The sequence below is a fragment of the Mus caroli genome, unplaced genomic scaffold (genome assembly GCF_978045245.1).
Source record: "Mus caroli unplaced genomic scaffold, Mus_caroli_1 scaffold_9, whole genome shotgun sequence".
Lineage (NCBI taxonomy): Eukaryota > Metazoa > Chordata > Mammalia > Rodentia > Muridae > Mus > Mus caroli.
Genome location: NW_028227264.1, coordinates 59,812,666 through 59,873,613, shown reverse-complemented (window position 1 = coordinate 59,873,613; position 60,948 = coordinate 59,812,666). Strand labels below are relative to the sequence as shown.

Sequence of the window (60,948 nt, the reverse complement as noted above, 5' to 3'; positions counted from 1 at the left end):
AAAATCAATTTCTGGAGCTGTGCAGTGGTGGTACCTGGTCTACAGAGTGAGTTCCAGGACAGCTAAGGCTACACAGAGAAACCCTGTATCAAAAATCAAACAAACAAATCAATCTTTGGGGGCTTGAGAGATGGCTCAGTAGTTTTGAGTACTGCTACTCTTTCAAGAGGTTCAATTCCCAGTACCCATAAGGCAGCTCACAAACATTTGTAACTTCAGTTCCAGAGGACTCAACACCCTCTTCTGGTCTCTGGCAGCACCAGCCATGAACGTGGTGCACAGATAATATAGATAGGCAAAAACGCACACACATTTTTAAATTTTTTAAAAAGATTTTATTTATTTATGTATATGAGCACTGTAGCTGTCTTCAGACGCACGAGAAGAGGGCATTGGATCCCATTACAGATGGTTGTGAGCCACCATATGGCTGTTGGGAATTGAACTCGGGACCTCTGGAAGAGCAGTCAGTGCTCTTAACTGCTAAGCCATCTTTCCAGTAACCCATACATAAAAATTTTAAAACAAACCTCAAACTTTTTAAAAAATATTGTTAAAGGTTACATAACAAGTTGAGGGCAGAGTGAAATGCATGAAACACTGTCCCAAAAAAATGTGTTTAGTTGAAAGAAATTAATATTATCTAAGGAAAGATATGGAAGTTATTAGAAGGAATAGAAACCATTTAAGGGTCCATGATTCACGAAGAATGATACCCCAGACTCAAACAGTATGCAACAGCAAAGAGCATTTATTCTGCAGAGAACCTGTATGCAGGGGTCCACCATACTCCGGGATGGAAGACAGAGGTGTAGACTTTACAGGGTCGATTTTAAAGCCTGTTAGGGTAGGAGTGGGACACGTTCACCTTCTTTCCTTTGGTGGGTTCTATCTCCGGGGTATGGATGCTTTTGTGATTGGTTAAGGCTCTGTGGGACTTGGGGGACTTTTGCTGATACACTTTAGTTATACTTGGCTCAAGCTAGGTAGTGGGGCAGCTTCTTCAGCTCCCGATTGGCTGCCTGAAAGGTTGTGATGGGGCAGCTTCCTGATTGGCTCCCCGTGAGGGGTGGCTTTTCCTGGAATTGACTAGCTTTGGACTATTCTAGCTCTGAGAAACAGAAACAGGCCTAGTCTACCAAACTGCTAGTTTGCAGCCTGTCATGGGGTCAGCCTGACTCTGTCTAACTCAGTCCTTCCAACCATAGAGTTAAAAAGCATAATAGGAGAAAAAAAATTGATAACCTTAATGGTAGACATCAGAGAATATATATACATACACACACACACACACACACACACACACACACACACACAGACAAGGTCTCGTTATGAAGAATGGCCTGGAACTTTATTAATATAGAGACCAGGATGGCTTTGAACTCAGAAATCTATCTGCCTCCCAGTGGCTAAGATTAAAGTTGCATGCCACCATGCCCAGCTTAAAAAAAAAATTTTTTTTTAAATGATTTTATCTTTGGGACTGAGAGATGGCTTAGCGGTTAAGAGCACCGACTGCTCTTGCAGAGGTCTAGAGTTCAATTCCCAGCAACCATATGGTGGCTCATAACCATCTGTAATGGGATCTGATGCCCTCTTCTTGTTGGTGTGTCTGAAGACAGCGACAGTGTACTCATAAAAGCAAAAGCACTCTTATTCACTGAGCCATTTCTTCTGCCTCTAGAATCATTTCTGAGACAGAGTTTGACTATCTTACTCAGGCTGTCCTTGAAGTAACCCTTAATCCATGTAGGCCTTGGTCTCAGGGCCTCTTGAGTGGCTAGGACCACAGGCCTCCACCACTACACCTAGAGAACTTATGGATTCTAATATAGCAATGGACTGATTTCTGATGGATCCCCATGAGGGTACAATTGGAAGATGGTGTTATAGGAGCTGGGAGATAGATCACTAGGTATGTACCTTGGAAAATATACCTTGTACCCAGCCCCATCTTGCCTCTATTTCCTCACTGCCACTGATAAATGGTATTGTGTCTTAGCATTTCTCACGTAAGGCCCAAAGCAATGGGTCTCGCTAAGCTTGGCCTGAAACCTGTGGGCCAAAATAACCCTCCTCCTTTCCTCTCTCGGGTATTTGGCCACAGCAGCATCAGAGACAAGAAGAGGAGACACAGATGAGAGACAAGCACATGAAAGATGCTTACCATCCTTCGCCATGGCAAAAAGTGAAATTAAAATGACGAGGGGACATTACTGTGTATCTGATGGAGACATGAGGACCCCCGTGGGGCTTGCTGGCCAGCCAGTCTAGCCCGATCAGTAAGCTCCAGGTTCCATTGTGCCTGTGGCCTTCAAGAGCACCTGCCCGCAGACTGCACACCCACAGACATAAAAATAAAGTTCAGGTGAAATAAATATGAGTGCGTACCATAGGACACTACCTGACACTTTTAGAGATGAGGAAACAGGGTTAGTGTCTGTAGCTTGCCTGAGTAGGAGCTGATAAGACAGGCCTGGATCCAAGCTGAGGATTTCCTAGCTCCAAAGGCCATGAACTCACCTAAAACAGTTCTGGCTGGTACCTTTGGTGCAATGCAAATGATTTAAGGGTTCAGTTCACTGATTACAGATGTAATTGTTGACTTCCACCTTCAGTAAAGATTTCACTGTCTGCTAACATAATAGTAATTTAAAAGTTTTTGCTTTCGAATGGGATGCTGGGAACTAGACATGGAACAGGCCTTCTGTATGTGCAAGAGGTTCCGTTCTCAGATTCCTACAAACAGCTTGTTTTTTTGAACTCGAAATGTTATGTTAACTTGCAATGTAGACCAGGCTGGCCTTGAACTCAAGAGTTCTGCCTACATCTGCCTCATGAGTACAAGGATTAAAGGTGTGCATCACTGTGCAGTCTTTATTTAATAGTATATAACTGAATTCTAAGACTTCTGGTAGGAAAGAAACACTTACAGTACTGATGCCAGTGTGGGAATGTTGGCTCCAGAATAAGAAATTATCCTAAGCCAAGTTTCAGTAAAATAATTTTATTTCCTAACACAGTAAACATGTACATCCAATAGGTGTCCACACGCACATCCATGCACAAATGACTTCCATGTCCCCACGGCTTTGAGAGCTAAGGTTTAATAAAAGCTGTCTTGGTTGAGATGTGAGGTGTCTAGATGGCTAACCTTCTGAACATAGTGGACCAGTCCCAGCAGAGTCTACTTCATTCGGTGAGCTACAGAAATTTAGAGCTTGGAAAAGCTTTTGCATCTAATGCTTCCAGGTGAACAGGATGCGGCCGTATCAGTTCGTGTTCCAGAGGATGCTCTTCAGTTTTTCTGCTGATGGAACCATTTATCCACTGTATCCAGAAAAAAAAAAGACAAATCTGAATCTGTTAAATACTCAAATTATCAACATCTAACAAAGAGAAAGCTGGCAATGTAACTCAGCAGAATGCTTGCCAAACAAGGCATACTAGATACACTGCTCTGCAAGGCTCCTCCGCTAGACTTCCAGAGCACGCATGCAAGTTACAGTTGCAGGGCTGGAACGCAGCAGCGTTTACCCAAAGGCTTTCTCACTCTACCCCCTCCCTTCCTGTGTGGAGATGAGGTTTTATATGGTCTCAGCCGATTTGAAACTCTTTATGGAGCCCAGGTTATCCCCAAACTCTTGGACACCAGGGATTAAAGGCACACACTACCATGCCAGCAGAGCCCTTTTCTCAGCAGAAGAAATTTATGGATTCCTTTTTCTTTTTTTTTTTTGTTGTTGTTTGTTTGTTTTGTTTTTTCAGACAGGGTTTTGCTATGTAACTCAGACAGACTGGCCTTCAGCCTGTGATCCTCCAGCCTCAGGTTCCAGAGTGCTGGGATTGCAGGTATGCAACCCTTCTAAAGAGGGGTCAGGTCGGGGCCATTTTTCTGAATGAAGCAGGCAGTGTTTGGATGAGAATGTAGAACACAGCCCATAAGGCGTCCTTTCCACAGTGTCCACATGGAATCTGAGGGGCCAGGGTGATAGAATGTGCCCTAAAATAAGAAAGGAAAGGTGGGGTACAGTGTCCCTCACTTATACACTGTGGAACGTTAGCATAGCTGACATAGCCTGCCAAGGGAAATAAAGACAGACACAAAAGGCAGACAGCGCGACTAATCCTACTATGTGTGGAACTGTACAGAGGGGTTGCCAGGGGCTGAGGGCAGCCAGGGCAGCTAGATGGGAAGGGGAATGGTGCTGACCAGCGGGCACACCATTGATGTCAGGTCAGAGCAATGAGCTTTATGAATTTATTTAATATGGAATGGTGACTGTAGTAATAACACATTGCCTATGAATTTCTCCTTCTTGCTGCTGGGAATGAACACAGGTCCTCCAGCATGTTATGCACACATCAACATCAATCTACACTCCTGGTCCCATTATGTATTTGAAAGTGGCTACAACTGTGTATTTTAAAGGTTTAAATGTTTGCCCACAAATAAGTATGTGAAGGGATACATTTCCTAACTTGATTTAATATTTCTAAATTATAAACACACATCAAAACAAACTTATAAGTATAAATAACTATTTGTCAAGTAAAATATATATTTTTTATTTTATGTCAAGTTAAATATATTAGTCAAGTAATGTGTGTGTGTGTATATATATATATATATATATATATATATATACACACACACACATACATACATACACACACATATATAATTTACATACAGACACATCACTCTAGTATGACTTTTGTGTATTCAGGTCTTACCATCTGTCGGCAGTGAGCAGGCAGATTCACATGGTGGAGGCAACTAAAATGGAACATTAAAATATTAAAATAGAGTCCTACCTGAAGAAGGAAAGCTAAATGCATACTGACAGAATTGGGAAACAATGCAAATAGGAGATTGTCCCTGTTTGGCTCTAAAAATAACTTATAGGAACAATGGAGGGTGTGAGCTGATAAGAGGTTAATATGTACAATTTGTTCAATATAATATTTCTATTTTTTTAAAAAAGAACTCTTTAATTTTATGTGCATGGATATTTTGCCTGCTTGTGTATGTGCACCACGTACATTCTTAGTGGCTGTGGAGTTGGAGTCAGATCCCCTGGAACTAGAGCTATGGAAGGTTTTAGACCACCATAAGGATGCTGGGAACTGAACCCTGGTCCTGTGGAGGGACGTCCTCTTACCCATTTAGCCATTTCTCCAGTCCCTGGATTTGAGCCTCTTAGTGACACACATGAGAGAATGTTTTTGAAATAAAAGAAACCCAGCATGCATGTATCATGATTCCATTTTCCCTAGCCACCCCCCTCTTTTTTTGGAAACAGGGTTTTGAGGTGTGGCCCAAGCTAGCAGAGAACTCTGAGCAATCCTTCTGACTCTGCCTCCAGAGCCACTGTGCCCAGTTTTGTTCTTCCTGTTCATCTCACTGTCAGGATTCACGTGGAAACAAAGATGAACCTAAATGCCCTGGCTCAACAAGTCCTTTTCCTTTGTCATCCTCATTGGCGAGGCCGTGGGGACTCAGAGGTCATTTTCTTCCGTTTGCCAGTTTTGATGGCATAAATGGAAAAAAAAAAAAAAAAGGAAAGTAAAAGAACTTGCTTTTATTTTATGTCTGTGTTTTACTACATGTATATCTGTACGCCATGTGCATACAAGTGCCTAGGTGGGGTCCCCTTCCAGCCAGAGTGACAGGTGGTTAGCTGTCTAAGGCTCTACTCGGGTGCTGGGAACAGAACGTGGGTCCTTTGCAGAAGCAGCAAGTGATCTTAACCACTGAGCCATCCATCCAGCCCAAATTTTTAAATGATGTAGTTCAGTCTTTTCTAAGTCCAAATAAGATGATTAAAAACAGCACAGGGGCCAAGTGTGGCCCACGTGCACACCACTAATACCAGCACTTGGTACACAGAGGTGGGTGGGCAGAGCTGTCATTTCAAAGCCAGCTACAACTACTCAAAAAACTGGAGAGACGGCTCATCAGTTAACAGCACTTGGCTCTAAAATTAATTTACAGGAACAATGCAGGGTGTGATCTGCTAAGAGGTCAATCAATATATACGATTTTTTCAATGCGATATTTCAATTAGAAAAAGAATTACTTAATTTTATATGTATGGGTATTTTGGCTGCTATCTGTTAACCTCTTCCAGAGGTCCTGAGTTCAATTCTCAGCAACCACATGGTGGCTCATAACCATCTATAAGGGGATCTGATGCCCTCTTCTGGCCTGGAAGTGTATACACAGCAGAGCACTCTTACTTAAATTCAATGATAATAATAGTAATTATTCCCCTAACAGCAAGGTGCTGCTGGGGGTGCTGGTGTCCTATCTGTCCCCTCAGGGATCCTCAAGTGTGCTTACTCCCTGTCTTAGCTCCAATTCTTCCTACGTGGTGTCTTGTAGAAGATGGTTTGACAGTGATGGGCTCCTGGGCTAAGTACACTGTGCAACCCATCACTCTGGTTTTTACAAGTTATCAACTCTGCTTCGGGTGGGCCAGCACCAGTCTTCAGTTTTCCCCTCAAGCATCTATTTGTCTGTGCTCAGAGTTCTGACCTTCAGATGTCACACGGTAATGTGCACATGAAAGACACCCAAATACTTGTTGCAGCAAGTATTTCTTCCCTTGGAGGACCGACCCTATCGCTCAGCCACCGCATTGTTTCAAAGCAAGCAAGCAGTACGTACAGCATCCACAATGGCTTTGGCAGCATCAGGATCGCACTTGAAGGGGCTCTCCGACACCGTGGTGTTCATGCTATTGAATGAAATGAACATAATCAGAACACAAACGAACAATAAAGCCTCCTCAAATCTTTAAAAAACTAAGATAAACTGGGTAATAGTGGTGTACACCTTCAATCGCCGTGTTTAGGGGGCAGCAGGAGGGGGGCAGTCAGATCTCAGAGTTCGAGGAAAGTCTGATCTACAGAGTGAGTCCCAGGACAGCCAGGATATACAAAGAAACCCTGTCTTGAAGAGAGGGAAAAAACAAACAAACAAACAAACAAACAATCTAAGTTGATGACGACCAGGTGGCAGGGTTTTTGTTTTTTGTTTGTTGTTTTTGGGAGACGAGGTCTTACTATGTAGCCCAGAACTCACAGAGAATATAGGGACTGAAGGTGCACGCCACCATGGCTGGACGAGTAGCATTTAAATCTGGTTTCACTGAAAGCCTTCTCAGCAAGCAGTCTGATTATTTATTTTGGCAGGTACAGCAGCTTTGGTTGACTTATTTCACATCTCTCAACTTAGACTTAAGACTCTGACATCAAATCTTCTGTAGTACTCACTAAAATATCAGACAAAGCTGGGCGTGGTGGCGCACGCCTTTAATCCCAGCACTCGGGAGGCAGAGGCAGGCGGATTTCTGAGTTCGAGGCCAGCCTGGTCTACAAAGTGAGTTCCAGGACAGCTAGGGATACACAGAGAAACCCTGTCTCGAAAAACCAAAAAAATAAATAAATAAATAAAATATCAGACAAGTACAAATGAACATCTGTAACATCTTTCCTAATTCGGGGGGGGGGGGGGGGAATGAAGCTAACAAATAAAAAAAAAAAAAAAAAAACTGCTCCCATCAGTGTTAGTGAAGTGTGTAAAAGAAATATTCCTCATAGAAGAAAAATAGTTCAGGAGAATATAGCTTAAAACTTCAAAGAATTCAGAGACCTTGACCGAAGTTAGGACCCTACAAAGACATTGATCATTAAAACCAACAAATGGTTAAAAGCAATCAAAATGATTACCAAAATAGACTGCTAAGGCCTGGGTAACTGCTGCCTGGCTAGTCTGCCATTATGAAATTTTCTCACGTGTTTCTGCTGTTACTAGGAAAAATCTTCTACTGCTAAGGTTGATTACATATTCTGTTATCTTCTGTGCTCTTGGAAATCAGCCACAATAGAAGTCAGGAGAACTGTTTTGTATAGTTACCCACAATAAGCTTGGACCGGAACCAACCACCCAAGAGCACTTCCTGCACCTGTGTATAAGCTTTTATGGTATAAGCTGCCCCTGGGATGGACCCCAACATAAGAGAGACACCTGCACCAATGTAACAAACTATTTGGAATAAGACTTCCATTTAAGTTCCCAAAACCTCTCTGGGAACTGACATCCTACTGAGCAGAAAGAGACATGCACGTGGGTTAGTTACTGACATCTTGAATACAGGAATGTTAGACAGGGCAAGTCACCTGCCACTGTTGAATGAATATCCCAACCGATGGGAGCAAGGTCAGTGTACGACAAAGAGATGTTCCTAAGAAAATCCCCTATCCTAAATCCTGATTGGTGAAATAATTAGGCATAGATATTTGTGGAATTTGGGCTTAAAACCCCTGTAGGATCTTAACTCGGAGTCATTGTTCAGTTCCCGAATCTGGGCCATGGCCCTGGTTGACCTGTCTGGCTGAATCAGTTTTTGGTGTTGTGTGGTTTGTGAAGTGATTCCTGGTCCCCAACAGGATTACTAAACAGATATGGAATGTTGTACAGTGTAACAGGCAAATGCTTATTCCCCAGCACTCCGAGGCACAGGCAAGAGAGCTCAGTGAGGTCGAGGCCACTCTGGTCTACCGAGCTTGTTCCAGGACACCAAGGCTACACAGAGAAACCTGTCTCAAAAAGAAGAAAAAGGAAGGGAAAAAAAAAGAATTATATTTCTTAATTTATCCATTTGAGTGCAACTGGGATCTTGCATGCATTAGGAAAATAGTCAACCCTCTTAAAATTGTGAGTTTTTTTTTTAATTTTTTTTTTATGTATAATGAGTACACTGTAGCTGTCTTTTCAGATACACCAGAAGAGGGCATCAGATCCCATTACAGATGGTTTGAACCACCATGTGGTTGCTGGGAATTGAACTCAGGACCTCTGGAAGAGCAGCCAGTGCTCAACTGCTGAGCCATCTCTCCAGCCCTTAAAATTGTATTTTATTATTTATTTTGAGACAGGGACCTCTTATAGCCCAAGTTGGCCTCAAACTGGCTATAAACTAAGACTGCCTTCACCTTCAGATACGTCTCTGATTGCTGGAATTACAGGTTCGAGCTACCAGACCTGGCTTATGCAACACTGGGGGTGGAGTCTAGGGCTTTGTGTATCCCAGGCAAGCACTGCACCCACTCAGCTACTCAGCCTCAGAGCTGAATTTTAAATTTATAACTAAGACTGTGTATTTTTTAGCAACTAAACTTCTTCCTACATTGAGTTAATCTGTCTTTTTTCTTTTTTCTTTGGCTCTCTTAGATATATTTGAATGCTTAGTCATCAGGGAGTGGCAAAATTAGGTGTGGCTTATTGGGGTAGGTGTGGCCTTGTTGGAGGAAGTGTGTCACTGGGGTTGGGATCTGAGGCTTCAAAGCCTATACTGGGCCCAGTTCTCTCTTGGCCTATGGATCAGGATGTAGCTCTCAGCTCTTGTTCCAATGCCATGTGCACTACCATAATGGACCTCTGAAACTATAAGCAAGCCCCCAGTTAAGTATTTCCTTTTATAATGATAAGAGTTGTCTTGGTCATGGTGTCTCTTCAGAAAATAAAACAGGGACTTAAGACAAATAAGCTATTAATAAATTATGACTGATTAGGCCTTTTAAATCCCTTTAAAAGATTTATGTTTTGTGTGTGTGTGTGTGTGTGTGTAGCTACACACACATACCACAGTGTTTATAGAGGTTATAGAACAATTTATGGGAGCTACTCTTGGCAGCAAGAGCCTTTACCTGATGAGCTATCTTGAAACCCACATTTTGCTTTTGCTTTTTTTTGTTAGTTTCCCCAGTACTAGGACCTGAACCCTGGTATTTTCAAGATAACGTGCCGACGGTTATTCTGGAGTGACTCTGGCTAGGCTCAGGGCCAGTATCTTTTTCATGTTTGGCAAGTATTAATTGCTCAATTAACATAACTATTATTACGAGTGGGAGTAAGTTCAGTGAGCATGAGATCCTGGCAAAGACTGCTCTATACAAGGCAGTTAGTACAGTTAATAAACCCTGATCCCAAAGAGCTCGGCGGGGACTCTTCAGATTGCTGGTCCACAGGGAGATGGGCAAACCTGACTGGAATGCAGCCAACCGTGCTTTCTGGGAAATGAAGCCACGGCCACTGAGGTATGGTATATGCTGTCCCACCAACTCTAAGAACCAGGGCGGAAAGGACACTAGCCTCCCACCCTTCAGACACACGGGGTACACTGTTCTCCTGAGACAGCAGTTTGTTTCTCTGGAACGTTGTTTTCAAAAAGTGTGCATGAAGCAGTGCTGATGGTCCTCCAGGCAGTCTGAAGAGAAGCTGCAGACTCCACCCCTGCCCGGCTCCCATATTACCTATTCATATCTGAGATGGCAAGGCACGCACACCCTTAGCTGATGTACCTTGATGCTAGCTCACAAGCTTTGATCTCAATACCCAGATGAATGTTGTTTCTATTTGTTTAAAGAGGATTTTATAAACATTTATTTTCATTACTTTTGATTATGTGTATGTAGCTATGTGAGGGCAGGAGCCCGAGGAGGACAGAAGTGCAGGATCCTAGGAAACTGGAGTTAGACAGTTAGGAGACACCTGAGGTCCGGTAACCAAAGTTGAAGAGCGCCAAGTGCTGTTAACCCTCCAGCCCCCTTAGAGAGGATCTTACAGGCAGTTTAAGTTGCTGATGAATAAACTTGAATAGAAACTACTAGCATAATCAATTTTTATTTTATTTGTTGAGAAAGGGTCTCACTATGTAGCCTTGGTCGGCCAACTACTTTAAACTCACATAAACCTGCCTGCCTCTGCCTCTCTATTGTGTGGAATAAAGGTATGTACTACCATACCCAGCTTGATTTATTCATTTATTTATTTATATTTATTAGTGTGTGTGTGTGTGTGTGTGTGTGTGTGTGCAAGCATGTGCACAATCTGTGCATATCTGGAAATGTCCATGCTATGGCTTACATGCAGGTCAGAGGAAAACTGTGGAGTTCTCAGGGCTGGGACTCTGATCATCAGGTTTGTGCAGCAACCAACTGAATCATCTTACAAACACTAACTCTTTCTTAGATTTTGAGTATAGAGAAGCAAGCAGGTATGGGAACAACAGTATGCCTGAGAGTCTAGGCGGTTTGTATGCACCACCTGCCTTGCTAATAATGTATTGGCAACCTAGCTACTATATGTTTGAGCACTGTGTCCCCTCTGTGAAAATGACACCTAACTGTTGTCTAACCTTCTCTGCCCCTAACAAGCATTAAATAGAGACAATATACTATATTCAAGTATATTTCAATGTATCCTATGTTAAGGATGGAAAAGCAAGTTTGTCTTGAACTGGTTTGGCTCGGTGGGGGTGGGGCTGAGGGGAAACGGGGAAACTGTGTCCTCTAATAACCCCAGTTTTAGAGAGAATCCTCCACTTAGCATCTTACGACTATGCATAATTCGTCATGCACAGGATTGTGGGAAGGAACGTGCCCAAGAGAAGATATGCCCTAATCTAACAAGACCGTGCAATTCCTTTCTAATCTGTACCACAGCTCCACTCTAAACAGACATTCTTTGCTATTTTTGCAAATCTGTGTGTGTTCTTGTTTTATTTAGGTCTGTGAGTAAGACGCAAGGAGTCTAGAAACACCTGTTTTACTCTTACCACTGGTAACATTACAATCAGTAAAATGTTTGCTGCAAGCCGGTCCGCTGTGTGTTAAAGGCACAGAAAAAGAGAGTTAACACTTACCAACTGATTCCTTTCCCATCTGTTTTCTTAGTCACTAATGCTTTCCAATAATCGTGGGTGCTTTTAATAATGTCAACTGCAAAGTCCTGTAAGTTGAAGACAGGCATTAAAACAGTATATAAGGAGGTCTCTTCTTACCACTTACATAACCCAAAACTCGATACTATTTTTTTTTAAGTCAGGAAGTAATTTAACCAAAGGAAATTTTGTTAAAAAGGGAAGATATATTTCCTTTATATAAATAAAAGGCCAAGACTGCCTTGCATCTTTAGAATTTTTCCCCCCTTACAAAACTGTCTTTTCAGCTTTCGTGGTTTTTAAAAATTGCTGCGTTTTATAAAAATGTCTTCCAGTAAATCAGTGAGTCTATGGAACAGTGGGACTTCATGTAAACTGTTAGGTTCAACTGGTGGAAAGGAGCCCCATACTGCAGGTTTCATGGGTAATTCTGGGCGGGTTAGTACTAGGGATGGATCCCAGGGTCTTACATACACTACACAAGCACCTATACACACCATGGAAACACAGCCCTGGCCCCTGCTTTCATGAACCTTCACATGGGAACAACAAGATACATTACCTTGCCTTTAAATTCTGCATTGAATGCAAACTCATTTTCTGGTTTTCCATCAGGAACCTTATACCGTCTAAACCAATCAACAGTAGCTTCTAAGTAGCCGGGTTTTAGCCGTTCGACATCAGAAATATCTAAGGAAAGAAACCCGACACATCGCACAATGAGTATTTAGGCCTTCGTCAAAAATATCAAGTTTACATTGAGATATACAGGGAAAATTATAAAGAAGCCCAAGATAATATTAAAGCTGAGAAAAGAACACTTTAAAATTAAAAAAAAAAAAAAATTTTATCCTGAATCTTTGAGTAGTTTTGACAGTAAGAACTGAAGAGAGCGACCAAGCCTGACTAACTGCCATTGGATCCAGGAAGAGACGTGAGTGGGGCTGTGTCATCAAACCGGTTTGGCTGCTAGCATCTTTCTGTAAGAAGGGTATGAGATACTAAAACAGGCAGGTTAAGGCTGTATGTCAAAGGTTCACACTCCAATTGCACACCAAAAAAAAACAAGAAAAGTAGACACAACTAATATCTCCTTATGGGTAATACATTCTAATTACAGTCAGGGTTACACAGAGAAACCCTGTCTAAAAAAGCAAAATAGGGGCTGGTGAGATGGCTCAGCAGGTAAGAGCACCCGACTGCTCTTCCAAAGGTCCTTAGTTCAAATCCCAGCAACCACATGGTGGCTCACAACCATCCGTAACAAGATCTGACTCCCTCTTCTGGTGTGTCTGAAGACAGCTACAGTGTACTTACATGTAATAAATAAATAAATCTTTAAAAAAAAAAAAAAAAAAGCAAAATAAATAGACAGACAGGCCAGGAACGATGGCACACATCTTTAATCCCAGCACACAGGAAGCAGAGGCAGGGGGATCTCTGTGGAGTTCAACGCCAGCCTGGACTGCAGAGTTCCAGGACAGCCAGGACTACAAAGAGAAATCATGCCTCAAAAATAACAATAATAGTTAATTGATTGACTGGGGGCTGGAGAGATGGCTCAGCAGTTAAGAGCACTGACTGCTCTTCCAGAGGTCCTGAGTTCAAATCCCAGCAACCACATGGTGGCTCACAACCATCCGTAACAAGATCTGGCGCCCTCTTCTGGAGTGTCTGAAGACAGCTACAGTGTACTTACATATAATCAATAAATAATTTTAAAAATAGTTAGTTGATTGGCTTATTTTGCAGCACTGGGATCAAACCTAGGGCCTTGTACAAGCTAGGCAAGCACTCTTCACTGAGCTAATTGCCTAACTAGTGAGTTACATTTTGAATTCAAATGGACTACTTGATACCACCTTAGGCATTCTAAGTCACAAAATTCCTGCTCCCCACAAGCAAGGCAAGTACCAAGAAGTCAAGGTAGGCATGGTGGTGTAGAGCTGTAATTCCAGCATTCAGGGATGCTAAAGCAGTTGGATGTAGCATTCAAGGCTAACGCAGGCTACAAAGCAGCAACAAACCTACAACAAAAGAGGGACTTAGACTCCACCCCTGAGACTAGCACAGGCACATAAATGTCTTGGCAGTCTGTCTGCTTGAGAGACTTCTTATCTTCCTCAGCTTTGCATTTGTACTTTATGTGGTCTCATGGGTATTTATCTGCTCCAGATTACAGAATGCCTGTGTGCCTCTTGTATGGACACTCATCATTGACTGCCTTTTTTTGTTTGGTTGGTTTTTGGAACAGTGTTTTCCTGTGTAGCCCTGGTGTCCTGGAACTCATGCTACAGACCAGGCTGGCCTACAACTCAGAGACCTGCCTGCATCTGCCTCCCGGTGCTGGGAATAAAAGAGAGTGCCACCACTGACTAGCATTCGTGGCTTTTTGAAAGCATCATAACCAGTGCTACCTTTACCCAGCAACAACTGGGGGTAGAGACAATCGGGTTTCTAGAAATTCAAGGCCAGCCTGCTCTATACAAGGAGTTCCAGGACAGCAAGGGCTACAGAGAAAGACCTCGTCTCAACAACAGGGTTAGAAGACGTTCTGTTTCCAGGCTTCCCGTTTCCTTACCTTTATAATTGGCTGCGTCCGGATCGTCCACATTAATGGCAATGACCTTCCAGTCGGTCTCGCCCTCGTCGATCATGGCCAGTATGCCCAGGACCTTCACCCTGATTATCTCACCTCTGGCACACACCTGAGGAACAGCCAGAGTCAGCACAAGTGGTATTACACAACGAAAGCAGGGGGTTCTATCTTGGGGATGGTGACAAGTAAAGAAAGGTGTGTGTGTGTGTGTGTGTGTGTGTGTGTGTGTGTCTATTTAATAGACTTGAGTCAAGCTTTTTTTTTTTTTTAAATACTTTTATTGTCAAGCATGATAGCACACAGTTTTAATCCTTGTACTCAGGAAGCAGAGGTATGTGGATTTCTGTGAGTTCAAGGCCAGAGAGCACAGACTATGCAGTGAGACCCTATCTTAGACACACACACACACACACACACACACACACACACAAGCGCACGCGCAGTGTGATGGAGGTGGGGGAATTGTACACATGAAATTGCACACTGCATGCATGTGGAGGTCATTGGACAACTGTCCAGTCAGTTCCCCTCGTGCACGCACACACCCGCTCCCCCTTTTGATTTTTTTTAAAACAGGGTTTCTCTGTATATTCCTGGCTGTCCTGGGCCTCACTCTGTAGACCAGGCTGGCTTTGAACTCATAGAGATCGGCTGCCTCTGTCTCTCAAGTGCTGGGATTAAAAGCTTGTGCCACTACCCTCTGCTCTGCATTCTTTTAAAAACTTAAAAGATTTAATTTTTATATGTATGTTTTGCCTGCATGTATGAACATGTACTATGTGTGTGCCTCATGCCTGCAGAGGCCAGAAGAGGGAGTCAGATCCACTAGAACTGAAGTAACAGAGAGTTGTAAACGGTCAAGTGGGTTGTGGGAACTGAACTCAGGTCCTCTGTAAGAGTGGCCAGTGTTCTTAATCGCAGAGCCATTTGTCTAGCTCCAGACCTCTCCTGTGAGCCATAAGAAAACAGCAGCACAGTTCAGGGGATTTAAACTTTTCTAAGGTGTCTTTGGCTGTGCTAAATAAGGCCTCTATAATTCATTTTAGACACAACTGTACTATGCTTTACCGTTTGTTGGAGCCACTGAACTAAGCTAGTCATATGTCCTTACATTTTTCACCTGCCTAGCATACTGAGATTCTGAGGTTAATCCCCAGAACCACAACAAAACAGACAGAAATTCTGACTTAAGAATCTAACAAAAGAGCTGGAGAGGTGGCTCAGTGGTTAAGAGCCCTGGCTGCTCTTCCAGAGGTCCTGAGTTCAGTTCCCAGCAACTACATGGTGGCTCACAACCATCAGTAGTGGGATCTGATGTCTCTTCTGGTGTGTCTGAAGACAGCTACAGTGTACTCATATAAAAAAAAATGAATAATATTTTTAAAAAAAAAATGGCATCTAATAACATTGGTTTGAGTTGTTCCTTATTTTGCTGAGCTTGAGATCTTGAATTTTAGAACAAGAGCCCACTTCTCACATCCGGAGAACCTGGCTGAGTCCTTAACAGATCATCCCAAAGCCTTCAGGAGGCCTAACTATTCACCAGTGCTCACAGTTCATTCACATTAATTTTCAAAATAGAAACTGGTATGAGTCATTAATTTTAATGTCACAGGGAAAATTCAACTTCATTACCTTGCTTCCGATTTCACAAACATCGATTGGGTCGTTGTCACCACAGCAGCCAGTGTGCTTGTCACTGTGTCCTGGGTCTTCCCATGTCTAAAACAAAGCGAGTGTTATAGTGCAGCACTCTGACATACACACACATACACACACACACACACACACACACACACACACACACACACACACACTGCTGACCAAGTACAACCCCGACGAGGTCTGCTGAAAAAATACAAACCAGCTACCAGCTGCTTCTAAAACTTTTACAGGCTGGATGTGGGGGTGCAGGCTGGATGTGGGGGTGCAGGCTGGATGTGGGGGTGCACACCTTAGAACCCTGCACAGCTGAGGCAGAGGCAGGCGGATTTCTGAGTTCAAGGCCAAACTGGTCTACAGAATGTGTTCCATGACAGCCAGGACTACATAGAGAAACTGTCAAGGAAAAAAACAAACAAACAAACAAACTTTACAATTTGCATTTAAGAACTTTTAACTAGAGAGAAGAATTTTAATTAAATGTTGGAGCTTCTATTATGCATATAATGCTAAGCTAAATGTAAGCTTCAGAACAGAGAACGAAAACTGGGTGTGTCAATATATGCCTTTGATCCCAGGAGACAGACGCAGGCAGATCCCTATGAGTTCTAGGCTAGCCACGGCTACACAGTGCCATCCTGAGTCAAAAGCCAAAACCCAAAACAAGAAAATGATCCTGCTTCGAACACTTAACTCATATGATGGTGCGTGCCTGTAATCCCAGCACGTGGAAACCGAGGCAGGAGCTCAAGTTCCAGGCTACAGAGGTCTTACTAAGCCACACACAAAGACCCTGGTGTCTCAAACACTAAGGGTGAAGGGTGGGCAGGGCGGGGGTGTGATGTGGTTGTGACTCAGTAGGAGAACACCTGCCTAGCATGTGCAAGGCCCTGAGTCTGCTGAGCTGCTCTGGGTACTGACTCCATCTATGTCCTATCAGCTTGAGTCTCTTCATCACAGATTTCTGTCACCCAGAGAGCCCGGAATGGAAATGATAACCTCAGATGGTGAACGCAGCCTTGCTGGCTGGGAGCCAAGGCTGAAAAGCTTAAATTACTGCCTTTCTCTCTTTACTAAATTGCAGGCCAGAGACTCGGCAGAGCATCTCACAAAGAACTGATCAAGTGTGCGGCCGGCTGTTGGGTTTAAATTGCAGCTGCTGCTAGGTTCTTTTATTCCTCAGCAGAACACACTTATGACTTGGATTTACTTCCCTCTTCAGCTAGAGGAAAAAGATCAGAGTGAACGGGATAGAGCAAGACTGCTTCCAACACCAGGAAGGCAGGAGTCTGCCCCGAGAAGAAGAGCTCAGCACTGTGTCCCCACAGGGACCACACAACAAAGCCAAATACCAAATCAACTCAAGTGCGGTAATTGGGACAGACAAATGACTCTGGGATTACCCAACAAACTAGATGAGTCTGACCTACATGCTAGTAACTTATGATTCACAATGACGCCACTTAATCCACCTAATGATGAATAGGGAACAAACCATTACCCACAGGAAAAACTAAATTGGATATGTGTTAAGTGTCGCATGATCAAATGTATGTCCTTTACTAATAACAGATACAAGTCTCTTTTGTTCCTGATTTTTTAAGATAGGGTTTTTCTGTGCAGCCAGCCCCAGGCAATCTTTGAACTCAGACATCTGCCGTCCTCCGCCTCTGAGTGCTAGGGTTAACCCTGGCACCCCCTAAAGCCTGATGACTCACCATCCAAAAACTAAGCAACGCCTTACTATGTGCTTGCGATAGACAGGAAAACAAGGTTCCAGCTGGGTAAGAAGAAAGCTCGCCGTGATCCTGCCCCAAAGCTTCTGACCCCAGGAGAACCAAACCTTCATGTCCACGGCAGTAAGAATGCACACGGGCAGATTTATGTCTCCGAGGAACAGAGGGAGACCACTGTGTCTGCACCACCATTTGGTGTGAGAGTCTTTGGTGACAAGAGCCTTGTTAAAGGTAAACTTTCGGCTCTCAGTATTGCTCCATTCGGAGGTGTATGTGGTATCTGGGTAGAAATCAAGGCTTTTGGTGTTAAATTCCATTTTAAAATTGTCTTTTTTTTTGCATGTGTTAGTGTGTGGGGGCATATGTCCCATTAAGGTCAGAGGACAACCTGTAGGCGTGAGCTCTCGCCTTCTGCCACGGGACCTTGGGACTCATGTCACCAAGTGTCTGGCAGGCACCTTTAATTCTGGCTGTGTTTTTCAGAGACAAGCTCTCACTATGTAGCTGTGGCTGTCCTACAACTGGCCATGTAGACCAGGGTTTCCTCCAATTTATGTCAGTCCTCCTGCAGGCTGGGCTAACAGGAGAGTGCCCTGCAGGCTGGGCTAACAGGAGTGTGCCCTGCAGGCTGGGCTAACAGGAGTGTGCCCTGCAGGCTGGGCTAACAGGAGTGTGCCCCTAAGCTTGGCTAAGAACCAAGGCTTTAAGCACCAAGTCTCCCTCTTCTCACTACACTCAATACTAAGTCTGTGAAGAATGTACAGTTGGGAGTCTAAAATGAGTCCATAGAAAACGGAACATTTTAGAAAATCTGAGCTTAAACATAGACATATTCCTTCTAGTTAACCTTGGAAATAAGTCATTAAAATGTTTAAAATAAAATTATCCTGTCCAGTGCTTTTCTGCTCTGTGATAGCCAGTATTTTCTGCATTTAAACGTTTGATTAAAAGTGAGTTAATTTTTACTACGCTAAAAGAAAAAAAAAAGTACATTTTTAGCGAGTAAGGGGACTCGTACCTGAGGGATGGCGCCGTAGTTCCAAATATACCCTTTATAAGGGAACAGATTCGCCACATAGCGGAGCTTCCCCTTTTTCACATCTTGCTTGATTGGGTTTAAAGGGTCCTTTGTAGCAATCTGAAATGAAATGCCAGATGGGTGTGCAACACTGCTGGAGACAGGATCCCAGAAAACAAATTACGTAGGCATGCCCCACCCCGTTAGTCCACCTTCAGGATTTGTTTCATCCCTAACATGGTGAAAACTGAACTAAAGGCTCCTCCGACAGCTGTTATGCACAACAACATAGAGAAGAGAAAAAGAACATTCACTAATCTCAGGAACCAAGAAGTAAGACGAGCTGGACCAAACACCAGCATCCCCGAGGAAAGGCACTGTGCTGGCAAGATGGCCACAGAGCAGCACTGCTGAGCTTCATCCCCAGATGGCCTGCAAGCTGACCTCTGCCCGCCACCAACAGCCACACGCATATAAATTATTAAACAAACAACTGCAATTAAAAACAACAAGAGCCTTAGGAAACATACAAAATAATTATTCTCCGAGGTCAGTTTTCCTTTCTAGTTAAAGTTATTCAAACATCTGAGAGTATAGCGAATGCAAGTGTGGTCACTGTTAAAACAAACAAACAAACAAACAAAACACCTAAGGAAGCTAGGCATGGTGGTGAACGCCTATAATTAATCCCAGCCATCCATCAGGAGGCAGAGGCAGGCAGATGCTGTAAGGTAGAGGCCAGTCGGGTCTACATAGGGAATTCTAAAACATCTAGGACTACATAGGGAGACCCAGTCTCAAAAAACAAAAACAAAAATCCAAATGATATAAAGTGAGGACCGATAAGGAAAGGCAGCCACGTCACTGTCTGCCATCAGAAAGAAAAGAAATTCAGCCAAGGCCACCGAGCTCTTCCTGCTCATATGTTCTGGATGTGGCCCCAGCACTTGGGAGGCTAAGACAAGAGGAGGGGAAGGAGTTGAAGGGCAGCCTGGGCTGCACAGCCACACCTTACCTCAATAAGACAAAAAGAGAAAAGAAAGCAGAAGCAAACATTGACACGCCACTTTGGGACCATCAGAGGCAGTGGGTGGGACAGGCAGAGGCCAGGGGGAGCATCCTGGGACAGGTATGCTGCCATCACAGGAGTAAGGGTACCTGGAGCTGGCAGGGGAGGCAGAGACGGGAACAGTGAGACCAGACACACGAGACCAGACGCCTGAATACTTCTCATCTTTAAACAAATCAGTTTGGCTGGATAAAAAACTAATGAACACACGTGGGACTGGGTAGTAGAGGGCTCAGCAGGAAGAGAGCCTGCTGCTCATGGAGAGGAGGCCAGTTCAGTGCCAGTAGCCACGCTGGGCAGTTCACAACTACTTGTAACTTGTGCTGCAGCCGCTCCCACACACTGCAGGGCTCTGAAGGTACCTCAACATAAGTGGCACACTCAGACCCACACATTAACTGACATACCAAGTCTGACGAGCTCTCTTACCTCCATTTTGGCATTGGACCAGCGCGGAACCTCAACCACCATGTGGAACACATCCTGGAACAAGAGAGACAGTGAGACAAACACAAGTCACCCGGCCTTATTGCGGCGTGGCTCGCCTCTCTTCCCCTGAAGCTAAACTACCAACTCTACCAGACAACCGAAGTTAAGGAAACTTCATCGAAGTGGGTGGGGCGGGTGAGGAGAGCAGACAGACAGAATATGGAAGACTCAAGGCCATGGATGCATGGCTACTCACAGCGTGTAATTCTCTGAACTTTCCTGTTTTAAGTTTCTCTTGTTTTAAATACTCCAGTATTTGGGAGTTTCTCATAAGAACCTTTCCAAAAAGGAGGGTAGGTTTTCAACAAACACAAGACATCTTCTCTCTGGAAATGGCTGTCTTCAGGAAAGCCACCTCCAAAGGCTGCTGCCATTCCTTGCAGTGTCCTGTAAACTACTCAGAGGAGGTTTCCGGTGCGCCGTGAGACACACCTGAGCTAGGCGAGCCCCTGCTTCAACCCCAATATTAATCAGCCAGATTCTCCAAATTTGGCTGTTTTCCGAAGTCCTTCTGAAGAGCACTAGGGGTTGGCACTAATGGTAGGCCTGCCCTCTGATATTCTTTTTTTTTTTTTAAGATTTATTTATTTATTTATTTATTTATTTATTTATTTATTACATGTATATATGTGAGTACACTGTGTCTGTCTTCAGACACACCAGATGAGGGCATCATATCTCATTACAGATGGTTGTGAGCCACCATGTGGTTGCTGGGAATTGAACTCAGGACCTCTGGAAGAGCAGTCAGTGCTCTTAACCACAGAGCCATCTCTCCAGCCGCCCTGCCCTCTGATATTCTAACTGATGGGATTCTAGTTTAAGCACATCTTAAACATAGACTCCTGCACTCACAGGCAAAAGTCCCCAGAAGCCAGCAGTTTGAAAATGCACACGTCAAGTCAAAGATAGATTTAACAAAGGCTCCTGGGAGGAAACGGAACATCGTTTTGTCCAAACTGTCATTTTTATCATGAAACAAGCCTTTACATTCGCGAAGAGTTTCAGTTCACAGCCTTTACAAGGACACAAATCAATCTGCAATTGCTCTTTAATAAAATCCTTATCTTTCAGTCAGGCATGGTACCCATTTAGAACCTCAGCATAGGAGGCAGGAACAAGAGAATCTTGAGTTTGAAGCTTTCTTGAAGCACACACACAAAAAGTTTCAAAAAGGAAAGAAAAGAAGCAAATAAAAATAAAACCAGGGGTTTTAATTTCCAGCAGCAATATTCCAAAGATCCACAAGGTGGCGCTGTTGCAACATAAACGATTAATCGGAGGGGGTGGAAATAAGGAACTTGGTTGGTAATTTTTCTTTTCTTTTTCCTCACTCTGCCCCCTGCCCAAGAAATGACATCTAATGCCCAGACATTACAAATACCTGTGATCTCAGCACTCAGAAGGTGAAAGTAGAAGGCTCAGAAGACCAGCCTCTTAAGCTTGAGGTTAGTCTAGGCTACTGGAGACCATAACTCAAAACATAAAAAGTGAGGGGGGTGAGGGGTGCCACAGCCTGGAGAGATGGCTCAGTGGTTAAGAGCACTCACTGACTGCTCTTCCAAAGGTCCTGAGTTCAAATCCCAGCAACCACATGGTGGCTCACAACCATCTGTAATGAGATCTGATGCCCTCTTCTGGGGTGTCTGACAGCTACAGTGTACTTACATATAATAAACAAATAAATCTTAAAAACAAAAACATAAAAAGTGAAGCCACAGGATGACAGCAGGTAGAATGGTGTGAGCGTGGGACAGGCCATGGGGGCTCACGAGCCGCAGAGTTGGGCAAGAAGGATCACCTAAAGCCGAATCACTAGCCAGAGGCTGGGAACAACACTGAACACTTTAGAAATTAACCAACAAAGACATCCAGACTTTAAAACTGCTTACTATTGCAAACCTGTAAACACAGAGAAGTGAAAAATCAGAAGGAAGTAAAAATCCTCAGAAAAATAATAAGAAAAGAATTCTATGGAGCTGGAGAGATGGCTTAGTGGTTAAGAGCACCGACTGCTCTTCCAGAGGTCCTGAGTTCAATTCCCAGCACCCACATGGTGGCTCACAACCGTCTGTAATAGGATCCAATGCCCTCTCCTGGTATGTCTGAAGACAGCTACAGCATACTCATACATAAAATAGAATTTTTTTAAAAATCTGCAAATACTCAAAAGCGAATGAGTTTTTAAAAGCTGGGCTGCAGCTCGGCTGCTGGAAGGGTTAACGTGCATAAAATCCATTCCCAGCCCTGGACAAATTCCATGACGCACATGCCTATAACCCTTGAACTTTGGATGTAGAGGCAGGAGGATCAGGAATTTACAGTCATCCACGCGGTAGCCAGCAAGGAAAATAAAGATAACTGAGGTGTGGAAGTTAGTAGTGTGTTGGTCCAGCATGCGTGAAGGCCTGGGTTGAACTCTCGGTGGTTCATAGACCAGGTGTGGCAGCGGACACCTCAGCTCCAGCACTCGGGAAGCTGAAGCAACTGTGGTCAGCCTCAGCTAGATAGCAATCAGGGCAGCATGGTCTGCGTGAGACCCTGCCTCAAAAGTAAACGCCGCCCCACCTAACCTCAGAGTGAGAAAGCTTTATCAGAAGAGCTCGCGGGGTATCTATCTATTTATGAGGACATGTTCCTGCCCAATATCGGTCTGGTCTTATTTTGAGACGGAATTTTGCTCTGTAGTCCCAGCTATAAACTCAATCTCAGCCTCCCAAGTGCTGGGACTAGGGAAGGCGCCACCCCCACTCAGCCTGCTAATGGTGCTCTCAAGAGTACCGGGCTTCAACACTGCTCACCAAGTGACCAGGGGTTTTAAGCTTCCTCTTTAGCCTCTGGGACTGTTCTAGAACGAGATGCTCTAAGAAGTCGCAAGTACACAGAAGACTGGATAGATGCTCCCTGAGAGCACTGGCCACTCTTCCCAAGAACCTGGTTAGAGTCCCAGTACGCACACGAAGGCTCACAAACATCTCTAACTCCAGTCCCAGGGGATCTTCTGGCTTCCAGGGAGGCACCGGCCACACACACAGTACGCAGACAAACATGCAGGCAAACACTCATACATTTTTTTATTTAAAAAAATAAATAAATTTCTGAATTATTCTGTCCATAATTGGGAGGGTACCTGAGAAAAATAAAATAGTCAAAATTGACACTGTCGAGGGGCGTGGTGGCACACACCTTTAATCCCAGCACTTGGGAGGCAGAGGCAGGCGGATTTCTGAGTTCTGGCCAGCCTGGTCTACAAAGTGAGAATGAGTTCCAGGACAGCCAGGGCTACACAGAGAAACCCTGTCTCGAAAAACCAAAAAAAAAAAAAAAAAAAAGACACCCATGCCACCTCCACATCTGGAGCTGTAAATTACAGCAAGCAATTCCTGTGACTGCCATGCCTGCTGCTAGTCTTTCAGAGTACAAAATAGATTTGTCTTCTTCTTCTAAAAAAAAATAATAATAATAATTCAACCAAAGAGAATGACATATACTGATATATACCAAGGGGAAGACTGGCTCTCAACAAAGTATCAGGACTCAGAGTTTAAAACAATAACACAGGCTGGAGGGATGGCTCAGTGCTTAAGAGCACAGACTGCTCTTCCAAAGGTCCTGAATTCAAATCCCAGCAACCACATGGTGGCTCACAACCATCTGTTATAAGATCTGACACCCTCTTCTGGTGTGTCTGAAGACAGCTACAGTGTACTTAGATATAATAATAAATCTTCAGGCCAGAGCGAGCAGGGTTGACCAGAGCAAGCAGAAGTGCTGAATTCAAATTCCCAGCAACCACATGATAGCTTACAGGCATCAGTACAGCTACAGTGCTATACATTAAACAAACAAACAAACAAACAAACAAACAAACGCACCATAGTGAGAGTGTGGACATTCCCTACGCATACAGACTCACTTAAATAATCACAACACTGGCCAGAGCCGTAAATGCTTGAGATTTCAGAGATCCTCAGGTGGATGTAATCCCATAGGCTTCACTGGGTGAGCACATTTATCCAGTAATCCAAAATACTTGAAATCTGAGACTCTTGAGTGTTTGGTTTAAGGGTGCTGGGAATGGAGAGCCTTTGTCCTACGATTAAAGCTTTCACTTAGGCCAGTCAAACTCATTCCTGTAGTCGGACACAGGCATGGACACCCAGGAAAAGAAGCGACTTAATATGCCACGTCACCTGAGAACAAGCTCCTGTTTCCTCCTCAGAAATGCTACAGGATGACGGAAATCTGGTGAGATACTCTAGCCATACCTTTTACTGTCTCTGCTCTACCAACCTACCACGATTTGGGGTTTTCAGTTGTCAAACTTGCCTATGATCTGTAACGCCTAAGCATTTAATTGTTAGTCCATCTGATTAAGAGCTTGACGATTTTTTTTTCAACAGAAGAAAAGATACAGCTTTGGGTTAACGTGTCCTACCAGGAGCCTGGGAAAGTCAGTACTAGGATTTCACATAAGCACTGAAGACATGGCCCAGAGAACTGCCAAGCTTGTAAATTACACTGCTGAGTTACGATAGGTGAGCATTTTAAGATCTGGGTGTGGTGTATGCCTATACTCCAGGTGGGAGTAAGTTAAAAACCCTCAGCAGTTTGAGGTCAACTTTCACTGCGTAGAATGGGCCTCACCAAAATGCCTCTAATCCTCACTACTCAGGAGGCTGCAGCAGAAAGATGGTGAGGTCAAAGCCTGCCTGGTTACAAGTGCAGAAAGAGTTTATGCTATTCAGTAAGACCCTGTCTCAAAACAAAGAGAGAGCTGGGGGTTGCGCCCATCACCCCAGGTTCAGTTCTCAGTAACAAGAGGAAATAAAACTCAAAACCAAAACCAAAACCAGAACCAAGCTGATCACTATCTACCCATGTCGCCGTCGCTTATGTTAGGCTGTCTGACACTGTTCGAAGTCTGTGTTCTGTTATCTCTGTGTATTGACTTGGAAGACATTCTCACGGACAACTGTTTTCGTATTCAAGCCTGAAGTAGAGTCGACCCAAAACACATTTCTGCAAGTAACGACAAGAGTAAGCCCCTGCTTTGCCCTTTGCTACCCAATATACTTGGATAGAATCCGAGCAGGATACCTGACTCACAAGAACTTCCTGGTCTAGCTGGCTTGATTAGCTAATGCAAACTCAATATTGTCTGGACTGAAAGGCTCTGACATGGAATAAAATCCCTAAGTCCTTGGATATTTTTCTGTTGAGGAACCAAGTCACTGAGTCCTTAAAAGTATCCTCTTGTTAATGACACACCTATAACCACAGACAAAAACGTACAAAAGTACACTTGCACTGGAATTTGGGGTCCGGGAGAGACAATGAATGAGATGCCACATTGGCTAAGGGCACTCGCTGTGCAAGCGGGGAATGTGAGCTGGATCCCTGGAACCTGTACTAAGAGAACTAACACCACAAAGTTGTCCCCAGACTGCCACCTCATACGATGGCATGTGTGCGCATACACACGGACATACTACATTTATTAAGCTAAAAAATAAACTACACTCCTCCGTCACAGGTCAGGTTGCTTTTTTTGTTGTAATCCAAAATGAGATCTGTCACCCACGACCTTGTTTGTATCCCAATGAGATAACTCCCTTACAAACCAAAGCACTTTTCCTGGCTTCTCAGATGGCAATAAAAAAAAAAAAAAAACTGGCTCTTACAGTCTGAACAATGGTGAAATCTAGGTGTTGCAAGAGTCTGTGCTCTTATGAAAAATAATCTTATGAAATACACTGGAGGATGGTGGTACACACCTTTAATCCCAGCACTAAGGAGGCAGAGGCAGGTGGATTTCTATGAGTTCAAGGCCAGCCTGGTCTACAGAGTGAGTTCCAAGACAGCCAGGACTCCACAGAGAAATTCTATCTTGATAATCAATCAAACAAACAAACAAACAAACAAACAAACAAACACAATTCCATCACATACACAACAGGCCCATAAGACTCCGCCGTCTCAGAGAACCCTGAGAAATGATGTTTTGTAGGACAGCCGAGAGTCATCTCCATCCCCCCTTCTGGAGTGTCCCGAGACAGCTGTGGACCCTTGGCTGTCCAACCACTTGGGAACATGGAAACCCAGCTCTGTATGAAACACTTCCCTCCTCTGCACGCCAGTGTACAACAGACATGGACATCCACGGATATACCATCAGTAGCCCAGACTCCCTGGTTCCTACATCTCCATAGCTCAGAATATCCTGAGGTATCATTGTGAAGCACACTGAAGTATGATGTACATCCTAGTAAGCCATACGAGGTAATTCAAGCCAACCCAACAAGAAAGTTCAATGGGGAAGGACTCAGCAAGTCATAGCAACAGTCAGGACATCAGAAGTAACAAATCGGAGAGCCTGGGTAAATACAACTGCGAGGCTCCCACAGGAAGGCACGTCCAGTTAGAGGTCCTTCCTGCAGCTGCGGTACATAACTGGCTTTGTTCCCTTCACTGTCTCCAAAAGCGGGACCTGGGTCAGATGGAATCCCCTGAAGCTACCGAAAGACTGGATTTCTTTTTTTTTGGGGGGGGGGGGGTTGCTTTTGGAGTTTTTTGTTTTTGGTTTTTTTTTTTTTTTTGGTTTTTTGAGGCAGGGTTTCTCTGTATAGCCCTGGCTGTCCTGGAACTCACTTTGTAGACCAGGCTGGCCTCGAACTCAGAAATCCGCCTGCCTCTGCCTCTCAAGTGCTGGGATTAAAGGCGTGCACCACCATGCCCAGCTCAGACTGGATTTCTTGCTAGAGTTCAGCTGTCTGGAGAACTATAGCACACTGTCTAATATTAATACAATTCAATGTATTTATCTATTTCTCTCATTTTTAACTAAAAAAAGTTATTGTGTGTATATGACTGATATGATACAGAGCTAGGTTTCCATGTTCCCAAGTGGTTGGACAGCCAAGGGTACCACAGCTGTCTTGGGACACTCCAGAAGGGGGGATGGAGATGACCCCTGGCTGTCCTACAAAACATCATTTCTCTGAGATGGTGGAGTCTTATGGACCTGTTGTGTACGTGATGGAATTGTGTTTGTTTGTTTGTTTGCTTGTTTATCAAGATAGAATTTCTCTGTGGAGTCCTGGCTGTCCTGGAACTCACTCATATGATGTATGTGTGTGCACGCATACACATGCATAGACAAGGGTAGCAGTCTTCTTCCAGGACAAGTATTTTTTTTTTGGTTTTGTTTGGTTTTTTGACCCATTGCACCAGCCCTATGAGTCTATTTCTAGCTAAGGCAATAGTAATGCTATGAGCATGAAGTAAAGATTTCAACCTGACAGTATTATTCCAAGTGTGCTACGGAATCCACATGGACTAGTTAGTAACTCTGAGCTATAGGTCAATGAGGGCCCCGGAGAAGACCTAGCAGGCAAGGGTACTTGTATCCAAGTCTGCCAACCTGGGTTTGATTCCCAGTACCTACACAGTAGAAGAACTGGCTCCAGCATGCTGTCTTCTGATCTACCCACCCACCACTGCCTCCAATAAACAAACAAATAAAATGAAGTTTGACAGTATATGAAACTTTTCTAACTCAAAAGCTCTGCCTTTAATGTGACTCAAAGTTCCTAAAAGAAGGGCTGGAGAGATAGCTCAGTGGTTTAGAGCACCGACTGCTCTTCCAGAAGTCTTGAGTTCAATTCCTACTAACCACATATTTTTATATAAAGCTTTTTTTCTAAGAAAGTACAGATTCTTACTAATCTGTGGTAAACCCACATCAATCTGTGCTAAGTTAGATTTCTACATTTCCCTGGTGCGTACAAGAATAGACATTTCTTTGCAGAGCTGTGTATTTAACTTTCTTAACGCTGTTTGCAAACTCACCAACCTACTAAAAATACTGAGCTTTCTTGTACTTACGGAGTTTACTTTAAATGTTTAATAAACATTCCCACAGTCAAAACACACAGACTACATGGTTTATTTTAAGCTATTAATGAAATCAGAAGGCTTCAGTTCCAAACACTCATACCAATGTGACACACTGACACACACACACACACACACACACACACAAAGAGGCAGCTTAAAAACTTCTGCCTCTCTTCCTCCCCTAATTTATAGCTGCTTCTTTAATCCAATGATCTGATTCACTACTGGCTTCTTAGCTACTCAATGAACCATGAGATGAAAGCACAAGAGGGATTTTAAGTTGATGGAGATTAAGAAAATTCACTATGTCCAACTAGGGATCCAATTAGAGAGACTGTGTTTGCTGGACATGGTGTCGTGACTTTAATTCCAGCACTCCAGAGGCAGAGGCAGGCAGATCTCTGAGTTCAAGACTAGACAGAGTGTGTTCCAGGACAGCCAAGAATATGTAAAGAGACCATGTCTCAAAATAAACAAACAAACAAACAAACAAGGGAGGGGGAGGCCATTTTGGAATGTCAGAGATTCTTACCTTGTCTGCATAAATTGGAACATCGTGAAATGGAGAAATATACTGCCCTTTCTCATTTTCTGTAAAATAAGAAACACTGTTGTGACTGGTTACATTTCCAAATGCACAAAATAAACACTTCTTAACAGCAAGATATTATTCCTATACCATAAAACAAGAACAAATCAAAAAACAAGGGGTCGGTGATACAGGTCAGTGGTAAACAATTTCTCCTGGCATGTGCAAAGCCCTAGGTTCACTCCTCTTCACACGGGAGGGGGGAAAAGAACAAAACACAGGAAACCACTTTCCACCTGAGCCTGGGAACTGCATGCCTGCAAACTCAGCAAATGGGAAGATGGGAAGTTCAAGGTCATACCTGTGCACACAGTCAGGCTGGAGCCAACCTAGGAGGTGCTACAGGAGACCCTGTCTCAAAAATACTCAAAAACCAAACCAAACCAAACCAAACCAAAGCCAGCAGCCAGGAGGCCAAGACAGAAGTGCTCTGTGACTTTGAAGCCAGCTTGGTCTACATAGGAGGCAGTTCTATCCCAGCCAGGGAGACAGAGAGCCGTAAACAGCTAGAAAACAGCTGGAGTATAGTTTGTACTCCCGACCCTCCCCAGGACCAGGTTTTCATCCTGTGCGCACCTTCTGCTTTACACAGGATGTTACTTCCTATTGTGAGGAATTCAGGACTTAGCTGAGTTCCTCCCACCTCTAGCTCTGTAGGGCTTGCTATATAAAAGACGATCAAATTGCTTTTGACTGATCCTGTTTCAGTTAACTGCTTACAAAACTTGAGTGAACTACCTGCAGGAAAGGAAAGAGGCCAGCCAACTTATTAGCTTAAGAATTCATGCTATCGCCGGGCGTGGTGGCGCACGCCTTTGATCCCAGCACTCGGGAGGCAGAGGCAGGCAGATTTCTGAGTTCGAGGCCAGCCTGGTCTACAAAGTGAGTTCCAGGACAGCCAGGGCTACACAGAGAAACCCTGTCTCGAAAAAAAAAAAAAAAAAAAAGAATTCATGCTATTTTATGGGACCATTCAGACCTACTTCAATTCTATGACTTTCCTTAAGAATGATCTAGTCACAATGATATATCTTCTATATTCTGTCATATCTGAAAAGTAATTTTAGCCCAATTTGGTGGCACATGCCTGTTATCTAAGCTTTGGAGAGGTGGAGGCAGGAGAATCAAGAATTCAAGGTCATTCTTTGGCTATATAGTGAGTCTGAGGCCACCTGGGGCTATATATATAAGACCCTGCCTCAAAAAAAAAGTAATATAAGCCAGGCATGGCCCACTGCAGGCCTTTAATAAAAGGTTTCTCTGTGTAGCCCTGGCTCTTCTAGAACTCACTCTGTAGACCAAGCTGGACTCAAACTCACAGGTCTGCTCGTATCTGCCTCCGGAATGCTGGGATTTTAAGTTTATTTTGTCTAGGGCTGTATGCATAGCTGTCTTCTGCTTAAACTGGACTTTTACCTGTCTTAAAGAGACTGGAAAATGTAACATTATTTTTAAAAATTATTCCTATTAAGAATGGATGGTGTCAGGTGTGATGCCTGAACCTATCTATATCCTAGTACTTGGGAGGTTGGAGCAGGAGAATCTCAAGTTTGAAACCAGGCTGAGCTAAACAGGAAAACACTGTGGCCTCACCCACCACCACCCTCAAAAAAAAGTGGAAAAATACTCAGAAATTTATCCTTTTTAAAAAGCACAAAGAGCCGGGCGTGGTGGCGCACGCCTTTAATCCCAGCACTCGGGAGGCAGAGGCAGGCGGATTTCTGAGTTCGAGGCCAGCCTGGTCTACAAAGTGAGTTCCAGGACAGCCAGGGCTACACAGAGAAACCCTGTCTCGAGAAAAAAAAAAAAAAAAAAGCACAAAGAACGAGAACTAGTTAAATTACATAGTGGTATTAAATGTAGTATTTCTTAAGTTCCAGAGAGACCATTTGATAGACTTCAGCCTAATCCAAAGTCAAGGAGTGGCTTTGCTCTCTACCCACAACCATCAAATATTTACCACCAATACATTAAGTACATTAAAAGCAGTGTGTTTGTTCTGCACATATAGCTTGAAGACAATTCCCAGTGACCCAAAGGGTCACTCTAAAGGACACTGAAAAATTCTGAAGCCAACACTATTTCCATGGCGAAGTTTCTGCATTCTGCCCTTACTGTTTGATTCTGTAATTAATTAAAAAGAGGCCCACCCTTCCTGGATCTTCCCTGGCCGTTTAATCGTCCTTAGATGTATGTTTGGGAGTTCTCTGCCCTTTTTGCTCCAAACCAGACTTGTATTTGCTAGGCACTCTCTGTTCATTCTTTCAGGAATGTCTGTTGCCCTGTCCTGAGATTGCTGCCCATCCCTTCTAAATAAACTCAAAGAGGTTACAAACTGGAAGGGCCTTTGCTAACAGCATCGCAAACCTCTGTTAGCACCATGAATGTATGTATATACCTACAAGCTAAGGGCTTCCAGGAGAAACCCAGGTAGCTTGCAAGCACCTATTAAGGAAAAGGTGACACAACGTGGAAGGCCAATCGACTCCACCTTTTCGAGTGCAGGGCAGGGGTTAGGTGCGGAGGTAACTAGTGGGTTCCGGCACCCGGGTTAAGAACCTGGCTGTTCTCCCACCAGGTCCTTAGCTGGACGTCACCTGTCTGTCTAAGGAGGCAAAGCTTTCGGTTTCCTAGAAGCACTCCTGGCCATCAGGGCTTCAGAGAAGCCTCACCACACATGAGGCTAGAGCCGGGAAGACCTGGGCCTCAGTTTCCCATCTCTTACAACACCGGGGAGGACTCGATCCTGTTCGGCACCGAATTAAGGTCTTGAGGAAATCTCTGTCCTCCAGCCGGCGATCCTGAGGACAATCCTCTTAGGCGGTCGGTATCACCTCCGGGCACCTTCTAAGAGTGACTCAGTGGTTTCCTTTCCCCATGTGGCCCAAGTTCGAATGTGTAGAGGGAGCGCTCGCGGTGGGCACTGGGATGGCGGTCCCGCCGCCCGCCCGAGGGAAGGGGACGCGTCCGCCCGCCCGCCCGCCCGCTCGTTCTGGAATGAATGGGCGACCCGGCCCTGGGCCTCACGCCACTCACTGAGGAAGACGCGGTACTCGAGGGTGAAGGGCGCGGCGCGCTCCTCGCTGCTGAAGCCGCTCATGGTGTCAGAGATGCACCGCCGCCGCCGCCGCCGCTGCACAGCCACACAACCACACCGCCCAGATCCGGAGCCGCTGTACCGAGGAGAAAGCCCGCGCCTGCGCACCACGAGCTGGCCCGCCGGTCGCCGGCACCGTGCCTTTAACGCGTGGGGCTCGCCTTGCACCCTGCCCCGCCCCGCCCACCCGCGCAGGCGCACTCTGCGCGACGCGCCTCCTCAGGCCCCGCCCCCCGGCTCGCAACCTGGGCCACGTGGCCGGCGTCCACTGCCCTCTGGAAGCGGACTGTAGGTTGGCGGCTCCGCCGGGACAGAGCGCTGGTTACTCTCCAAAGGCTCGCGGGTCGCTCACCTTTGATTCCACTCACTCAGGTCGTGCAGAGCAGTTCCTTATCTCGGAAGGCCTTAATAAGCCACCTGCTCCCCAGGCAGTCTTTTCTTGTTTGGGTTTCTCATAGATCTTCATCTGCCTCTGCCTCCCAGATGCTGGGAGTGTGCTACCGGTCCCCGGCCCCCGGCCCAGGGCAGACTTCATTAAAGTTGAGAGTTTGGCTGACTGGGCTCCGAAAACTATAGGCTGTGACTTCTGTTTTCCCAAGTGGTAGGCAATGGACAAATTTGCTTTTACTAATCTCCCTGATTCAGTTTCTCATCTGAATTGTTGGGTGGGTTCTGCTTGGACCAGACTCAAGCTGATTACTCCTGCACTCCCCAGGTACCGCAGATTTCTCTCCCCACCCAGTCCCTTACCGAACCACTTCAGATCCACTGGGACTTGAAATTGAAGCTCTGGGAAGACCCAGGAGTGTGCACAGAACCCCTTGAGGACGTTTCTCAGGAGTAGCTTCTCGGAGCTTGTTTTTCTACTTCTATTGCACCACCCATTGCAGTACAGGCTGTATCCCTCAGAGTGTGCTGTGGACGTTGGGAACTTTCTCAGACCTATAAGGTTATGTGTGTCTGTCTGTCTGTGTGTATCACAACTCTAATTATAAGCCACATATAGCGGCTCACACCTGTAGCCCCAGACCTCAGGACGCTGACTTTCTGAGACCATCCTGAGCTACGTAGTGAGTTCTGGGCCACCCCTACAGTATGAGGCTATCTTAAAAATAAGACAGGAAATTATCCACATTTTTTTTAAAAAAGCAAATGTTAAATTATGATAGAATATCTTTCTAAAATATATCTTAAATATGTATCTCAAAGACAGTTTCCTTTCAACTATTTTCAAAACAATCTCTAATATATAAATGGAAAGCATAAACCACGTATTAAGTGGAAGCCTAAGAAAGTTAATTTCTAAATTGGCACAGCGGTGTATACCTGTAGCTGCAGCACTTGAGAAGCAAAAGTAGGAAGATCATGAATTCAAGGTCATCCTTGGCCAGTCTGGACCACATGAGACTCCGTCTCAAAAATAAAGAAAGAAATAAAGAAATAAATGAATAAATAAATAAATAAAAGGTAACGGTAAATCTAACATTAGTCCGTGTTCCTCCTTGTCCCTCCTCCCTGCTGCTCACTCTGCTGACACCCATTACTTTTGCAGAAGGCTGTGACTCACTAACTTTTGAACACAACACCACACTGTTTCAGAACATGAAGGCAATTAAAAAAAAAAAAAGACAGAAAGAAAGATAGAGTAATAGCCTGGTTGGCAATACAGTGTAGACACGAAAGAAGCAGGAATCTAGTGAATAATAGTAAGTAGATCTGGGAATATATGAGAGGTTGCAGCTCTGACTGAGTCCCTTTGTCATCTTTTTGGTCTTTGAATAGACAGAGCCAGTTTTCTTGGGAAAACCCTGAATCTCATCTTTGACTAAGTGGACAGAAATACCACCCTAGTAATAAAAAGTAGCCACACGCACTTTCCCTCAGAGCCGGGAGAGGTGATAACGTCTCTCTGACCTCTGGACTCACACTCTATCTCTGATCCATTAAACATATTCAGAGAGCCAATCAGTCCTCTCTATAATAAAACGCCCAGCCCGGCCCCATGCGGTTCAGATTTTTCCCTGGCTGGCAAGGGTAGTGAGCCCCACAGGCTTTGTTCTGCTCAGATACTTCCAGCACTTGGGAAACTGAAACAGGAGGATGACAAGTTCCAGGCCAGCCTTGGCTCTCTAGTAAGACCCTGTGCTGGAGGGGCCTGAGACATGTCACAAGGCAGCTTACAGCCCTTCTGTAATTCCAGTTCTGGGGGAATCTAGTGCTTGCTTATGGTTTCTGGGGTCACCAGTGTTAAGTCTCAAACAAATAGGCTGAGGTGCCTATTTAACATATCAAAGCTGACAATGGCCAGGTTCTCCCTTTATCCCTCAGGCCCTACCTTTAACAAAGTCCTCCTGACTGGTATACACTCCACCCCCTATCTTGCTTCCTACCCAAAACTTCTCCAACCCAGGGTTTCCCCAGCTGCCCTTCCTTATATAGTAACATTTTGTTACCCTTCTTCTTTGGGCCTCCAGGCAGCTGTGTCTGGTTTCCCTCTGTCCCCCTCTCCTTCCCCTGCACCTCTCACACTTGGCTCAGGGTTATGACCACTCTGGACTCTCAGATGTCCCTGCCTCTGGCTAAGCACTCCCTTTGTCTACAATAAACTTTATTCTCCAACACACCTAGGAGCAAGTGTGTCCTTGCCTTTGTATTTGTCTTCTTAGTCAACCAGAATTCATGCCATCTACATACATATATGCAGACAAATCATTCATACACATCACTTTTTTTTGTTTTGGGGGAGGTTGTTGTTTATTTGTTTGTTTGTTTGTTTGTTTTCCAAACAGAGTTTCTCTGTGAATCCCTGGCTATCCTAAAACTTTGTCTGAAGTGTTGGGGGAATGTTTTCATCCATTGTGTATTCATTCAATTGCTCATTTCTGTGTCCAGAAATCTGATTGTAGTCCAGACTTTGATACTGTCATTTTTATGAAGCATCCCAAGTCACTATTTTGTAAAATGTTGTTCTCCATCACCTGATTAGTCAAATAAAGAGCTGAACAGCCTATAGCTAGGCAGGAGAGGAAAAGGCAGGACTTCTCTGCCCTGAGAATGAGCAAGACTAAGATGACAGATAATGGACCACGGTGCTGGAAAGTAGGTGGGAAGTAGTCTAAGACCAGCATTGTGAAGTTAGAATAGCTCAGAAGTTGCCCAACTATAATGCCTGAAACCTATTAATAAATATAAAAGTCTTCATGTCATTCAAAGCAAGGGCAGACATAGAATAGCCATGACTTTTACACTGTGGATAAAGCTAGCCTGGAACTCAGAGATTTCCCTACCTCTGCCTCCTGAGTAAAAATAAGTATACTATTTTTATGAAGCTGGGCTAGGGGCTGAAGAGATGGCTCAGTAGTTGAGAGCATAGGCTCTTCCAGGAGATACAGTTTCAATTACCCGCACCTCCATGTTGGCTTACAACCACCTATCACTCTCATTCCAAAGAATTTGATGCCTTCTTAAGGCCTCTGTGGGCACCAGACACATATGCAGTGCACAGTCATACATGCAGACAAAACATCCAGACATATGAAATTAAAAATAATGAATTTTTTAAATTTAGAGTTGGTTGTAATGACACACATATGTCTAGTTTAGGAGGCAGAGGCAGGCAGATCTCTGAGTTCAAGACCAGCTTGATCTACACAGAGAAACCCTATCTCAAAAAAAAAAACAAAAACAAAACTATTAGAAATGTATGCTGAGCCGGGCGTGGTGGCGCACGCCTTTAATCCCAGCACTCGGGAGGCAGAGGCAGGCGGATTTCTGAGTTCGAGGCCAGCCTGGTCTACAAAGTGAGTTCCAGGACAGCCAGAGCTATACAGAGAAACCCTGTCTTGAAAAACCAAAAAAAAAAAAAAAAAAAGAAATGTATGCTGGAGACAACTCAGCCGGTAGTGTTTACCTAAAGTACAGCAAAGCCTGGGCTTCAGTACCCAGTACCACATAAAGCCAGGCTCGGCAGCACATGTCTATAATTCTACTACCTGGGAGACGGAGACAAAAGGACACAGAATTCAAGTTCATTCTTGGCTATAGCTGGTTTGAAGCAGGAGGCTAGCCTGAGATACACTGCGAAGGGCTCTAGTGGGCCCAAGCACGGCAAACAAGAATCTGGCAGGCAAGCCGGGCATGGTGGCGCACGCCTTTAATCCCAGCACTTGGGAGGCAGAGGCAGGTGGATTTCTGAGTTCGAGGCCAGCCTGGTCTACAGAGTGAGTTCCAGGACAGCCAGGGCTACACAGAAAAACCCTGTCTCCAAAACAAACAAACAAGAATCTGGCAGCTTTGCTCTTCCTTCTTCCTTTCAAATTCCAGATTACATTCCTAAAGCTAGCCATCAGAGCCCCTTCTCTTATTTGACCAACTTCTCGATGCTGACCACCAAGGTCCAGCTATCAAAATCTTGAAGTGCAGCCATCAAAGGCCCCCTTTTGGCTCACCTGATTAACCTGTCCAATCAAAATTAAACATCTCATCCTAACATGGGGTTTCCCTTTTCCCTTTATCCCTTTCTGCCTTTTACCTATGTGTCTGTCTCCTCTCTATCCCAGAGGCAGTCCTTTGTTCCATGGGGCAGATATCCCTTCCCCCTCACCCTCATCCTGTGTCTCCTGTCTTTGTCTCTCAGTTCCTGCGCTTTGTCCCTTGTGCTGAGAACTTGGTCTTGATATGTCCTGTGCTGAATCTGATCATTACACTAGATCCTGACAAAAGAGGGAGAAGGAGGAAGGGGAGAAGAAGAAGCAGGAGGGAGGAGTGAGATGTCTCTGTCAGTGTAATTCTTACCATCCAAGCAAGAGGACCTCAGTTTGGATCTCCAGAACCTATGTTCTGTATGTCAGGTGTAGTGACATGTACCAATAATCCAAGGGCTGGGAGGGAGAGACAGGAGGAACCCTGAGGCTTGATAGCCAGTCATCTAGACCAATCAGCGATGTCCAGAGATAGCAAGAGACCCTGTCTCAAAAAGTACAGTGGAAAAGAAATTGAGGAAGACACTTGATATCAAACTTTGACCTCCAAACACACAGCGTGAGCTCATACACACACACACACACACACATGCACACACACACACACACACACACACACACACACACACACACACACAGGCAAGAAAGGGGGGAGTAATTGTCTATAATAGATTTTCAGTGGGAAAATTACCTGATCCAAATTGGAGTTCTTTATTTAGTTTGTTTTAAATAGTTCTGGCAACTGAATCCAGAACTTCATTCATGCTGGGCACGAGTTTAAGCACTAAGTTTTATTTATGCCCAGACCTCTTCTTCCTTTTTTTTTCCCCCTTGGTTTTTCAAGACAGGGTTTCTCTGTATAGCCCTGGCTGTCCTGAAACTCACTCTGTAGACCAGGCTGGCCTCGAACTCAGAAATCCGCCTGCCTCTGCCTCCCGGGTGCTGGGATTAAAGGCATGCGCCACCACGCCCGGCCTCTTCTTACTTTTTATTTTGAGACAGGGTCTTACTAAGTTACCCAAGCTGACCCTCCACTCATTTTGTAGCCAAAGCAAGCCTTGAACTTTCCATCATCTGGCCTTGGGCTCTAGACTAGCTGGCCTGTTCTATCAGGCCTGACTCTGAATGACTTTAAAAAGAAATTCTCTCCCAGTACTCAGGAGGCTGAGGCAGAATAATTTCCTGGAGTTCAAGGCAAACCTGGGCTACAGAGTGAGTTTGAGACCAGACTGAGTTATAGTGAGAGACCCTAACTCAACCAAGAAAAGAAGAAACTCTCTAAGTAGCTTGGAGCTTGGATGATTGGTGGAAATGGAGGATGCCAGAAGCCTTATCTACAGACTGTACTGAGGAACGGTCTCTGTACAGGTCTTGTTCCAGGGCACCCAACTCCCACTCCACCTTCAAGGAAGGAGTTGAAAATGAGCTAAGGGGGCCACAGTTGCCCATGATTTCTTCCTTCCAGTCATGTAACTGTGTCAGCAGGAATGAAGATATTCTAAGGAGACATTTGTGTCCCACCTGTTGGTTATCGGATACTTGAAATAAAACCACCCTCACTCCCCCCCAAATTGAAATTCTCTCATGATATCATCATGCTGAGAGAAGAAGTCTGAAGCCTGGTACAGCCAGGAGAACTTGTCTCTGGGAAAGACGCATCACCCAGTTCTGACGGCTTGTCAGACAGCCTTAGAGGAGCAACCAGGGCAGAGATGCTGATGCTGGGCAGGACCACACCTTGACCAGGGTTATGGAGTTGTACGCGCCTCTTGCCTTCTATTTAAATCTGAACTTCAGGTCAGGATCCAGTAGAGGAGCTTGGGAGGGAGGTGAGGCAGGAGTCTCCTCTGTTCCACAACCCAGTGTGGTCACTCTGAATAGATCTCCTTTGTTGTATTATGTCTCTCTCTCTCTCTATTTCTGTCTCTGTGTGTCTGTCTCTGTCTGTCTGTCTGTCTGTCTCTCTCTCTCTCTCTGTCTCTCTCTCTCTCTCTCATTTTTTGGAGTGGGTAAGACAGGGTCTCACTATGTAGCCCTGGCTGTCCTGGAACTTGCTATGTAGACCACGCTGGCCTGGAACTCACTCTGTAGACCAGGTTGGTCTGGAACGCAAAGATCCACCTGCTTCTGCCTTAGGGCTGCCACCACTGCCTGGCTCCTTTTTCTTTTAGTAAGTGTTACTTTGTCTCTTTAGATCAGAACCTGGGCTCTGACCCTAACAACCACAGTAACTTGTAAATGTTACACAGTTCTGTTTACTGGGATGAAAGAGAGGCTGCTAATATGCTTGTGGAAATGTTTCCTTACTTTAAAGTACATATATCTTCCTAAATATATTTTTTCAAGCCATAGAGGTTTGGGGGTTATGATATCATAATCCAGCAAAAACTGATGAATGCAAGTGACTAAGGCTGCTGAGTCCTCCAAGACATTAGCCTGGAGCCGAGCCAGCAGGAACAGATCAACAACAAGATCAACAACAAAGGATGCCAGACAGTAACCCAAGTCCAATGATGATGTCTTAAAGCTGCAGATGTTACCAGCCCTGGGGCGGCTTGGCCTCTGGATGGTTCGTTCCATTACATAATCAATTCCTTGCAGTTTTAATGGTAAAACTTGGGTGTGATGGGAGGCTTCTGTTACGTAAAGTCAAAAGCATCTTGATTAAAATGGACGATGACCTGGACAAAAGTGAAATCCTGACCCATGGCACAGCATGCATAAGCCTGGAAGACATCATGCTGAATAATGTGAGCCTGTTGCTGCAGGGCAAGGGCCTCAAGCTTTTGGGAAGAAAAAAAATCAAATTATATATGTATATATGTGTGTGTGTGTGTGTGTATCTCCAACTTATAATCCCAGCACTAGGAAGACTGAGGGTGAGGTAGGAGGATCCCAATAAGTTTAAGGTCCTGGGCTACACACACACACACACACACACACACACACACACACACACATATATATATATATATATATATATATATATATATATATATGTTATATCATTTTGACTTACATGTCATCAACAAAGCCCTGTAATATTGTCTGATGTCAATGTGTGTGGAAACCTGCTCCCAACTGGCAAGCATGTATATAAAGAAAGAGGCAGACACTGGGAAACAGAGATACTGTCTATCATCGATGCCTTTACTACATATCTTCTCCCCCTGCACCCACCAGAGTGAAAGTATAGTGGCTCCTGCTGCTTGTAACATAATAACCAAACACATTCCTCTACTCCAGAGACTCTGGAACATAAAGACAAGCCTCCGTGTTATGTGCTCTCTATCTAGTCCTAATGTGACATGCTTTGAACAAAAACGGAGGGCCAGACTTGGTAGCACACATTTACAGACCAGCACCTTTCAGCCCTTACGAAGGAGAAGCAGGAGGATCAGAAGTTCCGGGTAATCTTCTGCCGCTTACTGAGTTGGGGCCAGCCTGAGCTACATAATTCCTAGTCTCATGAACAAACAAAAAACCAGAATGACCATTGGGATTAATACCGGGCTTCATACTGAACGAGCGGGTGGCGCAGGAGGACCACCAATCTTAGGCTTGTAATTCTGCCAGGCGCAGGGTGCATCACTCCCTTCAGTCTCCCGGAAGCCGCCCACTGTTATTGTTTTCCAAGGGTCTTGGCTTCCTCGTCCAGAACGATCCTTTTATTACAACCACACACCCTGGCAACCTGTGGCAAATACGTGTCAGGCTTTTTTCCCCAGCCCACAGAGACTTAGGAACATAAAGACTGTTCTTCAACAGCCACGGTCCCCTTTCACCCTGCTCCTTGGTTACACAACACTCTTGAGAGCACTGGCAGCCTCTGTCATTCTAGGCAGCCCCGCAGGCCAGCCATCATATCTGTAATCCTGTTCTCTGCAGGCATAATTACTAAGGATCAATCTAGATGTCCTAAGTTATTTCCTCCATGGGTCTGTCTCAAGATTAACTTCTACCTGGTCATGCCTGTGACTCAATGCATTTCTCAATTTCCAGGCTCTCTGTTATAGGCAAACAACAATCACATCTCTCTCTCCTCCCATCCCCTGCTTATTTAGCCAATTCTTTTTTTTTTTTATGGTTTTAGAGCTTTATTGTAGAAAGGCAGGGAGAAAGGAGAGAAGGTAAAAAGAGAGAGAGAGAGACCAACCATGGCCTCGTGGAGAAAGGGGGGAAGGGAAAGAGAAGGAGGGCTAGAGAGTAAGAAAGGTGAGAGCTTAAGAGAGTTATTTAGCCAATTCTTTTCCAAACTCATTTCTTGCTTATAGAAAGAATCCTGCCCCTCATGGTGACCCATACCTCTAATCCTAGCACTCAGAGAGGAGAGGCAAGTGGATCTCTGTAAGTCTGAGTCCAGCCTGGTTTACAAAATGAGTCCCAGGACAGACAAGGCTACATAGACAGTTTGTCAAAAATCAATCAATCAATCAATCAGTCCTGTCACATGCATCTAAAAGCAGCCAAGACAGAGTGGTAGAAATATTTACTGTAGTTAAGGCTAGCCTCAACTCAGTAAGTAGCAGAGGCTAACCCAGAACTTCTGATTCTCCTGCTTCGACTTCATAAGCAGTGAGAAGTGCTGGCCTGTAAGTGTGTGCTACCAATTTGGCTCTCAGCTGGCTCAAACTGTATGTTACTTGGTGATTAATCTGATTTCCAAGTGGCTGAAGGGCTTACTAGAAGGTCCCAAAACGAATGACACTGTGTTTTATTCCTGGTACTATTACTCAATAACTCCATTTTTCTTTTTAAAATTTTTCAAAAAAAATTTTTTTTGAGCCAATATCTCCTGAAAGCCAGGCTGGCTGAGAACTAACTCACTGTGTCAAAACTTCTGCTCCTCCCAGTCCACTTCTCCAGCCATGAGATCAGAGAGGCAAGAACCACCACACCCACTTGAGTTTTGTTTTGTAGCACTTAGGGCTTTGTGAATGCTAGACAAACTCTTCACCAACCAAACTCTGTCCATAGCCCATATTAGTCCATTCTTACATTATTAGAGATATGTTGTTCTTGTAACAGACAACCTTCCTCCCACCAAACCCACCACACTCTTGATTTTGTTGCAAGAAACAAAGCGCTCATGTCTCTCTGAGTGCTCATGTCTCTCTCAGAGTATGTGTCAAATACATGATTTAGTTTGGCTCCTATTTCTCTTAGTTGTCTGTCCTGACTGAAGAGGGCACCATCACCATGTCTCTCTTGCTCTCATGGTAGGAAGAGGAGAAAAAACAAATGTGTGTGTGTGTGTGAGAGAGAGAGAGAGAGAGAGAGAGAGAGAAAGAGAGAGAGAGAGAGAGTTGGATGGATAGACAGGTGAATGAATGGGTGGATGGACAAATGGATGGGTGGATGGATGGGAAGATGGATGGATGGGTAGGAGGGTAAATGGATGGATGGATAGATGGATGGACAAATGGATGGGTGGATGGATGGGAAGATGGATGGATGGGTAGGAGGGTAAATGGATGGATGGATAGATGGATGGACAAATGGATGGGTGGATGGATGGGAAGATGGATGGATGGGTAGGTGGGTGAATGGTTGGATGGATAGATGAGTGGGTGGATTGATGGAGGGATGGGTGGGTGGGTGGGTGGGTGGGTGGGTGGATGGATGGATGGATGGGTGAATGGTGGATAGATGGGTGGAAGATGGTATATATATATATTCCATCTATATATCCATCTCCCACTGGCTTCCAAGTGCTGGGATTAAAGGCATGTGCCACCACACTTAGCTATATAGCAGCTTGTAATGCTTCCAGTCATATTGACAACTGCCCAGTTTCCATTGACCAAAGTAGATCATGCAATATTAAGGTTCAATATCAAGGAGAGACTGCAGGGCAATAATGGATGCACACTGCTGTTACAGGAGCAAGCACAAATACTGAGAAACAGCACACCCATGGATACTCTTGGCAGGTTACTGACAATATTGTTGATGTTCAAGACAGGCCTTCCCTGAAATTCTCTATGTGGATCAGGCTGCCCTCAAGCTCTTCTCAAGTGATCTGCTTGCCTTTGCCTCCCAATTGAGATGTAAAGTCATACAACACCACATTGGATCCCCAAAAAAGCTATTTTACAGGGGTAGCTCTCCCTATCTCCTCTGTCTCTCTCTCTCTCTGTCTCTCTGTCTCTGTCTCTGTCTCTGTCTCTGTCTCTCTCTCTCTCTCTCTCTCTCACACACACACACACACACACACACACACACACACTCACATAAATACAGGGGAGACTAGAATAGACACAACAGGCCTCAGGACATCAGTAGAGTCAGAGAAGATAATCAGAAGTTCCATTTTCATAGTCTGTTATTATAAAACAGAAAATTATCCAGAAGTACCAATGACTATGACCGGGATTTTATAGATAGCAAGGCATGTGGAAGGCCGGAAGGCCAAGTTAGCTACTTAGAAATGGGCCTGGAAGTCAGATGTGACAAAGCAAGCTGGAGCCATTGCCGTGGGCAGTGGGAGCTGAAGAAGGGGAGGCCACCTATTATAGTGTCCTAAGGCTACCCTTTAATAGCGCTCCTCATGGAGTGCTGACTCTAACCATAGAAATTACCTTCGTTGCTACTTCATAACTGTTATTTTGCTACTGTTATGAATCATAATGTAAATATCTGTGTTTTCTGATGGTTTCAGGGGAGTCCTTTATGAGGGTTTTTGGACACCCTCCCCAAGGGGGTCATAACCAACATAGTGAGAACTACTCACCTAGAGAAACTTCATAGACTGAGAAGGGCAGGGGACAGAACCCTGAGGAGCCCCTGTAAGGCTATGAGAAGACCATGGAGGGATGAGAGGAATGCTCACATCTTAGAAGCCAGAGGGGATTTTAGAAGGGAATGGTCACCCCTGTACACAGCTGGCCTCCCTGCTTAGATGGCTCATGAACATCTCGCTGTTAGCAAGTCTAAGACTAGGCTCACCATCTCTCCTTCTACCTCTGCAATGTTGTACCCCCATGCAGCTGACCTGGGGTTTCTCTGGGTTCAACCTAGTGGCCAGCATCCATTTCCTATTCCTCCTTCCCCACAAGGATGTTATTCTTGAGAACTCCATTCACCTGAGCATCCTTGTGCTTCATGGGACTCGCTGCCAACCCCAGAGGAGGGTCCTGATTAGTCTACTTTAATCACAATGTCTCTGTTCCTCTTGCTAATGTCTGGTTTGGTTGTGGTCGTGTGACTCATAGTGATGTAAGGGAAGTTGTGAGAGAGCCTTCTGGGAAAGGTTTTCATGCTTCTGTGGGAGCCATGCGGGAAGAGGTCCTCCCTCCCTTCTTCACTTGGGCATGGCTGTGGAATTCACTAACCATGACCTTTCATGCTGAAGAAGAGGATTCCGTGGGTAACAGGAGTAATGTCTACAGTGAAAACCAGAAGTGAGGAACCTTGCCCCTGATGATGCTCAAGGGTGCTGAGGATATTTGATCATACAGTGACCCCTGAGATTGTGTCTCTAGGTGTGGCTCAGCCTTTAGCTCATACCTTTAATCCCTCTGGCTGGAATATAGACATGCCCTTAGTAAATTCTTCCTTCCTTCCTTCCTTCCTTCCTTCCTTCCTTCCTTCCTTCCTTTCTTTCTTTCTTTCTTTCTTTCTTTCTTTCTTTCTTTCTTTCTTTCTTTCTTTCTTTCTTTCTCTCTTTCTTTTCTTTCTCTCTCTCTTTTCTTTCTTTCTCTTTCTTTTCTTTCTCTTTCTTTCTTTCTTTCTCTTTCTTTTCTTTCTTTCTTTTTCTTTCTTTCTCTTTCTTTTCTTTCTTTTCTTTCTTTTCTTTCTTTCTTTCTTTCTCTCTTTCTTTCTTTCTTTCTTTCTTTCTTAGATTTACTTATTTTATGTATGTGAGTACACTGTCGCTATCTTCAGACACACCAGAAGAAGGCATCAGATCCCATTACTGATGGTTGTAAGCCACCATGTGGTTGCTGGGAATTGAACTCAGGGTCTCTGGAAGAGCAGTTAGTGCTCTTAACCACTGAGCCATCTCTCCAGCCCAGCACACACCTTTAATCCCAAACAGTGAAGGTTAAGTTCATTTGTAGAAGGGAGCACCCATGTTTGAAAGCAATGTCTAACTGAGTGGCAGACAAAGTGATGAATCAGAGAAAGATTTGACAGAATAGGATATACCCAACTCTCAAGAGAAAAGAGAGGAAGGAAAGCTATAAGGGGGAGCAATGGGGGCTGGAGCGATGGCTCAGTGGTTAAGAGCACCGACTGCTCTTCCAAAGGTCCTGAGTTCAAATCCCAGCAACCACATGGTGGTTAAAAAAAAAGAGGGAGCAATAGAGAGAGACAGAGACAGCTTTGCTAAGAGAGTTTTGTAGAGACAGGTTAAAGAGAGCACAAGCTAGACACAGGCAAAGACAGAACAAGCCAGAGAATAAGAAGCCAGAGATTAGAATAGATTGCTAATGTTAGTTTGACACCAAACAGAGCAAAAACTCCGAGGCCGAGAGAGAAGCCAGATTAAATCAGTCAACTTTGAGAGGAGTTTGAGCCAGAAGAGCTGAGGTGAACCAGCTAGCCAGAGTACAGAAAGAACTACCAAGGGTGAGCTTATTCTGCAGCAAGTCTCAGAGCCCGAAAATATTCTAGGCCTAGATTAGATAATATGGAGGCTAGAAGCTTCCAAGACTAGGGTTAAGTTAGATGGAAGCAGTAAGTCTACAAGAGGACAATTGCATCAGGAGAATAGAAGTTACTGTTCCACATGGGCTCCTCTTCTCCACAGCCTCCACCCCTTCCCCAGATGAACAGATTAGAGGTTGGATGCAGTGTGGGACCCCCAGGGTGAGCCTTGGATTAGCTAAATCAGTCTTGACCATGAGCCAAAGGTGAAAAAGGGAGAGCCTCTTCTAGAAAGGAATATGTAACAGAGCATTCCCATGTGAGAGACTGGCTGGGCCAATGAAGGCAGCTGCTTCCGGCTCTCAGGGAAAGCCACAACAAGAGAGTCATATTTACATTCCTTTGCACTCTCTCCCCCTCCCCTCCCCCCTCCTCCTCTCCTCCCCTCCCCTCTCTCCCTCCCCCTCCCTCTCCTCCCTCTTTCTCGCCCCCCTCTCCTCCCTCTCCCTCTCCCCCTCCCCTTCCCCTCTCTCTCCCTCTCCCCCCCCCACAAATACAAGTACTCTGATATTACTGATGTTAAATATAATGGGATAAACAAATAGTAAAGCTCCAGAGTCTGGAGAAAGAAAGAGGTCTGGGGAAAGAAAGGTGACGAATAATTCCGTTCAGAAATGAAGTTTGTTTTATTTATTTATTTATTTATTTATTTATTTATTTATTTATTTATTATATGTAAGTACACTGTAGCTGTCTTCAGACACTCCAGAAGAGGGAGTCAGATCTCCTTACGGATGGTTGTGAGCCACCATGTGGTTGCTGGGATTTGAACTCAGGACCTTCAGAAGAGCAGTCAGGTGCTCTTACCCGCTGAGCCATCTCACCAGCCCCCAGAAATGAAGTTTTATAAGAAGAAAATACTCAAGGCAAGGCTGTGACTGGGCCGTGAGGTGGGAGGAAGAAAACACTAAACAGAAAACGGCAGGATGGATGAATAACAGCAATACAGCCTTCAAGGGACTTCAAGGTTTAACCTTTAAAAGCCAGAGATTAGCTTTGTTTAGAGGAGAATAAGGGTGTGGGGAAGATGGGGAGAGATAGCCGAGAGGGCCAGAGCAGCCTCTTCAGAGCAGATCCCAAGGCAATCCCCCTAAAAAGGGACGTGGCAGAGATGTGTAAGCTGCCTTCCTGCCTCACACCTTCCTCTCCATGTGCTGGTCTAGCTCCCACCCTTCAGCCTAACCTTGGGCTGCCCCTGGGAATCCATTTCTGATACCTTTCAAGCTGTTCCCTAGCCTTTTTGACCAACCGTGTGGATCCCCATTGTAGGAAGGATTGCACCGTAGTGTGATAACCCTCCCCTTGGTCGTTGCAGGAAAGTGGGAAAGTTCATGACCTTTCCCAACAGATCCTAAGATTTTTATTTCTTTAAGATTTATTTATTTTATGTGAGTACACTGTCACTGTCTTCAGACATACCTGAAGAGGTCATCAGATCCCATTACAGATGGTTGTGAGCCACCATGTGGTTACTGGGATTTGAACTCAGAACTTCTGGAAGAGCAGTCAGTGCTCTTAACCTCTGAGCCATCTCTCCAGCCAGGATACTAAACTTTTTAATGAACCTGTTCATCCTGTGATTTACCAGGAATAAAAAAACCAACCAAACAAACAAACAACAGCAAAAAAACAAAAATCAAAACAACTCCACCATTTTGGGCCAAATTTAAAGCAAGCATTTATTAAATATTAAATAACTGATCAAGAGATGGACTTTTGTCAGGATCATTCCCTGGAATTTCTCATCTGAAATGGCCTTGTGCCAAGTGCTGCAGATGCTTATAAGGACAAATGTATAGGTCACCGTTATTTTCCCATCAGGCACTGCTATTTCTCAAGATCTACAATTCCCAGCATTCCAGGGAGTTGCCAGGCTCCTGACAGGTGGGGCTTACAGGTTAATTTTGGGGATTGCCAATCCTGCTAAAGTTGTGTTTTACCTAAGCTACCCCCTTGTATTAGTCACTGTTCTATTTCTGTGAAGAGACAGCATGGCCGAGACAACGCTTATAGAGTGACACATTTAATTGGGGACTTGCCTTCCGCTTTAGAGGTTAGTCCATGGCCATCATAGTGGAAAGCAGGCAGGCACTGAGCTAGAGCAGTAGCTGGGAGCTCCTGATCCCAGGCAGCAGGCAGAGAGAGAGAGACTGGACTTGACATGGGCTTTTAAGACCTCAAAGCTCACGCCTAGAGACACACTTCCTCCAAAAGGGATGCAGCCTGCGGTTCTGCTTAACCTCAGGATTCGTGGTCCATCAAATAAGTGAGGGGACATGTTCTCAGTCTGAGACTGTTCTGACTCTGCCATCTCTCACCGGTCTCCCTCCTCTCTGGGTACATTAGAGCCTCTCTCAAGAACTCTAGCGTCCAGTTAAGGCTCCTTCAAGAATGGGTGATGCCCCTCTAAGCCACATGGGGGTGCTCATTTTGATGGAACCAAAATAAGTGTTGTTGAGGTGTGGACATTGCTTCCAAGTCTACATAGCACATAGAAGGGGAAATCCAAACAACATGGCAGGCTTTGTAGACTGCTGTCCAGTGGGTTTAGTCTGTTTTAATTCTTTAAAGATTAAACACAACAACCGCCACCACCAGCTGGGTCATGGTGATGCAAACATTTAATCCCAGCACTTGGGAGGCAGAACAGGCAGTTTAAAAGTATGTGTACGTGTATACGTGTAAGACTCCAGTTCATTTCCCCCAAGCCCTCCACGAGCTTCAGGAATCCCAGCATCTCTGACAGCAGTGAGCAGCCTCTCTTACACGTCTACCCAGCTGCTGGTGGTGGTTGTTGTTTTTAATCAACAACACTTACTTTGGTTCCATCAAAATGAGCATTCCCCGTGTGGCTTAGAGGGGCATCACCCATTCTTGAAGGAGCTGGCTGTTTTGCCTGAAAGCCACGCCCACGCCCATGCCCTTTTCTTCACAACGGGAGATGCCAAAGGAGAAACTACCGAGGGAAGGAGAGAACGGCACTAAAAATACACTCAAAGCCTTTCACACGTTTGCTTTCTGCAAATTATGGCAAAGGTACCAGGATCATTTACCAAAGACCTGGAAAGGGAGACATAAAGAAGGTGATTATGACTAGCTAGGGCATGTGGGTGCGGAGGACCACCGGACAAACAAGGGTCCTTCCCTGAGAGCCAAGAGGGCAATGAAGGCTTTTCAGTGTCTGGTTACTCTGACCTCTGCACAGAAGGGAAGAGAGCAGGGGATTGAGGGGCGGATAGCAAATACCCCTCAAACAGGGGGTGATTTATACTTCCACTGGGCGTGCCACAGATAAACTCACTTCTCCAAATCACTAATCTTGGGTTTTTCCACCCATGTTTATTGGTCTACATGACAACAGCAACATTTGTTGGTGGCTGGATTCGAAGACCAGGCCGAGAGGCAGTTAGCAAGAGAACACAAACAACAGGGCAGGATGTGACAATCAGGCCAGGCGGCTTTGCTCCTCCAGTGACCACAGGGCAAGGGAGCCGGGGGTTCCCTGGAGGGCTCGCTGTGGTGTTGGACCAGGTTGTATTTGTACCTTGGGCTGCTGGTGTTCCTTCCGTCTCAAATCTTTGGAAACCTTTGAATGTGACGGAAAGGTGGCCAGAGACCAAAGCAGCAGCCCGGAGCCTGTGGCTGGCTGGGTTTATTTTTAGGATTATAGGAAACCTCCATCAAGCCTCTTGGTTTAGTTCTGAGTCTCAGTTTCTCAAATGTAGGAGAGACAGGTCACTGCAGTCCCAGGGAGGAAAAGACCAGGACATGAGTGTTCAGCTTGTGTTCCATTGATAAGCAACAGACAGAAAGCACTTGGTACCATGCCTGGGGTATATGCATGTGTGCATGCCTGCCTGTGTCTGTGCATACAAGCATGCATACATGAGTGTGTGTGTGTGTGTGTGTGTGCATGTGTACTGGCGTATGTACTGGCATGTGTGTGTATATGAGTTCAGGTGCAAGCATGCAACAGTGTACTTGTGGAGGTCAGAGGTCAACTTTGTGGAATCACAAATCTCCCTCCATGGCAGGTCTCAGGGATCGAACTCGGGTCATTGGACTTGTGAAACAAGCACTTTTACCCACCAAGCCCATGCCTGCAATTTCACAAGCACTGAATAAAATGCTTTGAGTTGACCAGAAATGTAATTGCTAAACGTCAGTAGCTTTTTGCTACATTTTAACCCCTTATTCATCTATCCCTCTCCTTTCTCGTGGGCTTTACACGTGTTACTTGCTCTGGCTGGCTCTGTCTTTCCTCTCTGGTCAGCTAGACGTATAGCTTCTACTCTCTATTATAATTTTTTCAAATGTTATCTCCTTGGAGAGACCGTTCCAAACCCTCCAGAATTAGCCCTTTACTTTGCACAAACTCATTTATTTTATTTTAGACATGGTCTCACTATAGAGCTTTGGTTGGCCTCGAGATCAATTTGTAGACCAGACTGGCTTCAAACTCACAGAGATCCAACTGCCTCGGCCTCCCAAGTGCTAGAATTTGAGGCTGTATAAACCATTCTTTTTTTGTTTGTTTTTTTCGAGACAGGGTTTCTCTGTATAGCCCTGGCTGTCCTGGAACTCACTTTGTAGACCAGGCTGGCCTTGAACTCAGAAATTCACCTGCCTATCCCTCCCAAGTGCTGGGATTAAAAGCATGTGCCACCACCGCCCAGCAAAACCTATTCTTGATGACAGGCCTGTAATGTCAGCCTGCGTAATTTAGTGAGTTCAAGGCCAGCCTGGGCTACCTAGTGGAATGGGAGTCTTAGAAACCAAAATAACAATAATTGTGAGGGCTAACCTTTGTCTGCTTGATTGGGTCAGGAATCACCTGGTAGACACGCCGCTGGGTGTGTAAGTGACGCTGCTTCCGGTGAGACTTAACTGAGGAGGGAGGACCCAGCCCATATGTAGGCAGCTCCATGCATGGACTGGGGGCTCTGACTGAATAAAAAGGGTAACCGGAGAGAGCAAATTGAGCTCCAGCATCCATCCTGCTCTGCTTCCTGGCTGCAGATGCAGTGTGACCAGTGTGGTGAAGCCTCACAGTCCTTCACCATCGCTGGACCACTCTTACTACTACAACATCTCAAATCACACTGAACGGCACCTGTAAACCCTAAGCCAGAACGACCTTTCACGTCTTTTAGTTGCCTTGATCCGTTATGTTGTCACAACAGCAAGTATCTTAAATAATAGTTGCTTAAAATAAAAAAGCTACAAGGGTGGCCAGTGGGCACATGAGAAGATACCTAATATTACTACTAACATCAGAACTTTAAAAAGGACAATAATCCTAAGTGTTGGCTAAGACACAGAACAACTGCAACTCACAGTGCCTGTGAGAACATGCTAGAATGTGCCACTGTGTGAGGAGTGGGTGTGGCAGCAGTCCCAAGATGGCGCCTGGGACTGCAGCTAAGTCTTATGTCTTGCACCTGACTTCCTCATACACTTGAAAATAAGCCACGACCATCGTGAGAGCTGCACAAGTGTACCATGATGCTGGCAGTATAAACAAGTCCATATTTGGTGGAGACATGCCCCTGCCGCCCTGGTTGGCTGAAGCTGCGTACCTGGTGAGGTGACGTGGCCTGCTGTGAGTGGATGGGGACTGAGAGTATATAAGCAGACCTCCCTGGGTTCCCGGGGTCCCGTAGCAGCATCGAGGCGTTCCTGCAATAAAGGCTGTTGAGTAGAATCTGACCGTGTTGTGTCTTCCTTGCCGGCCAAGGTGGGCACGACACCACTGTTAGAAGACATGCTCAGAGCACATCCCAGGAACCTCCCTCCCTATTCACCAAGAGAACTGAACATGTGTATATGTAGAATGGCGTGTGCAGGGATGACCACAGCAGCTTTACCCATGATAATCATTGTTAACTCAAATGATGGTAACCCCTTGACCAGATAAGACTGTGTCACTACATACAATGCAATAGAGTACTGCTCAGCCTCAAAAAGGAAGAAACTAAGGGCAGATGGGTGGTTTTCTGGGGTTGGGGAGAAGGGCATACACATCTCAGAAGGATGAACCAAATATACAACTGCTAAGATGCTCTAAATGGTCAGAGCAGACGGGTGGATCTTAGCATGTGCTATCCCTCCCCCATAAGGGTGCGCCAAAATTTAAATATGTACACATCTATGCTCACAAACCAAGTGTGTGTCTCCTGTACAGCTTAAATGCTTCGCTTTCACTTCTTTGCTTATCGATATTTTGTGAAAGCAGAGGAGCCTTTGTAAAGAAACAAGCAGCCAGCGACAATCGGGTTATTCACCAAGGAATCTGTTTTGCCTCAACATTGTTTGCTCGCGATGAAGCCACGGGTCGCCTCTTTCTCATCTGTCTTCTCTCAATGGCACTTCTGAGAGGTGAGCTGAGGAAAAGGGTACAAAGAGGTCCAGAGCCTAATAGCAATGCTTTGTCCTTCCGGCCCGGGGTTTGGCTCGCACCAGGTTTCAGGATGAATGCACAGTAGCTTAATGATAGGGGGGCTCCTGGCCTCCTTGGCCAGTTCCACCGTCTATTCCAACCCAAGTCAGCCCACGAATCCTCCAGGCCCCTAGAGAAAGCTGGCGGCCCAAGGCTGGCCAGTCTGTGGTTTGTGGGCCCTGGTGGGCACCGCCTCCCCTCGCATTGGTCAGATGTGTTCGCATGGTCTTGAGGAAGTCAAGAGCCCATTCATCTGTGGAGACCACTTGGAGAATGATGACTCCTGTGGCCCATGGCACAGGACACGGCGTCCCTCCAAGAGCCCCCTTGGGTAGGGCTCTCAAGGTACACAGGTCTCTGGATCCCTTCCCCATCACAGACCGTTCATCTCCAAACTTTCCGCCCATGAGAGGATCAGTCACCTCAGGAGACCTGACAGGTCACAGAGGGAACATGGTTGCTCAGAGAGGTCGTCCTTGATTGTACTTGAGTGATGCAGGCACAAGAGGTGCACTCGGACCCACGTGTCGGGACTGACAAAGGTACAGTTATAAAAAGAGCATCATACAAATATCCTGTGAACAGAACACATAGTTCTTTATTCTCCAGCCCATAAGGAACACAGAAGAAGACAGTGCAGAGCAGCTGGGTTGAGCACAGGCTCAGTTACCCCTAAACGCCAAGTTCAGAGACTTGTTGGGAGTCTCCATCCTTGGGGCTCACACGGGTATTATTTTCAGACTTGGGTTTATTATCTAACACCCTCCCACTCACCCCCCCATGCATATGTAGTGACTTGTAACAGCTGAACCAGAAACAAGAACACACTGCCAGAGAAGGAAGATATCAGATAGACATGGAATAGTGTGTCTAGCCACAAAAGGAAAAGAATTCTGACCAATGCCACAGCATGAGTGGAACTTGAAAGGTGTTCCTGTGTCGCAAGAGTCACAAAAGGAAAGATACTGAGTGGTTTCATTTGCAGGGAATCACAAGAGTGTCAAAATCAGAGAGAAAGGACAGTGGCTGGGAGGAGCCGGGATGGGGAGCTGGTGTCAATGGGTCCATAGTTTCCATTTAGGCTAATACAGTGCTAGAAAGGGTGCTGGTTACATTGCAACATGAATACTCAGTGCCCCTGAACTGTATGTATACTTTTTTTTAAAAAATTGTTTATTTCATGTATGTGGGTACTCTGTGGCTGTCTTCAGACACACCTGAAGAGGGCATCAGATCCCATTACAGATGGTTGTGAGCCACCATGTGGTTGCTGGGATTTGAACTCAGGACCTTCAGAAGAGCAGTCAGTACTCTTAACCATTGAGCCATTTCTCCAGCCCTGTATGTACACTTCAAAAGGGATAATGGGAAGTTTGAACATTGGATGTTCAAACACATGTACGAAGAAACAAGACCCCAGCATTCACATGCTGCTGGCTCTTCTTTTTTCTTTCTTTCTTTCATTTTTAAAAGGTTTATTTACGGCCGGGCGTGGTGGCGCACACCTTTAATCCCAGCACTCGGGAGGCAGAGGCAGGCGGATTTCTGAGTTCGAGGCCAGCCTGGTCTACAAAGTGAGTTCCAGGACAGCCAGGGCTATACAGAGAAACCCTGTCTCGAAAAACCAAAAAAAAAAAAAAAAAGGTTTATTTACTTATTTTTTGTATATGAGTACACTGTAGCTATACAGATGGTTGTGAGCCACCATGTAGTTGCTGGAATTTGAGCTCAGAACCTCCAGAAGAGCAGTCAGTGCTCTTAACCACTGAGCCATCTCTCCAGCCCCACTGCTGGCTTTTCTATAGCATTGTGATGTTCCTGTCAGTATTTAGACCAAGCCCGTTGGCAGGCAGGTCCCACCTCTGCTCCTACTCAAGAAAGGACAAGGACGATTCACAGGGATGGCCACCTGTGTCAGGTGCCCTGCTTTTTGCCAACCATGGCCTCTCAAAGCAAGGCGTTTGGGGAAACTGAAGCAGAGACCTTGGTGGACAGGATTTCTAAGGAGAGCTGTGATTTTTGTCTCTGGGAGGCCATGCTGAAGGCCAGAGCAGAGAGCAGATTGTAACTCCCACAGTCCCCAGGAGTCCCAGGGACAGGGTTGACACTGTCTTTGCTGTGGCCTATTTTTAGAGTCCAGGAGTCACAAGTCTTCCCGGTAAACAACCAGCAAGTCTCAGGCCACTGTATCGTGCATGTGATACTAAGACAGCACCAACGTAGAGGGCCTTGCAGAGGACCAGTTCAGGCCACAACTGGCCTGACTACACCGATCACTCCCAGCCTCCTCACAGACCACACAGCATCTGAAGGGAGCTTGACAGCTTTCTCAGCATAGGAATAGAGTTCAGAACAGCTCTGGAGGTCACAAGGCCAACACAATGGAGATGGTTTCCTGCCCCAGCCCCAGAACTTGAATTCATTCCTTGGAGTTCCTTTTCATCCGGTGCTCCACCCTGCCATGCCTACCTTCTCTGAAAGGCAGGATATGGTTCAAGCTATCTAAGGCAAGCCTAATCCAAACATTGCTGTCTGTGGCCCTGTGACCCTGGCCCTACTGGGCCTTGGTTGCTCTGTGAAACAGCCAGAACATTTTATGAGTCAGATGACAGTGTTCAGAGACCTGCTTGGACATGTACAACCAACCGTGAGGCCATTCCTTCTGCTGCTATAGCCATTGCTTAGGACAGACCTGGGAACAGCAAAGGGACAGCCAGAGCGTGTTAAGGAATCAGCAGGAGCTCAGAGCCCTGGACCCTTGAAATGTCACCTCCCCCCTCTTTTTTTTAAATTCCTAAAATTCCTGGCAACTGTGGTAATGGAAGCGAGAACGTGTCCAGTTAAGTGCACATGATTGAAGCGGCAGGAGAAACCCGTCAGGGGCAAGCCATTTCCTCACCACCTGGGGAGAAGCTGTGCTCTGCCAAGGTGACTGTACGATGAGAGCTGGGGTACGTGCATCTGTCAAGATGGTCGTGCATGCAGGCTCTCCTACTCTCCTCTGCTTTCAGGAGAGGAGTCACACGGTGGAAGAGTTTGTCTGTGTCGTGCAGGGGACTCACCACATCCCAACTGACCAACTTCTCCTTCCCAGTAAACAAGGAAGAAATGCCCGGACAAAGGTTCATGCTCACCGGCCCACTAAGATATTTCCTGAGGGGAGAGTTGGCATTGTGCTGTCTTCCTTTTCCCCTTGCCTGCCACCCATGAGCTCTTGGTACTGTTGGAAGCTCTGCCTGGCTTTCTCAATGCCTCACTGCCTCGTTTTTTGAGGGGAGGGGAGTCTCTCTTAGGCTCAACCCAGTGCGTCCTGCCATTTAAGCGGGCTCCCTAGGGTTCTTCTTGGAGCTGCTCAGTTGTGACATGCTGAAGTTGGTATGGCACTTCCTGGAAACAACTCAAAACACTGGCGCTGGCAAGCGGAGAGCTTGGATGTTTCCCAGGAAAGGGCCAAGGGGAGCTCTCTCAGCAACACAGCACAGGGGACCCAGTCACAGGGGCTCAGAGTGTAGAAGTAGTCACCTCTTCCTAACCACCTAGTGACACATTTTCCTGGGGAGACTCACTGGAGTCTGGGTCAAGTGGGATTCCCAACGGTGAGACCTTGTCACCTCTCCCTGGGTCTCAATGCCTCACTGTCTCTTTTTTTTTTTTTTTTTTATAAAGGAGGCATCTTGGCACCCTCTTCTAATACTGCTATTGTGCCTAGGCATCATAGTAAAGGGTCAGGGCCACAGGCCTACAGGACCTTCCCTCTCTGGACCACCTCAAATGTTCCAGGCTGGGATGGTAAGGGGCATGTGGTTGCAGCCAGGACCTTCCCTCGGGCCATCCTGGTGGGCCACACGCCCACTGCGCAATGGCAGCCGGCTAGGCCCTGGGACCCCGCTGCTGGGGCCAGACTCCGATGGCAGCCCCGAGTCGCTGGGTTGCACGTCCACCACCACCCGCCTGCGCAGGAGGCGGCCAGGCCGCTCGGAGTAGGCTTGCTTGTGGGCGGCCCAGGGAAGCCAGCAGAGCTGTGCCCGGAAGGCAGCCTGGAAGCCGCGGCGGAAGTTCTCGTTGAAGTAGCCGTAGATGATGGGGTTGGCGCTGCTGTGGAAGAAGGCCAGCCAGTGTGCCAACGGGAAGGCGTAGACGGACAGCAGGTGCAGCTGCAGCTCGCTCAGCTCCCCGTAGTCGATGAGCAGCAGCAGCACCCAGAGTGGCAGCCAGGACAAGGTGAAGAAGAGCGCCACCATGACCAGCATATGCACCACGCGGGCCCTGCGGCGCGACGCGCGGCCACCCTCGGCCACCGCCTCCTCCGCATCGCGCGCTGGACCGGGGGCCTGGCACAGCTTGCGCGCGATGCGCGCGTACATCACCACGATGAGCGCCAGCGGCGCCAGGTAGATGTGCGCGAAGAGCACGGCGGTGTAGACCTTGCGCATGCCCTTCTCGGGCCAGGCCTCCCAGCACGAGTAGAGAGGATAGGAGCGGTTGCGAGCATCCAGCATGAAGTGATGCTCCTCTCGCGTGACGGTCAGAGTGACTGCCGAGGGACACATGATGAGCAGCGCCAGCGCCCAGATCACCGCGATCGTGAGCAGCGCCTTCCGGAGGGTCAGCTTCTCACGGAAAGGGTGCACGATGCAGCGGAACCTGCAGGCGAAGGGGTAGGAAGAGAAACAGAGGAAGTGTCTGGGAGGATCCCTGGAGGCCCAGCGGGCCAGAGATGACCTGACTAGGGGCCACTGGAAGAGGGCACGTGACATTCTTCACCCTACTTGAGGCAGTTTCGGGTGCTACTGGAAAACGACTAACATTCATCACTACACTTAGGCAGCATCCGAGGACTGCTTAGGCACTAATCAGGTTAATTTACAAGTAAATTGGTTTGTCTTTTGCGAAGGAGGCATCTCAGTCCGGCTAAATTGTTCTGGCTTTAGGTGGATTTAGTGGAATAGATGAGGAAGGAACGACCTCTCTCCAGAGGCTTAGATCTTTATTTTAAGACAGATTAGCTGGCAGTACTAAGGGTTCAACCCAGGACTGGCCGCTGAGGTCCCTATTTACCATATCAAAGCGGACCTGGCCTCTAGGTTCACCCAGCATCCCTGGTTGCTACCTGTTACTGGGTATAGCTGACCTACCCCACCCTCTACCCTGAACTCTCCAGCCCAGACACTGGGCTGCCCTTCCCGCAGAGGCTCTTCCCTATATAACCTACACATTTTCGGTTACCTCCCCCTTCCTTTTGCACCTTTGGCCTCATGGCTGCTGTACTTGGTTTCCCTCTCTCCCTTCCCCTTCCCCCCTCCCCCTCTCCCCACGTGGTTCAGGATCAAGACCACTCTGGACTCTCTGAGATGTCCCTGCCTCTGGCCGTTCTCACCCACATATCTATAATAAGCTTTCTCCTCCACCATATCCAGGAGCAGTCATGGACTTTCCTTTATTCCTTTTTCTTTTATTCAGTAGCGGGCATCACAGCCCAGTCTGTGATAAACACTCTGTGCTTAGGAAGCCGGACTAGGCAAATATACAAACGCTTTTTTAAAAAACACGTATTAAAAACACGTATTTAGTGCTTAGTTCTCCCTCTCCCTTCGCTTAGTCTTTTCTCCCTCTCCACACAAAAGACAACTACAGCAGTTAGCAATCTCTTCCTACCACGTGGTCCTAGCAATGGAATTCAGGTCAAGAGGCTTGGCGACCATACCTTGAGCCACTGAGCCACTTGACCAGCGCATCACGCGCATCACAAATGTAACAGGTGTAACTTTCAGCTGTTTATGGACTCCTGAAAACCTCAGGAGCTGGGGCTGGGGAGTGGATCAGTGGTGGAGCCTATTGACAGCCCCCTGCCCCCCCCCAAATGATTGGAGAAGAACTATTTGCTAGATCCTGACTGCCTTCCGTCTAAAACTGAGGTTAGCCAAGCCCTCGGGCATTTACAATACGTGCAGAAACTTTTGCCAACCTGCACTGTTCTGGGTTTGTAAGCCACAAGCATTCTACTCCCTGGTCAGAGATACCACAGTCACACAACTGTGCCCTGTTCGTTCTCTCTCTCTCTCTCTCTCTCTCTCTCTCTCTCTCTCTCTCTCTCTCTCTCTCTCTCTCTCTCTCTCATAGCTAAACAACAGTCTCCTGTATGTACTGCATGACTGAAGACCAGAAGAGGGCACCAGATTCTCACTAAAGATGGTTATGAGCCACCATGTGGTTGCTGGGAATTGAACTCAGGACCTTGGGAAGAGCAGTCAGTGCTCTTAACCACTGAGCCATCCCTCCCCACACTGAGCCATCCTTGCCATACTGAGCTACTTAATGAGGAGCAGGGGTGGGGTCACAGCTGTGTGTTCTGAGAAGGAAAGCTTAAGCTTACTTTGGCCACACGTACAGAACCGTTTATCATCCAGAGCGATTCTTACTCTAGCCTCTGCTGGCGGCAAAGGCTGAATGATCAGAAGTGACAGACATGCAGACTGAGTAAAGCCAGGGCTTCCAGACACCAGCAAGTAGATAGAATATAGAAACAAAAAAAGGTCGGTCCTTCCCAGCTATGCCAAGCCCATCTGCAGACAGGCTCCTCTAGCTCTGGCTTCCCAGGGCTTAAACAAAGGAGAGGTGGGACTCCTGGTACCCAGGATGCAGACTGCCTTGAGCAGACCCCAGAAATTGCTATGAGACCTTCTCAGGAGTGGCCTCTGCCTCCCAGAAAGGGATGGGGTGGTATTCTCAACCGATCTCTCCCTACAGCCACCTAGCTAGTCCAATGTGCCAGTCCCAGAATTACCCAGAATTACCCAAGGAAGGTTCTCACCTCTCCACGGCAATGGCCACCAGCGTGAAAACCGATGCAGACACGGACATGCCCTGTACCAAGCCGCTCATCTTGCATGTGGCATTGTCAAAAGGCCAACCTGTAATGACAGAGGTCCCCACAGGGTGAGAGATGCCTAGTCAACAAAATGCATAGCACCTGCCATGTAGCCAATGTCTCCCGAAAACACGGCTCATTGATCCTCGTGCTGTGAGGGCTTGTGAGGTCTCTGTGACTGTGACCAAGGAGCCAACCAGTGTGTGAACACTACTTTTAGGAAGATGGCCTTTAGTTGACAGCTGATTGTGTCAATGACCTTCATGTCATCTAGCCCTGCCTGATGTCTGGAGCCTATTATCCAGCCCAGAAGGGAGGCCGTTCCTTCCTCGAAGTAGCTCTGTTATTACCCTATCATCATTATCATATATCCACAGCGTATATATTATTATCACACCTGTATACTGAAGTGGACCAAACAGATAAATAAACAGGCTGTGGATAAACAAAGATTTTTGTTCTCACTGAGAAGAAAGCTACAAATAAGGGAGGCGTTAAAATACATTTTCTGAGATTGGATTGGAATCTGAAGTATTAGTATGGAGCACAATTTCTGAAATACAGGCACATGGCCAGACACAGGAGTGAAGACGGAGCTGGGTGTGGTGATGCATGTCTTTAATCTCAGCATTTGGGAAACAGAGGAAGACAGATCTCTGTTGAGTTCCAGGTCAGCCTGGGTTACATAGAAAGTTCCAGGGAAACCAAGGCTACATGTGAGACCCTGTCTCAAAAAAAAAAAAAAAAAAAGACATGTGTCAAAGAACTCTATGGCAATTTGCATGCATGTCCCAGCTCTGTTCCTTCAGAGTCTAGAATCAAGCCACTCTAACCCTGATAAGCACCCCCAGGAAGTCAGACCTTTGCTTATACTCTACTCCTTGGACTGTGGAGATGGCTCAGCAGCTAAGACAACTTGTTGCTCTTGCAGAGGACTCTGGTTCAGTCCCCAGCATCCGTATGGTGGCTTTCAACATCCATAACTCTCTAACTCCAGGAGCTCTGATGCCCTCTTCTGACCTCTGTGGGCACCAGGCATGCGAGTAGAATTCGCATGCGCATAAAATAGAAATAAATAGTGCAGGCCAATCAAAGGAAACAAGGCTTTTAAAAGAACTAGTTAATTCCAGGGCTGGTGTAAGAAAACTGTGAGATGATCTAGAACATTCTGTGGAATGAAGAAGGAAGGAAATACTCCAAACATGATGGTTGTATATGGGAAGGACACAGAAGCCAGCGGCTGTGAGCTTCCAATTGCAATTGCCAGACCTAGAACAGTTTAAGCAACAAAATAAACAGTCATGTTGGATTAAACGCCAGGAAGCAGAGAGCCAATTAGTAAATACAGAGGATGTGAATGTCATTAAGAGGGATCAGGATGAGAAGCAGTGTTGTGGGTGGCAACACTATGAAGTCGGTACAAAAATATAACGAGCCGTGACATTTGCATGGTCTCAGAGGATCACCCCGTAGGGTACTTCATAATTAGAAAGGGGGAAGTGCTGGCTTCACAGCCTAGAGACAGCAGTTACCTAAGCAATCGAGCAAAAGGCTCGGCTCTCATCTGTGCCTTGCCCACGGATCCACGCTGTTCTCCCTCAATGGCTCAACTGAATCTAATCAAGGTGTAGGGAGCAGAGGACGCACGGAAGGAGTGAAGTTCTGAGTAAATGAATATTGTCGACATGGGCATAGCAGGCTCCAAAGCTTGGACCTACAGGACATTGACAAAGCCATGTCATATGGGCCAGGCTCAAGAGGAATGCCAGCACGTTCCTCACGAATCAGAAAATGATTCCCCCCCCTTCTTTTTCTTGTTGTGTTTTTTTTTTTTTTCAAGACAGGGTTTCTCTGTGTAGCCCTGGCTGTCCTGGAACTCACTCTGTAAACCAAGCTGGCCTCAGACTTAGAGATCTGCTTGCCTCTGCCTCCCAAGTGCTAGGATTTAACGTGAGTGCCACTAGGCTTGGTTCCAGAGTGTTTATGATGGAGTGACCAATGTATGAAAAGACTAGCAACTCCTTCCTGGATGTTTAGGATGTTTACGGCCTGAGACTGCTCACCTGTAGAGGCCTCCGTCTGAGACAAGTTCCACACACACCCTCCAGTGCTGGACCAAAAGAGCATCTCCCTGAGGTTCTGCTCTGCATCTGTAGTGCTAGAGAACCCAACCTGACCCCAGCTTTACTATACAAACATCTGTCCTTTAAAGACAGGGGGAAGAGGTTGCTTTACAGATGCCCTAGCCACGCAGCATCCTTAGTCAAGGATCCCAGGGCCAAAGTGCAGGTCCTGGCATCAGAGAAAACAACAAAAATGTTCATATTGCAAATAACGGAAGAGCAGCTTCCAAGCATGTGACGTAATGACCTGGCACCTAGGGCTGATTGGAGAGAGCTAAGGAAACACTATGATAAGCTGGCCTGGGTAGCACAGACTTGTCATCCCAGCTACTCAGGTGGAGATGTCAACCTCAGGCCTCCGCACCTATGCATACACTCACACATACATGAAAAAAATGTATACATACATGCATGCATGCATGCGTGCGTAAGCATACATACACAAAATAAAATAAAAAAGAGAGCCGGTCGTGGTGGTGCACGCCTTTAATCCCA

General features: G+C 45.8%; 2 protein-coding genes across 2 annotated transcripts in view; both read right to left on the bottom strand.

The window, feature by feature from the left end:
- Positions 1-2,991: 2,991 nt before the first annotated feature.
- Ppa1 (inorganic pyrophosphatase 1) lies at positions 2,992-32,056 on the bottom strand. Its single transcript, XM_021173916.3, has 11 exons — positions 31,830-32,056; positions 28,737-28,795; positions 20,246-20,299; positions 18,748-18,867; positions 15,967-16,053; positions 14,314-14,440; positions 12,295-12,422; positions 11,715-11,800; positions 6,674-6,743; positions 4,738-4,780; positions 2,992-3,330 (listed from the first exon to the last, which is right to left on the bottom strand). The coding sequence occupies exons 1-11, from the start codon at positions 31,891-31,893 to the stop codon at positions 3,299-3,301; spliced, it is 870 nt and encodes a 289-aa protein (XP_021029575.1). The 5' UTR covers positions 31,894-32,056; the 3' UTR covers positions 2,992-3,298.
- Positions 32,057-55,176: 23,120 nt separating this feature from the next.
- The window catches only part of Npffr1 (neuropeptide FF receptor 1), a 12,519-nt gene continuing 6,747 nt past the window's right edge, over positions 55,177-60,948 (bottom strand). Inside the window, exons 2-3 of the mRNA XM_021175044.3 lie at positions 58,274-58,373; positions 55,177-56,106 (exon numbers count right to left, since the gene is read on the bottom strand). Coding sequence (XP_021030703.2) covers positions 55,230-56,106; positions 58,274-58,373 — 977 coding nt within the window. The 3' untranslated portion in view covers positions 55,177-55,229. The remainder of the gene's footprint in view (positions 56,107-58,273; positions 58,374-60,948) is intronic.

Excerpts from the sequence above, each read along its gene's own strand:
- Ppa1 (XM_021173916.3), bottom strand. The coding sequence starts at position 31,893 with ATGAGCGGCTTCAGCAGCGAGGAGCGCGCCGCGCCCTTCACCCTCGAG. Across the intron at positions 28,796-31,829 it reads CGAGTACCGCGTCTTCCTCA|AAAATGAGAAAGGGCAGTAT; the intron begins GTGAGTGGCGTG and ends CTTATTTTACAG. Across the intron at positions 4,781-6,673 it reads CCAAAGCCATTGTGGATGCT|TTGCCTCCACCATGTGAATC; the intron begins GTACGTACTGCT and ends GTTCCATTTTAG.